General features: G+C 43.8%; 1 protein-coding gene across 1 annotated transcript; it reads left to right on the top strand.

Annotated features, from left to right (window-relative positions):
* The first annotated feature begins 17,324 nt into the window (after positions 1–17,324).
* On the top strand, positions 17,325–54,784 carry LOC133219125 (transportin-1-like). Its single transcript, XM_061366203.1, has 6 exons — positions 17,325–17,498; positions 35,785–35,891; positions 37,819–37,952; positions 40,003–40,084; positions 40,797–40,919; positions 54,204–54,784. The coding sequence occupies exons 3-6, from the start codon at positions 37,903–37,905 to the stop codon at positions 54,324–54,326; spliced, it is 378 nt and encodes a 125-aa protein (XP_061222187.1). The 5' UTR covers positions 17,325–17,498; positions 35,785–35,891; positions 37,819–37,902; the 3' UTR covers positions 54,327–54,784.
* Positions 54,785–59,535: the final 4,751 nt, after the last annotated feature.

Here is a 59,535-nt window from a genome sequence, read left to right as displayed (position 1 = left end):
CTAGTCACTATGGGGTGCTTTTGCCACTATTTTCTGGTTAGGCTGATTTCAGCTTCCAGTGCAGTCAGCTCTTGGGATTCTCCTGTCTCTCCAGAAATAGATATGGGTTGTACCTCTTGATAGCTTGATGGCCTCGGGTTGCACTCTGCAGTGCTATCTACTAGAATCTTTTAGTCCTGTGGGACTGATGTGCCAGGCCACCTGATCCACACAGTCCAGAAACCCAGTTGTCCCTCTCCTCCACCTGGCTGGCATAGGTATTCTTTATTGCAGTGCTGGGTGCAGGCATGAATAGCTTTTCCAAGTTGAATGCATCTGTTACTTGCCAGCAGTGGCTATATGTTTAGCATACTCATGCATATTCACAATTTTCCCAAGAAATTTCTTGGCATACTTTATTTAGTTTTAACTTGCGTGTCTGATTCATGTGTTTCACTTTCCCGCTATCCTCTGGTCTCTATAGTGTATGCAAATTCCACTTGATTCCCAAATGTTCTCCTACTTTCCTAACTACTTCTGCAACAGAGTGCCAACCTCTGCCTGAGGACAAGCTTGCTGGTACACCAAATTGGTGTATTATTTGATTTAATAAATATTCTGCTACTTCATGAGCCATATTGATGTGACAAGGGAAAGCCTCTGACTGGCCAGAACACATATCTATTAGTACCTAATATATATATAAGCCTGTTAAGCTGTTCTGTAAAGTCCAGTTGCCAGTAGTCATCTGGACGGTTGTCTTTGTTGTTCCAGGTGGGGGTCTCTTAGCATGGTAAGAATTATTTCGTAAACAAGGTTTACATTTCTTTATAACACTTTTATAATTCCAGCCCTTTGCGTACTCAGAACTTGGAGATTTAAAGCCTCAGTCATTGATTCTGTTCCTCCATCAGTTGCCTGGTGTTGTTCCTCTCATAAGAGGCTGGGCAATTATTACTTGCGTGTTAGGTGTAACCCACTGTCCTTCATCATTGTCCTTGGCTCCCCATAGGCTAGGTAATTTCTCATCCTGTGTTTGATAACTTGGAAATTCATTATCCAAGTACTGATAGCTATGAGGCAATATTAAAAAAGGGTTTCTGCCTGCAGCTTCTTTGGCTGCTTTGTGAACATAGCAATTACCAGCATTCATTGGAGTATTGTCAAATTGGTATGCCTTAAATCAAATTTTGACTTGCTGGCAATTCCAGAACTTGGTAGCTTGATCAGATCAGCTTTCTCTGCTGATGTGTTGGGGGGTGGCAGGGCTTTAGCCTCTCTTTTCTCATGTTTGGCTATGTTGTGGTTTAAGCCCAGCTGGTAACTCAGAACCACACAGCTGGTCGATAATTCCCCCCATTCTTCCTCCCTTGCTCCCAGAGGGATGGAGACGACAATCAAAAGACTGTAAATCCCACAGGTTGAGATAAGAAGATAAGAACAGTCCAGTAACGAAGGTATAACACAAAACTACTACTGCTACCACCAATAATAATAATGATAAAGGAAATAACAAGGTGACAGGATATAAAATTCAAAGGGGAAAAGGAAAATAAAACAATAAACACAAGTGATACACAATACAATTGCTCACCACCTGCCACCCAATATCCAGCCTGACTCAAGCAGCAATCTGGTCCTTCTGGGTAACTCCCTCCAGTTTATATATTGGGCATGATGTGCTGCGGTATGGAATACTCTTTTGGCTAGTTTGGGTCAGGTGTCCTGTCTCTTCTCCCCCCTGGCTTCTCGAGCTACAGCCAACAATTATTTTATTTTTTTTAATTTAATTTTTTCCCTTAAACGTTCCAGTTTTACTCTGGAGCTTATCTTATGCCCCCATATATGCAATAACATATTCCTAGTTGAAACATGCAGACCCTATAACCAACAATGCACAATATTGTATTATATCAACCAACAGTATTAATAATCAGGGACTTGAACTCCTTCCTACCATTTGAACTGTTTTGGGGAACTTGCACCAGAACAATGGTGGTCAGCTTGCAATAGGTCTCTTGGGTCACATTCATTATTTTTCTGAAACCATGTTGGTCCTCCCCCTTAAGTTTTTGTGCCTTTTTCCTTGTATATTCTGTGGATTAACCTTTTATTAAATGGCCTAATTCCCTCCCTCAATAGTAGTTTATTTATGCATTGTCTCTTTAAATCTTTCCATTAATCCGCAGAGTGTTTAATTTATGTTTTGCCTTATTTCATATAGCTTAGACCAGTTCACTGCCTTGGGACTGCATTCCTAATACCGGACAAAATCCACTTCAAAGCCTGCCTATTCTAGTCCCAGAACTTCCTTCTTTCCCCCCCCTTTCCCCCCCCTTTCCCCCCCCGGGCAGGGGACACCTCACACTAAACCATATAACCCAAGGCTTCGTCCAACCTGGTCTTGAACGCTGCCAGGGATGGAAGCATTCACAATCTCCCTGGGCAACCTATTCCAGTGCCTCACCACCCTAACAGGAAAGAATTTCCTCCTTATATCAAATCTAAACTTCCCCTGTTTAAGTTTGAACCTGTTACCCCTTGTCCTATCACTACAGTCCCTCATGAAGGGTTCCTCCCCAGCATCCCTATATGCCCCCTTCAGATACTGGAAGGCTGCTATGAGGTCCCCACGCATCCTTCTCTTCTCCAGTCTGAGCAGCCCCAACTTTCTCAGCCTGTCTTCATATGGGAGGTGCTCCAGTCCCCTGATCATCCTCGTGGCCCTCCTCTGCACTTGTTCCAACAGATCCATGTCCTTTTTATGTTGAGGACACCAGAACTGTACACAATACTCCAAGTGAGGTCTCACGAGAGCAGAATAAAGGGGCAGGATCACGTCCTTCGACCTGCTGGTCACGCTCCTTTTGATGCAGCCCAGGATACGGTTGGCTTTCTGGGCTGCAAGCGTACACTGCTGTCTCATATTGATTTTTCTCATTGGCCAGCACCCCCAAGTCCTTCTCTGCAGGGCTGCTCTGAAGCTCTTCTTTGCCTGACCTATAGCTGTGCCTGGGATTGCTCTGACCCAGGTGTAGCACCTTGCAGTTGGCATGGTTAAACTTCATGAGGTTGGCATCAGCCCACCCCTCAAGCGTGTCAAGGTCCCTCTGGATGGCATTCCTTCCCTCCAGCATATCAACCGAACCACACAGCTTGGTGTCATCGGCAATTTTGCTGAGGGCGCACTCAATCCCTCCGTACATGTAATGGAAGAAGATGTTGAACAAGACCGGTCCCAACACTGATCCCTGAGGCACACCACTCGTTACTGGTCTCCAGCTGGACATGGAGCCATTGACCACAACTCCTTGTGTGCAGCCATCCAACCAGTTCTTTATCCTTCGAGTGGTCCCTCCATCAAACCCTAACCCAAATCCAGAACACTAAATTCTTATCATAAATACATTTTGGCACGCTCTGGTCAGATCTGTCATTATCACAAGCTTTCGGGCCCCATGTTTGGCAGCACACAAGACTGTCATGGTTTAAGCCCAGACTGTTGCAGAGAACCGCACAGCTGCTTGCTTGCTCCCCCACTTCTTTCTCCCCCCAGCTTCCAGCTGGATGGGGAGGAGTCTCGAAAGAATGTAAACCCTACAGGTTGAGATAAGAACAGTCTAGTAACTAAGGTATAATTCAAAACTACTACTACTACTACCACCAATAATAATAATGATACGGGAAATAACAAGGGGAAAGAATAGAAGATTAAAAATGGAAAAGGAAAAGAGAACAACAAACACAATTATGTACAATACAATTGCTCATCACCCACCCACTGATATCCAGCCTGACCTGAGCAGCAATCTGGGCCTTGCAGGTAACTCCCCCTGGTTTATACACTGGGTGTGACATTCTGTGGTATGGAATACCCCTTTGGCTAGTTTGGATCAGTTGTCCTGTCTTTGCTTCCTCCTGGCTTCCCATGCCCCTCCTCACTGGCAGAACCTGAGATTGAGTAGTTCTTGATCGGGGTAAGCATTACAGAGCAACAGCTAAAAACATTGGTGTATTATCAGCATTGTTCTCAGACTAAAGTCAAAAGCACAGCACTGCACCACCTGCTTAGAAGGAGAATAATGCCTGCTACAGCTGAACCCAGGACAAGCCACACACACTATTGTTAGTTTTAATGTGTGATTTAAACCTACAGGTTAATGGTTTGACTCAATGATCTTAAAGGTCTTTTCCAGCCTAAATGATTCTGTGATTCTGGGTTTAACTTTGGTTGCTAAAGATAATGCACTCATTGTGGATTGCAAGGGCCATATAATGTGGAAATAATGTGGAAACTAAAGGAAAACTTCTTTGGCTTCTTTCCTGTCCAGACACATTAAATCTTAGTAATTGCTTATGAAGGAGGTGTGTTTTGTTTTTTTTCTCTAAGATGTGTATACATATTAATTGATTATAGTTATGTAAAGAAATGATAATTCCTCATTTTAAATTTGTGGAAATTGATGCAGAGTAGTTCAGGCAAACTTAATTGAGAATTTCGTTGTCATTTTCCACCTGGCATCTTCAAAATGTTAAACAAAATGACATAATTATTTGGTTTGACTTGCCAAGTAATAATAATAGAGAAGTTTGTCCACTCATCTAGTCCTTAATAATTTTATTTAAAATAATATAGAATATAATCATAGAATATAATTCCACCCAGCTTGAAAGGGACCTCAAGGACCGTCTGGTCCAACCTCTCCAGACAAAGTGTGACGTAGAATAGATATTACCAGCAGCCTGTCCAGCTGAATCTTAAAAGTGTCCAACAGTGGGGAATCCAGCACTTCTCTGGGGAGATTATTCCAGTGGGTGATTGTGATTTCCTCTTGTTACAGTCAGAGTCTCCCCAGGTGTGACATGTGTCCGTCACCCCTTTTCCATTTGATTCTTTGTAAAAAGGGAGTCTCTATCTTCTTTGTAACCACCCTTTAAATCCTGGAACATAGAATCATGGAATAGTTAGGGTTGGAAAGGACCTTAAGATGGTCTATTTTCACCCCCCCTTCCATGGGCAGGGACGCCTCACACTAGACTGTCGCCCAACCAGGCCTTGATGCCTGCTACAACATCTCCCCTGAGCCTTCTTTTCTCTAGGCTGAACAAGCCCAGCTCTCTCGGCCTTTCCTCACAGTTTTCCAGCCCTTGGATCATTTTTGTGGCCCTTCTCTGGACCCTCTACAGCCTGTCTGCATCTTTTTCTTTTGTAGAGCAGGGACCAAAGCTAAACACTGTATGACAGGTGTGGTCTGACAAGCACTGAGTACAGTGGGATAATGATTTTATTTCTGCTGGTGATGCCCCTATTGATGGAACCCAGCATCCTGTTGGCTTTTTTTGCCACAGCAACACATTCTTCACTCACTGAGCTTGCTGTGCATCAGAACCCCAGGTCCGTTTCCACAGTGCTGCTCCCCAGCTGGGCAAATAAATCCGTTCTCCTAGAAGCGTTGTTGGCCCTTGAAATGCAGTGTTGCACAAGTGGACAAACTTTTATTTTTAAAATAAAATACTTTATATTTGAAAAATCATTTAGACACACTTGACATCCACAAGTCCATGGGCTCTGATGGGATGCACCCATGAGTGCTGAAGGAGCTGGTGGACATCACTGTTGGACCACTCTCAATCATCTTTGAAAGGTCATGGCAATCAGGAGAGGTGCCTGAGGACTGGAAGAAAGCAAATGTTGCCCCAGTCTTCAAAAAAGGGCAAGAAAGAGGACCCTAGAAATATAAGACAGTCAGCCTCACCTCAGTCCCTGGAAGGTGATGGAACAGTTCATCCTGGAGGCCTTCTCCAAGCAAATGGAAGACAAGAAGGTGATCTGGAATAGTCAGCATGGATTCATCAAAGGAAAAATCGTGCTTAACCAACCTAATTGTCTTCTCTGATGGGACAACTGGCGAGGTAGATGAGGGGAGCGCAGTGAATGTTGTTTACTTGGACTTAAGCAAGGCTTTTGACACTTTCTCCTGTGTCATCCTCATAGACAAGCTCAGGAATTGCGACCTAGGTGAGTGGTCAGACAGGTGTATTGAGAATTGGTTTTAGTGGCTGAGCTCAGCGGGCTGTGGTCAGTGGCGCAGAGTCTAGTTGGAGACCTGTAGCTAGCGGTGTCCCCCAAGGGCAATACCGGGTCCAGTATTGTTTAACTTATTCATCACTGACTTGGATAAAGGGATAGAATCAACTGGGTTGGAAAAGACCTTTAAGATCACCAACCCAGTGAAGAATACACTTATCCAGGCATTGAGCAGCCGATTTCTCCAGGAGAATGCTGTGTGAGACGGTGTCAAATGCTTTACTGAAGTTCAAATAGACAATGTCCACAGCCTTTCCCTCATCAACCACGCAGGACCTGCCCTTCAAGAACCTGTGCTGTCTGGGCCTGATCCCCCTGTTTTTCCCACATATGCTTTTTGATGTCACTTAAGATGATTTGCTCCATGACTTTCCTGGGCCCTGAGGTCAGGTGGACAGGCTTGTAGTTTCCCAAGTCCTCTTTCCTGCCCTTTTTGTAGAGAGGTATCATGTTGGCCAATCTCCAATCCTCGGGGACCTTCCCACTAGACCAGGACTTTGATAAATTATGGAGAGTGGCTTGGCACTCACACAGTGAGTTACACACAATGACTCATTTGCCAAGCTCCTACAGCACTCTTAGGTGGAACCCATCTGGCTCCTTAGTCATGTGTACATCTAAGTGAAGCAGGAGGTCACTAACCATTTGTTCCTGGATAATGGGGACTTCAGTCAGCTCCTCATCTCTGCCATCCAGCTCAGGGGACTGAGTGCCCTGAGGATGGCTGGTCTGACTATTAAAGACTGAGGCCAAGGCAGCATTAAGTACCTCAGTCTTTTCCTCATCCCTAGTCACTAGGATTCCCCCAATACCCAGTAAAGGATGGAAGTTCTTCTTGGCCCTCCTTTTGTTGCTAATATGTTTGTGAAAGTATTTTTTATTATTTTTTTTTATGGCAGTGGCCAGATTAAGTTCCATCTGTGCCTTCGTCTTTCTTTTCTCTCTCTATGACCTAGCAATGTCCTTGTACTCCTCATGGGGCAACAGTCCCTTCTGCCACAGGTGATATAATCTTTTTTTTTTTTCTTTTCCTGAGTTCCAGCAATATCTCCCTGTTTGGCACATGAGGACCGCCTGCTCCTGTGCCTTGAGGATTTCATTCTTGAAGAGTGTCCAGCCTTCCTGGACCTCTTTGTTTTTCAGTAATGTTTTCCAAGGAGTTCTGCCAACCATTATCCTAAACAGGCCAAAGTCAGCTCTCTGGAAGTTTAAGGTGGTGGTTTTGCTGACATTCTTCAAGGACTGAAAATTCTCTCATTTCATGATTGCTTTGCCCAAGACTGCCTCCAACCATCACATCGCATGTCAGTCCTACTCTGTGAACAGCAAATCTATCCAGGCATCTCCCCTAGTTGGCTCACTTACCAGCTGGGTCAGGAAATTATCTTCCACACTGTCTATGAACCTCCTGGACTGTTTCTTCTCTGCTGTACTGTGCTTCCAGCAGACATATGCTAGGTTGAAGTCTCCCACAAGAACAAGGGCTAGCAATCGTAAAACTCCTCCATGTTGTTTGAGGAATAGTTCATCCATAGCTTCATCCTGGTTGGGTGGTCTATAACAGACTCCTACCAGGGTATCTGCTTGGTTGTCCTTTCTCCTGATCTTTACCCTCAAACGTTCAGCCTTCTCACTGCCAACATTGAGTTCAAGGAAGTCAGTGCACTCCCTGACATACATTTTCTAGCAACCCTGATTTTGTCCTCTTTTCCCTTTGCGTCTAATTTAAAGCCCTCTCTATGAGCTCTGCTAGCTCCTGGGCTAGGATCCATTTCCCCCTTTGGGATAGGCATACCCTGTCTGCTGCCAGCAAGCCTAGTGCTATGTAAACCAACCTGTGGTCAAAACCCACAGAATTCTGAGACTGACACCAGCCCCAGAGCAAGGAATTGATTTGTGAGATTTTCATGATGCTTCCATTGTCATTGCTTGTGACTGGCAGGAGGAAGGAGAAAAATACTTGGGCTCCCAAATCCTGAACCCGTCACCCCAAGGCCCTGAAGTCATTCTTGAGTCCTCTCAGGCTTCTTATTGATGAAACTTTCTCATTGTCCACCTGAAAGACTAGTAAAGGACAGGAAGCATTAAGGTGTACCAGAGAGTTTTCTGGTGATGTCCCTTACCCTGGCCCCAGGGAGGTAGCAGACTTCCCTGTGAGGGAACACTGTTCCTGTAAGGGTGGAGTCACCAATCACAATCTTTTCTTAGTAGAGTTGGTCATGATACGAGGCATGCGGGAGTCACGGACAACGCAGGAACAATCAATGTGATCAGTGAATGGCAATTTATTACAAAGCTTTAACTCTTTATATACCGTTTCTTACAGGCACTTATAGTGATTTGGCATATTATGATTGGATACATGTCTTGAAGACCCTTAGAGACTAACACATAATTGGTTAAGCACAGGTGTGAGAACTTGACCTCGAAAGCTTGCCAACAGTCCACAGTTCTCATTAACTCAGTGAATTACAGCTTCTTCTTCTCTTGCTTGCTTAAGCTTCCTCAGGCCTCTCACGGCCTTGCTGTATCTTTCAGGATTATTCAGTTTATGTACCAATTATCCATTCTCCCATGAAAACACTGTCTCCCCATCTCCCCCTTTTTGTTTTATGTATCTTTTGGATGACCCTACTTGAGCAGGGGATTTCGGCTAGATCATATTTTCAACATATGCCAACTACAGGTTGCTGGGCCTGTCCCCTTTTTCTCCTGCATGGCTCTCTGATAACAGGGGAGGCCATCCTTCACATCAAGGTCTGGCATGGCATGTGTCCCCACTGCTCTACGCCTGCTGGGTTGCAGCCAGCAGTGGAGCTAAAGGTTCTTGGTGGCAAACACAGAGGCCAACCCAGTCTTGCCCTTGATTGTGGTAGCAGGCATTTGGTCAGCCTCAGTCCTTGCACCTTGTTGTCAATGCAGAGTTTCACCTGCTATATCCAATAACAAGTCATTATTGTGGCAAGGCATACACAGATTTATATTAGCAGAGTAACTAGCCAAAGAAATTTCCTACCAGTGGTGCTCACTCACCCTTTTAGTTTGTTCCCTTACCTACTTTATAACACTATCATTGTATTAGAATCTTTCTAGCTTTTGCCTTAGCGTTTTCTATCAGCTACTGCAAATTTCTAATATCTCTTTTACAAGTGACAAATCTATACAATACAAGGTGTAGTTTCTTATTAGCAACTGGCCAGTAAATACAGGTGGTTTCATGCACAAAATCAAAGCCTCTAACAATAGCTACTTTACAAGCACACATATTCAAGCTGTTACTTTTCAGTTGCCCCCAAGTGCTGTTTTACAATCATTTGTTTTTCTCTTCCTCTGTCTCCTTCTGCTTGGGGTCAGCTGACTGAAGCATCTCCACTTCCTCCATTTTTCTGTCCAGCTCATGGCAAGGCTTGACAAACTTTGGAGGCAGTCGCCATGGACCTGTAGGCAGGAGGGCAGAGGGCACAACCCCCTCCTCCAGGTTATCAGTTCTTGAGAAGTAGACAGGTTAAACTGCACACTGTTACATTGTAAAAAATTGTGGAACTGCATCATTTCCCCTTCCCCCCCCCCTTTTTTTTTTGACCACTCCCCCTGCTTTGCATGGCTACAAATGCTGGGTGGCAGCTATAAACACCTGCCTGCTGAGCAGCAGCTAGGACTGTTTGCCTGCTTCAGCAGCGACCATAAATGGCTGCTGGCAACCGCGCTTTACATTAACCCTTTCTTGCCTGAAATGTTAAATTGCTACCCGTTAAAACTGTTACGTGAACCCGACAAAAAGGCACACATGACACCGTCTGCCCTAATCACACACACAGAGACATGTATGGGATCCCACAAGCACGCTCCACACAACTGCAATATTTGAAGCACAAAAATCCAGACAACCATTATTCCCACGTACAGAACGTGGCAAAAGGACTCTCTGGACACTAACAAGAAACCAGGTCCAAGAAGCATCCCCGCAGAGGTTCTGCCTCCCTCACATTGCATGAGGCTTGGGCTTTCATACTGACCAAAATGCACACTCATTCTGACACAGGTGGCCAGCCTATGTTGGAAGAAGTGGCCAGCAGTATTTATAAAGGTCTCTGAAGATCGATAGAAACTTGGACATACTTATATTTACCAACTTCTAGTAGTTGAATATTACAGAGAGACTGTATTAAATAAGTTGTATATGGGGTCATAAGTCCACAGTCCACCCACCACCGGAAAGGCACACAATACGTTTGCATCCCGTGGTGGTCTCATTTCCCTGGAGGTTCGGGGGGGGGGGGGGGTTTGTTTTTTGTTTTTTTATATGCAGATAAACTTTAATTCTTCATAAACAGATACACTCATCGTTATCATCAGGATGCAGAACCCTGAAGATATGGTCTCACAAATCGACTTGGCACCCATCGTGGTCCAGATTCTGTGGAAACACAAACATATCCTCTTCCAGTCATTATAACTTCTACAGGACCTTTCCATTCCCCCGAGTGTAAATCTCGGTAAACTACCTTAGCACCATTTACCTTTATACATCCTGAGGCAAGAACATTATTATGCACTGTAATAGGTGGTTCTGTTTTATTTCTGTTAAGCGTAGAAAATGGAAAACATAAATAGCTCTTGCAACTCGTTCTGCTGGCTGGAGTATAATATAATAGTAACATCAGCTTCCGTATCTAAAATTGCTGTTAGCCTTATTGACTGGCCATTATGGTGGCTCAAACATATGGTTTCTGTCGGCTTCCCTTTTGAAATTTCTCTAGCCAAAAGAACTTCTGGCTGTCCAGTTGAACCAAAACCTCCTAATCCCCGCTCCCATTGACCTCGTCGTGGTATTTTTGCTTCAAACGGTACTAACTGTGCAATTTTTTCCCTCTCTGGAATAGAAACTGGGGGTTGCAATGTATAAACCATGATTTTGATATTACCTTGAAAATCCGCATCAATTAGCCCTGGTACAACAAAAATCCCATGACGTGATACAGAGGAATGACCGATTAGTAATGCACTCAAGCCGTAGCCTAAAGGACCCCAAAGCACCGAATCGACTAGGTGCACTTGGGTGTCAAGTAGGGTAATTCCTATTGCTGTCGCCACATCCACTCCGGCACTGCTGGTTGTGGCTGAGGCAAGGCTGCCCAGGCACACTGCATTTTTGTCGGAGCACGAGGGTAAGCGGTCCTCTTCCCATTTCCCTGAGTTTTGCATTCTGTGATATCATGTGTAGGTTTCTCACACCGTTCACACCATTTTTGTCTCATAAAGTCAGTTCCATAGTTATTCCCTTTTCCTCGATAACTTCTCCATGTAGGAGCTCGACATTGCGCCTGCAAGTAACCTGGTTTCCCACAATTATGGCTTGTTTTATCCATTCTTAAATTCCCTGCACCTTTAACAAAGGGGCGAACAGCAGCTCCCACAGTCTCCACCACAAATGCCGCCGCTTGCTTGTGTCCTATCCATTCCACAGTCTCTAACAGCTGTGCCACAGCAGTGCCGCGAGGTAATGTACTTAAAATTCTCCTTGTCTGGTTATTCGCTCCATCAAAGGCCACAATATCTAATAATTTACCTTTCAAATTGCTGTCCAGATCAGGATTTTTAGACAATGAATCATGTAACGTCCAGATCAGTATTTTTAGACAATGATTCATGTAACCTGTCAATAAATTGTGAATACGATTCCGTTGGTCATAGAATCATAGAATAGTTAGGGTTGGAAAGGACCTTAAGATCATCAAGTTCCAACCTCCCTGCCATGGGCAGGGACACCTCGCTCTAAGCCATATTACCCAAGGCCTCATCCAACCTGGCCTTGAACACTGCCACGGATGAAGCATTCACAACCTCCCTGGACAACCTATTCCAGTGCCTCACCACCCTAACAGGAAAGAATTTCCTCCTTATATCCAATCTAAACTTCCCCTGTTTAAGTTTTAACCCATTACCCCTTGTCCTATCACTACAGTCCCTAATGAAGAGTCCCTCCCCAGTATCCCTATAGGCCCCCTTCAGATAATGGAAGGCTGCTATGAGGTCTCCACACAGCCTTCTCTTCTCCAGGCTGAACAGCCCCAACTTTCTCAGCCAATCTTCATATGGGAGGTGTTCCAGTCCCCTGATCATTCTCGTGGCCCTCCTCTGGACTTGTTCCAACAGATCCATGTCCTTTTTATGTTGAGGACACCAGAACTGTACACAATACTCCAAGTGAGGTCTCATGAGAGCAGAATAAAGGAACAGGATCACCTCCTTCGACCTGCTGGTCACGCTCCTTTTGATGCAGCCCAGGATATGGTTGGTTTTCTGGGCTGCAAGCGCACACTGCTGGCTCATGTTCATTTTCTCATCGACCAGCACCCCCAAGTCCTACTCTGCAGGGCTGCTCTGAATCTCTTCTTTGCCCAGCCTGTAGCTGTGCCTGGGATTGCTCCGACCCAGGTGTAGGACCTTGCACTTGGCATGGTTAAACTTCATGAGGTTGGCATCAGCCCACCTCACAAGTGTGTCAGGGTCCCTCTGGATGGCATTCCTTCCCTCCAGCATATCAACCGAACCACACAGCTTGTTGTCATCAGCAAACTTGCTGAGGGCGCACTCAATCCCACTGTCCATATCAGCTACGACAGTTAACAGTTAAAACAGTTAACTGTTAAAAATCCAGGTGTCGTTTTTTCATCTGGCAAGGCATACCATGCCTTTAACGCAAGCTCCTGAGATAGGGCAAGCACTGTGGCTGGAAAATTCACCTGCGCTCGCAGATCATCATATAGACCCACCCCCATTAATACATTGGCAGTGATGCCGAATAAGGGATCCCACTGTTGCCCCGGTTGTTCCGCTGCTTGGTGACAAGCTAAATCCCTCTTATTAAAAAAACATATCTGAAGGTGGGGAGTAAGCAACGATTGAGCTATCGTACGAGTATCATATGGTGCTAATATATATGCAGAAAAAATATGTGCGATAATTGCCTGAGCATACGATGATTTTAACCCGTAGGATGTTATCGCTTGATGCTCCTCCTTTACTACCTTTAAATCCAGTGCCTCCCACTCCTTTCCCCCCTGTAGAGTGTTAAACACCGGGAATGCCGAGGGACCCATAGATGAAAGTTCCCCCATAACAATTGCATGTTTGATCATCCCACGCCAACGTTTAGCAGGGTTATTACCATAATCCCCTACCCCGTGCCAAACACCCGCCTCCCACTCCCTTTGCTTTACTACTGGATTGTAGGGGGGTGGGGCAGAGGGTTCGGAGGTTTCTTTCATCTCCAGTGCTTCTAATTTCTTCAGCAGCTGTCGCAGTTGACCATCACTGAGGCTGGTTCACTTCTGCCAATGAGCCAAACCCTCTGAACTGTCTGAGTCTGAGTCGGGATCAGGAAGGGGGAGGCACAAGTCCAGTTCTGCCCGAGACTCTGGATCTGGTTCCAATTCCGATTTGGGGTCTCCTTCCTCTGGGTCAGAGGTGACCGCGTTTGCACTCTCTGCCTGTACTTTCGGGTGAAAGCACCATTTCACTTTTATCTTCCCCCTTATGCCAAGGAGGCTTCTGCGATGCCGTGCCAGGCACAACAGGGGGGGGCAAATACCATAGACGTAGCACTCTTCTCTACCTCTGACTGACTTTGCGAAGGAGCAGTGGCCAGGAGAAGAGATGCCACTGCTGCCCATTCCGATTTTAATTCCCTTAAAGTCTCAATTATCTATCTCCAAAACGTAGAATACTTCAGGGCTTCCTTTGTCCCTTTACTAATCTCATCCCACAACGCCTGGCCTATATGTTCCCATTCAGAAACTTCAAAGGTAGCTTGCGTTGTGGGGATAAAGCCACTATCAGGGGCCCACTTTAACAGCGTCTCTAACGCGGCACTATCATGTTGCAGTCCTCTCTGAGAATATGTTGGAGGAGCTCCATCACTGCCTGTTCCTCTTTGGATAGCGAGTGCTCCATCTCCTCCCCGGTCGCTCACCTGATCGGGGGAGATCCCACAGTTTGCAGAGGTCTGACTTCAGAGAACCGGGGCAGTGCAGAATTTCAGCTGGCTCTCCGCCCCCTCTTCTTTGATTGGACCTTCAAACTTGCACGCCGTGAGTTACCGATCTGAGGGTCCCTGTTCGGGCGCCATTTGTCGATGCGGGAGTCACGGACAATGCAGGAACAATCAATGTGATCAGCAAATGCCAATTTATTACAAAGCTTTAACTCTTTATATACTGTTTCTTACAGGCACTTACAGTGATTTGGCATATTATGATTGGATACATGTCTTGAAGACCCTTAGTGTCTAACACATAATTGGTCCCTGGCAGTGTTCAAGGCCAGGTTGGACGAAGCCTTGGGTGGCATGATTTAGTGTGAGGTGTCCCTGCCCATGGCAGGGGGGTTGGAACTTGATGATCTTAAGGTCCTTTCCAACCCTAACTATTGTATGATTCTATTATCACTGGCAGGCTCTGGCACTCACTACAGCTAGATGCCTGGATGGGTATCTGTTTTTGAGGGACATTTTTGTCTGGGTCTCTTTGTCCTTCCTGTCCAGCAGAGGGGCTTTGTTGTTTTTTTTCCTGTTGAGAGGATGACGTCCTTGAGCACCTTCTGGATGGCCACTGGCAGAGCTTATGTCTTAAGCTTGCCAGGCTTCAGCACTTTTCCTGCTTCCACTGCCTGCGCAAACTGCCTTGCCTTGCTCCTGCTCCCAGGGAGAGTGTTGTATTTATTTAGGGGTGCTCCTGTCTCTCCTGGTGCCCACCCCCTGTGAGTCAGCTGCTGTATCAACAGAGCTGCTGGCTCCTGGGCAAGTCCTGGCAAGGACTTGAGGCTCCCTTCGTGGCTGAAGCCGTCCTTTCTGGAGCTGCTCATCTCAGCAAAAGGAGTAGAGTGCCTCCTCAGCAGTTTTACTGATGATTCAAAACTGGAAGGAGTGGCTTATGCCCAAGTGTGCTTCAGAAGGATCTAGACAGTCTGGAGAGATGGTCATAGAAGAATCTTTTGAAAATCAGTAAAGTCAAGTGCAGGGTCCTGCACCTGGGAAGGAATCCCATGCACCAGTACAGGTTGGGGCCTAAGTAGCTCTGCAGAGAGGGACTTTGATGTCCTTGTGGAAAATGCGAGAGAAATGGAGCTCTTGGATCAAGTCCAGCAGAGAGGTAAAAGAGTGATTAAGGGTCTGGAGCATTTCTCCTATGAGGAAAGGTTGAGGTAACTGGGCCTGTTCAGCCTAGGGAAGAGAAGGCTCAGGGGGGATCTGATCAGTGACTATAAGTATCTGAAGGGAGGGTGTCAGGAGGATGGAGCCAGACTCTTCTTGGTGGTGTCAGGCAACAGGACAAGAGGCAACGGGCATAAACTACAATACAGGAAATTCCAACTGGATATGAAGAGCTTCCTTACTGTGATGGTGACTGAACACTGGAATAGGTTGCCCAGAGAGGTTGTGGAGTCTCCTTCCCTGGAGATACTCAAGAGCCATCTGGACAAAATCCTGGTCAATGTGCTATTGGTGGCCCTGCTTGAGCAGGGAGGTTGGACTAGATAACCCCTGGTGGTTTCTTCCAACTTCAACCATTGTGCTATTCTGTGAAGATATATTTCTTTAATTTGTTTATATTTCTGTTGGGATATGATTAGTTTTGAAGGCCTAGAATAGATATGTTTGTTAACTGTAATTCTTGGTGCAAAGGAACTTCGTACATCCTTACTTCTTGCCGAAATCAGGGCTTCTGTTCAGGTTTGGGCTGGGATAGAGTTAATTTTCTTCACAGTAGCTGGTATGGGGCTGTGTTTTGGATTTGTGCTTGAAACAGTGTTGATAACACCAGGGATGTTTTATCTGTCGCTGAACAGTGCTTACACAGAGTCAAGGCCTTTTCTGTTCCTCACAAACACACCTACCAACTTGTAGGCTGGGGGTGCGCAAGGAGTTGGGAGGGGACACAGCTGGGACAGCTGACCTCAGCTGACCAAAGGGATATTCCAGACCACATGGTGTCATGTTTAGCATATAGAACTAGGGGAAGAAAAAAGAATAGGGGACGTTTGGAGTGACAGAATTTGTCTTCCCAAGTAACCATTGTGTGTGATGGAGCCCTCTTGTCCTGAACACCTGCCTGTGATGGGAAGTGGTGTATTAATTCCTTGTTTTGCTTTTCTTCCATGTGTGGCTTTTGCTTTCCCTATGATACTGTCTTTATATTAATCCACAAGTTTTCTCACTTTTACCCTTCCGATTCTCCCTGCCATCCTGCCACAGGGGGAGTGAGGTAAACGGCTGCGTGGGGCTCAGCTGCCTATGGAGGTTAAAGCACATCAGCTTCATACAAGAAAAAAAATCCAAGAAGTAGCTAAAATAATTAAATATAATTTAATTAATTAAATGTAATTAAAAATAGCTTCATGTACTGACTCAGATTGCTGTAAACTAATTTTTTTCTTATACTATAAACTATTCCTTTCTATGTAGAGCATCCATATCTCACTTTCAGCAGTTTTCTGAAGTAATAACAAGTTATTCATGCCCTTGGTTAAAGTAAACATGGCTCTGCTCCAGTATAATTGAAATATCTAGGCTGTTCTTTTTCCTCTCCTCCTCTTGTCCCAATAATGTAGAGAAATTTGCAGGCAAAAAGAGCTCAGTGAAGAGAACTGAAGCTTTTGACTAAAATTATTAGTCTGTTTAGGTCAATTCTGGTGGCTTTTTTCTTATGGTTCATACTATATAACACATGTTAACATCGTAAGCCTTTTTTCTTTCTCTAATTATTAATTTAATAGATTATTAGAACAGATGGTATCTGAAGGAAGTATAGTATTTTGTAGAAAAATTAAACACTATTTTTCTGTGAGTAGGGGGTGGCAGACTTACTGAATACTCTCTACCTCTACTGTGGTGAAAACTGTGTTATCATCTATTTCATACATTCATAGTGCTACAGTAAGCCTGTCAGTATAATTAGAATGTCTGAATGTCTTTGGTTCACTAATCTCTTTCATGAGTCTCCTATATCCCATGAGTTCAGATCTATTCCTTGCTTATATCTATATGAAACTTTCTTAAAATGTAGAATTTGAAGTACTGATACTCTAATTTTGAATGAATAGAAATCGTTAACTCTGAAACTAAAAAACTTTGCTATATGAATTGGTGGATGTATTTGGATGGAGAGATAAGGTTATAAAGACTAATATTTATCACTATAAGCTTTGATCTTGTATTGTTCTGGGAAGCTGCTTTATCCTATGAGCTGATCGAAGTTTCAATGTAATTATTTTGTTGCAGATGAACCGACGCGTTCCTTGAGTGGTCTCATCTTGAAGAATAATGTAAAAGCACATTTTCACAACTTTCCAAATGGGGTAACTGACTTCATTAAAAGTGAATGTCTGAACAACATTGGTGATTCCTCCCCCTTAATTAGAGCTACTGTAGGTAAGTTTACTCTTATTACTGTTTTCTGCATGCTAAAGATGTTACAGATATGTGAGCTGCACTAGTGAGAATTATTAAACTTCTAAAACTTTGCTTCTGATAAATGTTACAAATGCACCATGTTTTGATACTGATATCGCTCTTCAGTGTGCATATATGAGATTCAGCTTGCTGCCAATTTTTATACCTAAAAACATGAACAGGGTAAAGGCCTGACTTCAGAACTGTTTCAGCACTGCACTTGCATCATTAATTGCTGCACTTCTGTTAGCTGATTTCCTCCCTGCCTTCCCATATTCATACCCCTTCAGGGAATCATTATACCATGTGTGACGCACATAATTAGTTCCTGTTTTTTAAATACCTTCTCTCAGAAAACAGTAGATAAAGTGTGGTAATCAGAACATCATGCCATCAACACATAGAGTTGATTTTTATTTAGCATGTGTTTTGCACCCTTCTGTGTGAAGTAATTAAGTTTTGTATCCTTATAGGCTTCTGTCTTAATAATGAGGTTGGTCCAGTACTCACTGGTCTCTTGATACTAGCTAGGTGTAAATATATTGCTACTTGCCTAGGCTACCTTGTTAGCATTATGAGTTGGCATGCGCTAGTCATAGCTGCTCTTTGGCATACATAAATGTTTTTGCTGTTCAAGCACTATCAATTTAATGAGCCAACCACAAATAAGATCTCTGGAATTCTGAGAGAAAGATGAGCAAGTACATCAAAACAGCATTAGGGAAAAAGTAATGCAGCCTTTGTAGTCTGTGCCGTCTGGTGCTAACCAAACACTGATACCTTTTGACCAAGATGGAAGCAAGATGATTAATCCCATTCTCAGAAGTCACTTCATTGAGGACAATGAAGATGGTAATACAGTCTATTTTAGAACTGTGGGTCAAGACTGAATGGTAACTACACGTTGTTGTATCATTGCTAAGCTTTTCCCTGTTTTAACCCCCAAATGAGTAACAGCGTGAAACTTTTCTGTGCTGTGTAGTACAGATATTAAAACCCCTTGTGCCAACACTGAAATATGGATTCAAGTTCAAAAAAGATGGCTGCATGTGTTGACCCGCAAACTTACCAGGAAATAAATGTGTCTATTTAGGAGCTGTCTGTGACTGATCTTAAAACTTTATTGGGGTTCTAGTGTAGGCGGGACCTTAGTATAGCTCTCTGCTTAAAAGCAAGCAGGGGAAACAGTTTGAGGGTTTGGAGTAGTGGCAGGACTAGAGAACTTCATTGCAGAAGGAAAGTGAAAGTTAATGATTGCCCTATGAGGGGAGAATTTTGTCATGAAGTTCAACTGTTTAGAATTGAATTCAGAAATGAACTTCAGGAGCTAAGCAGGCAAACCACCACCCGAAAACCCCCAACCTTTCCCCTGTCCCATTATTGGCATGAAAGTACTGAAGCATAGTTGCTTTTTCCTTACATTCATTTTTTTTTATTGTAGAATTGATGCTATAAACTGGAGTTGCATGTAATTAAAATAGTGACATAAAAGATGCTGTCATGCCAATTACAGTTCTGTTTTTAACAATTTCTGACATTCCTCTGGAGTCTGTTCTCTTATGTGTTTACAGGTCAATGAGCTCAGTTGCTGTACTTGTTAGATTTCCTATTTCTTAAGTGAAATATCAACAGGTTCTGTAATATGGATTTGCAGTTAAGTTCATTACAAATCAAAGCCTACCTTTATAAAGATTTGCAGTTTCCAGTTTCTAACCTTGTAGCTTAGTATGTTGGTTGGAAGGAAAGGCCTTGTTTAACTGTCAACTCTAGCCCAAACCTGTCAAAAAGCTGCAAGCTACTAAATTGATTATTTCTTTGATTATTCTTCTGATGTCCTTGTTTCTGTGTCTGTGTTGCAGAGAAAGCCACAAAGGCAAATCTGTGTCTGGAGTCTTCTGTTCCCTCCTGGCCAACTAAAGCAGCAGGCGGGTGGGAAATATTTCACATTTGAAAGGAAATGAAACTCATTAGAAGCCCATGTAGATTTCTTTTAACATGAGCATAAATGCCTAAACTTTTATATGTCTGTTTCCTCATTTTTTTTAAAATCTGTTGCAGAGCTTCAAATGCCATACCTATTGCATCTTTAAGTTCTTCATAGCCTGATATTTATTTATTTATTTACTTACTTACTGTTTCCCCCACCTGTAGTGGTGTAGTGGTTTAAGCCAAGCCAGTAACTCAGAACTTCACAGCCACTTGCTCACTCCCCCCCATTCTTCCCCCCACCTCACTCCTGGAGGGATGGGGAGGAGAATCAAAAGAATGTAAATCCCATGGGTAGAGATAAGAACAGTCCAGTAACTAAGGTGTAATAAAAATCTACTACTGCTACCACCAATAATAATAATGACAAAGGAAATAACAAGGGGAGAGAATATAAAACTGAAAGGAGAAAAGGAAAAGAAAACAGTGAACATAAGTAGTGCACAATACAATTGCTCACCACCAGCCAACTGATACCCAGCCTGACCTGAGCAGCAATCTGGGCCTTCCAGGTAACTCCCCCAGTGTTGACACGGGAGTAACGGACAACACAGGAATGATCAATGTGATCAGTGAATGCCAATTTATTACAAAGCTTTAACTCCTTATATACCGTTTCTTACAGGCACTTACAGTGATTTGGCATATTATGATTGGATACATGTCTTGAAGACCCTTAGCGACTAACACACAATTGGTTAAGCACAGGTGTGAGAACTTGACCTCGAAAGCTTGCCAACAGTCCACAGTTCTCATTAACTCAGTGAATTACAGCTTCTTCTTATCTTGATTGCTTAAGCTTCCTCAGGCCTCTCACGGCCTTGCTGTATCTTTCAGGATTATTCAGTTTATGTACCAATTATGTGTTCTCCCGTGAGAACACTGTCTCCACATCTCCCCCTTTTTGTTTTATGTATCTTTTGGATGACACTACTTGAGCAGGGGATTTGGGCTAGATCATATTTTCAACATATGCCAACTACAGGCTGCTGGGCCTGTCCCCTTTTTCTCCTGCATGGCTCTCTGATAACAGGGGAGGCCATCCTTCACATCAAGGTCTGGCATGGCATGTGTCCCCACCGCTCCAAGCCTGCTGGGTTGCAGCCAGCAGCAGAGCTAAAGGTGGTTCTTGGTGGCAAACACAGAGGCCAACCCAGTCTTGCCCTTGATTGTGGTAGCAGGCATTTGGTCTGCCTCAGTCCTTGCACCTTGTTGTCAATGCAGAGTTTCACCTGCTTCATCCAATAGCAAGTCGTTATCATGGCAAGGCACACACACAGATTTACATTAGCAGAGTAACTATTACAGGGTGCAGCAGCATGTTGAAGATGCTGATGCCAGCAAGGGACTAGCCAAAGAAATTTCTTACCAGTGGAATTCTCTCACCCTCTTAATTTGTTCCATTACCTGCTTTATAACACTACCATTGTATTAGAATATTTCTATCTTTTGCTTTAGCATTTTCTAGCAGCTACTACAAATTTGCATACTCTGACATCTCTTTTACAAGTGACAAATCCATATAATACAAGGTGTAGTTTCTTATCAGCAACTGGCTAGTAAATACAGGTGGTTTCATACACAAAATCAAAGCCTCTAACAATAGCTACTTTACAAACACACATATTCAAGCTGTTACTTTTCAGTTGCCCTCAAATGATGTTTAGCAATCATTGTTTTTTTCTCTTCCTCTATCTCATTCTGCTTGGGGTATTCACATTCAGCTCCTGCAGCTGAGGCATCAGGTTCCTCCATTTGTCTGTCCAGCTCATGGCAAGGCTTGACAAACTTTGCAGGCAGTCACCATGGACCTGTAGGCAGGAGGACACAAATACACCCCCTCCTCCAGGTTATCAGTTCTTGAGAAGTAGATAGGTTCTGTATCTGCCACCCTGATGCTGCTTAGGTGACGGCTCGTAAGGCTTGTGGTTGCACTACCCCTCTCGCCTTTTCAGTTAGCAGTTCTTGTTTCAACCGATCTATCTGTTCCTCCAAGTCCTGGATTCATCCCCAGGTTACTTTAAACATATTAAGCTTGGTTTTGTTTTATTTTGTTTTGTTTTGTTTTTTCTCTCCTCGGCTCTGGTGTCCATCCTGGTCCTTCCACCGGTGGAGCACTGGGAGCCGAATCGGAGGGCAGCTGTTTTTGAGCATGGGGACTGAACTCTTATCAAATCACCTTTTTTTCTTTTTTTTTTTTTTCTGAAGTTGCTCACCCTGCTTTGCACGGCTACAAACACCGGCCTGCTCAGCAGCAGCTACAGCTGCCTGCCTGCTTCAGCAGCAACAGTAAATACCTGCCGGCAACGGCACTTTTGCATTAACCCTTTCTTGCCCGAAATGTTAAACTGCTACCCGTTAAAAACCTTTACATGAACCCAACAACAAAAAATGCACAGAACACCGTCTGCCCTCAACACACACCCACACACAAACGTATGGGATCCCACAAGCACAGTCCACACAACTACAATATTTGAAGCACAAAATCCCGACAATCATTACTTTCACTGCACAATCCCATGAACAGAACATGGCACAAGGACCCTGTGGAGACTAACAGGAAACCAGCTCCGAGAAGCATCATTGCAGTGCGGGGTGGCAGGCTCAACCTTAGCAGGTGTCCCCGCAGAGGCTCTGCCTCCCCCACATCGCATGAGGCTTGGGCTTTTATACTGACCAAAATGCACACTCATTCCGACACAGGTGGCCAGCCTATGTTGGAAGAAGTAGCCAGCAGTATTTATAAAGGTCTCCAAAGGTCGATAGAAACCTGGACATACTTATTTTTACCAGCTTCTAGTACATGAGTATCACAGAGAGAATGTATTAAATGAGTTGTATATGGGGTCATAAGTCCTCAGTCCATCACAGTCTGCCCGATACTCCTGATAAGAGCATACGAGAGACCTTCCCACTGCGGGTCTTGATGCAGAACATACACCACCAGGAAAGCACACAATACATCTGCATCCCCCACTGGTCTCACTTCTCCCTTTACAGCTGTGCATTTAACATGAGGATCTGGGGGATATAAATCAGGCTCTTTTCCATATGAATAGGCTCCAGGTCAAAAGGACCATCCAGGTCAGCATCAGAATTATCAGGCATCAGAACCTCAGGAGCAGCAACAGCAGTCTGATGGAGGTGCACAGGCTCCTTCTTGGGGTCAATAGGGCCTGACTCAAAAGGATCATCTTCATCTCTGTCCTCAGTCTTCGCAGCTGTGGCGGCGAAGGTTGAGGGGGGTGGGGGGGTGGGGGGGTGGTGGTGGTGTTATTGGTGGTGGTTTTTTGGTTTGTTTTTTTTTTTACTTTAACATAAAAAAGACTGCTCCTTTCACTTTAAGAAGGACTGAAAACATCCATAAAACAGATGTCCTAAGCTCAAATTTCAACTCATTCAATCACTGACGAGGGGGGCGTCCTGGGGCAGTGCTGACTCTTTCCAGTGTTTCACCCATCGAGCTGGCACCCACCACAGACCAGAATCTGTAATTACACACATATTACCTTGACCAATTAGTTTTACTTCCTCAGGACCTTTCCAAATGCCACTTTCCAAATCTTTGTACTGGACCAGAATACCCAGAGATTTAGACATATAACCTGCACCTAATGCCTAACCATGTATTATAGCAGGGGGGGTCATTAAAATCTCCCGTCAATAGCAAAAAATTCATAACATATACAGCTTTCTGTATCCCTGCTATTGGTGTAAGTCCTTCTTCCCCCGTTTTTTGTTTTTCCAGCAACCGTTTCAAAGTTTGTTGTGTTCGTTCAATAATAGCTTGTCCTGTAGGAGAATGAGGAATACCAGTGATATGAGAAATACCCCAAGTATTCAAAAATCTAGAAAGTGTAGCTAGATGCATTGTCTGATTTTAGCTGTAAAGGTACTGCCATAGCTGCAAAGCAACCACCTATATGTATGATTACATGGCGCGCAGTCTCACCAGCCTGGGGAGTGGCCCAGACAAAGTGAGAAAAAGTGTCAATAGTAACATGGACATATTTCAGTTTCCTGAAAGAGGGTACATGAATCACATCCATTTGCTAAAGCTGAAGAGGCTGGAGGCCTCGAGGGTTGACTCCAAGGCCTATACCTACTGCTTGGCCTTGACAATTGGGACAAGATTGCACAATGCCTTGGGCATCTGTTAGGGACAGTCCAAACTGTCGAACTAACATCTTTGCTGACTGATGGAAGAAGGCATGGGATGCTCGAGCTTGTTGAAAGATATTTACAGAGGGCCCTGCCCATGCTGGGGCAACTAATTTATCCACTTTGTTATTGCCTTCACTAAGGCTTCCTGGAAGGCCTGAATGACTATGAACATGCATAATAAAATATGTACATTTACAAGTATTCACAAGATGTAATAAGGTTTTTAACAAGATCCACAACCTGTGATTACTGACTTCTTGTAAAATTGCCCTTTCTATACATTGAACAATGCTTACAACATATAAAGAATTGCAGACAATATTAAGAGGGGCGTCAGGCCATTGTTGAAATACTGCAATAACAGCACTTAGCTCTAGCGTTTGTAGCAAATTGGAAAAATGACCAAATATCTTCTGCTCTTTCCAACCATCGTCTGTTTGGCAAACATATCCGGCTGTGTGATTGATTTTGCTTGCATCTGTAAAGACAGTTAATCCTACAACAGGTTTACTAGGATAAAAGGTAACATCTTCAAACTGATTATTCTTTAGCATTGTAAACATATTATGAGGTGGAAAATGTATATTAAGAGGACCAACAAAACCTATCAGAGCAAACTGAATAGCAGAGCTAGATTGTTGTGCCCAGTCTAACCATACCCTAGTAAGTGGCAAACAAATTTGTGATGGATCACAGCCCATAATTTCCTGACAACGTGAACAACTTCGTATAACCAAAAGAGCAAATACTTCTAACCGAGTAGTTACAGTTTTACGTAGGAAAATCCATTCTAAAATGCATAAAGAACCAGTCTTTTTAAGATCCCACTGTGCTAGTAGACTAAATGGATAATACTCACTGTTGACAATAAACGGAATAAACTGTAAATCTGGATTCCATTGAGCAACATAAGAGGTAGGGATTTTTGTCATGATGTGATTTAAGGCCTCATTCTGAGCTTTTAATAGAACTTTTTTTTTTTTTCTTTGCCTTTGAATCACCCTTTAAAAGGGGCATGAGATCAGGTAGAACATCATTTGTGATTCCACACAAAGGGCAGATCTACTGAATATCACCCATCAATTTCTGCACGTCAGACAAGGTTTTTATCTGTGTGGTAATTTTAACTTTTTGAGGCCTAATTTCAGTTCTGGAAACGATCCACCCAAGATATTTCCAAGGGCTTCACGCTGCACCCTGTCCGGTGCAATTACCAGTCCTGCTTTCGCTAATTCTGATTGCAGCAGGTAGAGCAGATGGTCCTTGTTTACATCTTTGCCTGCAATTAGGATATCATCCATATAGTGATAGATAACACAATTTTGCAGTTTTTGTCAGATCGGTTGCAATGCCCAGGCAACATACAGTTGACAAAGAACAGGAGAATTTTCCATACCTTGAAGTAAAACAACCCATTCATATCTCTTAGGAGGCTCTCCTTTGTTAATTGCTGGGACAGAGAAAGCAAATTTTTCACAATCGCTTGGGTGTAGAGGAATTGTGAAAAAACAGTCTTTTAAATCAATTGCTATTAAATCCCAACCCTGAGGTATCATTGAAGGGCTAGGCAAGCCAGGTTGCAAAGCAATGACATTCAATTGTCTTGTGTCCAAATTTGTCATATCTAATACATTTATCTGCAAAACAGTAACACTGGGGGGGGGGGGGGGGGGGGGCGGGGCTGAACTAATTTGCTCTTTTTTCTTTCTTAAAAATGTCCCGTCCGTCCACAATTATAACATCTCATACCTTTAGCACCCCCACGATCACCCTAACCATATTGTAAAAGGGGTTTAACAGCAGCGGCAAAGGCAGTAGCCATGTATCCAGCCTTTTCCTCTGCTGTGCCCCCTTTAAACCATATCTGAAGGTGGGGAGTAAGCAACATACTGAGCTATCATACGGATATCATATGGTGCTAAGATATATGCAGAAAAATATGTGCAGTAATTGCCTGAGTATATGATGATTTTAACCCATAGGATGTTACCAGTTGACGCGCCTCCTTTACTGCCTCTAAATCCAATGCCTCCCACTCCTTTCTCCCCATGTGGAGTGCTGAACACCCGGAATGCTGAGGGACCCATAGCCGAAAATTCCCCCATAACAATTGCATCTTTGATCATCCCACGCCAATGTTTAGCAGGGTTATTACCGTAATCCCCTACCCCGTTGTCGAGGTTTAACCCCAGCCAGACAGCTTGTTCACCCACTCTCTCCCCTTCTTGCCCTCCCCCTACTCCTGGAGGGACGGAGGGGAGAATCAGAAAGAATGCAACTCCCACGGGTTGAGATAAGAACAGTTTAGTAACTAAGGTATAACACAAATCACTACTGCTACCACCAATAATAATAATGATAAAGGAAATAACAAGGGAAGAGAATACAACACCCCATTACCAGGCGACCGATAACTTGTCCCCCCAGCCCGATCAAGCACCGACCGATACCTCCTCCAACCCTGCAGTCCCACTGCAATTCTGGGTAACTCCCAGTTACATCCTGGGCATGACGTGCTCTGGTATGGAATACTTCTTTGGTCAGTTTGGGTCAGGTGTCCTGTCTCTGCTTCCTCCTGGCTTCCCTCCTCCCTGGCAGAGCATGAGGCTCACAAAGTCCTTGGCCAAACCAAAACATCATTTTTATCAGCTCTGTTCCCAGCCCGAAAGTCAAAACACAGCACTGCACCAGCTACCAAGAAAGAGAAAAAATTACTGCTACTGCTGAACCCAGGACGTTATCCACCCCTTATTCCATACCATTCACGTCATGCTCATTTTCCATATACATTTTCAATATACCATCACTCTTATCTCAGTGCACTTCTATCTTAGTGCATGGACTAATCCCTATAAAGAGGTGAGTCCATCTGGTCCATGATGCCAGGCTCCATCTCTTGTAACAGTCTTTCAGAGCAGAAGAGACTGTGTGCAGTGTTCACACTTGTGAATAACCTGGGCAATAGTGTCCATTGCTAAGTCCACCCCTCGATCATGAGTCCATCTCTATGTTGCATCTCTGCTCTGTTGGCCTTAAGGGTCATGGGCCCACCAGGCTCAAAATAATTCACTGTCCCCTTCAGCAGTTTCTGCAGCTTGTTGCTGGGGACTCCATAGAGGTGCCTTCCATCTCCAATGTTTCCAAAGCACTGGAGGGTCCCAGTGGACTAGATATTTGCCCATACTGTCCCACATGCCCTGCCACTCATGTCTGGCTTAGTGTTCGCCTCGGCTTTGGTCCTCCCATATTGTTGTCTAACCCCAGACAAGACCCAAACCTGACTCTGCTTCAGTTTTGAGATCAGACAAAATGGTGGTGGGTAAAACAGTCTGTGTGTGTGCCAACATGCTGATCCCCATCACAATCAGCAGGCAGGTCCCAAGGGTACCCAAAGGCCATTCAAAACCTTCAGAACTCTCAAACGATGCTGCTGTACTTGTCACTGGGGCTGGTGTAGCTGCTGTGCTTGCCGGCTCTCCCACCACCAGCTTCTTTTTTTCTGAGCCCAGCTCTTCCTCCTTTGCCTTGCTGGGAAATGCTGCGGGATCTCCTGCGTCCTCCTGGGACTCGGCGGGCCGCTTCCGGGGAATGCTCTTGGCCGTCGCGGGGCTGAGGTTGGCCACGGGGCTCGGCTCCTCTGCGGGGCTCGGCTCCTCCGCTGCCTTCTCCCACTGTTCGGCAGCCACCTCCTTCCGCTCCTCAACTGCCGTGACCTCCTCCACCGGCAGCCGTCCCCTTGCGGCCTCCGGTCCCGCTCCCGCTCGGTCTCCTGGGCCGCTTCAGCAGCCGCTGCCTCCCGGGACTGCTCCCCCTCAGCTCCCCATGGCCTCACAGAGACAGAAGCGAGGGCGAGGGCCAGGACGGTGAGGAGCAGCCGGACGGCCAGGTACCAGTCCACGGCCACGTCCGTACCGCCCTGCTGCTCGATCCCACCCGTATTACAAGTCATTGCCATGAAGTACAGTGAGACAGGAAGCTTAGCCCAAGCCCCATACTTTATAAACACCAACACAGCAAATACCGGCTCTAAGTAAGTTACAACATTCTGCAGCTGTAAGATCAAGAGGAACAACTCTGAGAGCCAATAAATCGGCATTGTGACGAGTGACTATCAATCTGGTCAGATCTGTCGTTATCTCAACCCCTCGTGCCCCAAGTTGGGTGCCTAAAGGAACTGTCGAGGTTTAACTCCAGCCAGACAGCTTGTTCACCCACTCCCCCCCCTTCTTGCCCTCCCTCTACTCCTGGAGGGACGGAGGGGAGAATCAGAAAGAATGCAACTCCCACAGGTTGAGATAAGAACAGTTTAGTAACTAAGGTATAACACAAATTACTACTGCTACCACCAATAATAGTAATGATAAAGGAAAAAACAAGGGAAGAGTATACAACACCTCATCACCAAGTGACCGATAACTCCCCCCCCCCCCCAGCCCGACCAAGCTCTGACCGATACCTCCTCCAACCCTGCAGTCCACCTAGCCCTTCCGGGTAACTCTCCGGTACCTCCTGGGCATGACGTGCTGTGGTATGGAATGCTTCTTTGGTCAGTTTGGGTCAGATGTCCTGTCTCTGCTTCCTCCCAAATTCCCTCCTCCCTGGCAGAGCATGAGGCTCACAAAGTCCTTGGCCAAACCAAAACATCATTTTTATCAGCTTTCTACCCAGCCCGAAAGTCAAAACACAGCATTGCACCAGCTACCAAGAAAGCGATAAATGACTGCTACTGCTGAACCCAGGACACCCGTGCCCAACACCCGCCTCCCACTCCCCTTTCTTTACTACTGGATTGTAGGAGGATGGGGCAGAGGTTTCGGAGGTTTCTTTTGTCTCCAATACTTTAATTTCTTCAGCAGCTGTCACAGTTGACCATCACTGAGGCTGGTTCACTTCTGCCAATGAGCCAAACTCTCTGAACCGTCTGAGTCGAGATCAGGAAGGGGAGGGTATAAGTTCAGTTCTGCCGGAGACTCTGGGTCTGGTTCCAATTCCAGTTCGGGGTCTTCTTCCTCTTGGTCGAAGGTGACCGCGTTTGCACTTTCTACTTGTACTTTCGGATGTGAGCGCCGTTTCACTTTATCTTCCCCCTTATGCCGAGGAGGTTTCTGTGATGCCGTGCCAGGCACAACGGTGGGGGGCAAATACCATAGAGGTAGCACTCTTCTCTACCTCTGACTGACTTTGTGAAGGAGCAGCGGCCAGGAAAACAGATGTCACTGCTGCCTGTTCTGATCTCATTTCCTTTAAAGTCTCAATTATCAATCTCCATAACGAATACTTCAGGGCTTCCTTTGTCCCTTTACTGATCTCATCCCACAACTCCTGACCTATATGTTCCCATTCAGAAACTTCAAAGGTGGCTTTCTCTGTGGGGATAAAGCCACAATCCCGGGCCCACTTTAACAGCCTCTGTGAAGTGGCACTATCATGTTGCAGTCCTCTCTTAGAGAGAATATGTTGGAGGAGCTCCATCACTGCCTGTTCCTATTTGGAAGGTGAGTGCCCCTTCTCCACCCCGGCTGCTCACCTGATCAGGGTGAGATCCAACTGTTATTCCACTGTTTGCAGACGTCTGACTTTCACAGCGCCGGGGCAGCACTTTCGGCCGGCTCTCCTCCCCGTCTTCTTTGATCGGACCTTCAAACTTGCACGCCGTGAGTTACCGATCTGAGGGTCCCTGTTCGGGCACAATTTGTCGACGCGGGAGTCACGGACAACGCAGGAACGATCAATGTGATCACCAAATGCCAATTTATTACAAAGCTTTAACTCCTTATATACCATTTCTTACAGGCACTTTGTCCTGGGTTCAGCAGTAGCAGGCATTTTTCTCTTTCTTGGTAGCTGGTGCAATGCTGTGTTTTGACTTTCAGCTGGGAACAGAGCTGATAAAAATAATGTTTTGGTTTGGCCAAGGACGTTGTGAGCCTCATGCTCTGCCAGGGAGGAGGGAAGCCAGGAGGAAGCAGAGACAGGACACCTGACCCAAACTGACCAAAGAAGTATTCCATACCACAGCACGTCATGCACAGGATGTAACCTGGAAGGGCTAGGTGGACTGCAGGGTTGGAGGAGGTATCGGTTGGTGCTTGGTCGGGCTGGGGGGGCAAGTTATCAGTCGCCTGGTAATGGGGTGTTGTATTATCTTCCCTTGTTATTTCCTTTATCATTATTATTGGTGGTAGCAGTAGTGATTTGTGTTATACCTTAGTTACTAAACTGCTGTTATCTCAACCCGTGGGAGTTGCATTCTTTCTGATTCACCTCTTTGTCCCTCCAGGAGTAGGGGGAGGGCAAGAGGGGGGTGGGGGTAGTGAATGAAAACTGTCTGGCTGAAGTTAAACCACGACAGTTCTTTTTGGCGCCCAACGTGGGGCTCAAAGGGGTTGAGATAACGCCAGATCTGGCCGGATTAATAGTCACAATGCTGATTTATTGGCTCTCAGAGTTGTTCCTTTTGATCTCACAGCTTCAGAATGTTGTAACTTACTTAGAGCCGGTATTTGCTGTGTTAGTGTTTATAAAGTGTGGGGCTTGGCCTAAGCTTCCTGTCTCACCGTACTTTATGGCAATGACTTGTAATACGGGTGGGATCCAAAAGCAGGGCGGTACGGACGTGGCCGTGGACTGGTACCTGGCCGTCCGGCTGCTCCTCACCTTCCTGGCCCTCGCCCTTGCCTCCGTTTGCGTGAGGCCGCAGGGAGGTGAGGGGGAGCGGTCCCGGGAGCCGGCGGCTGCTGAAGTGGCCCGGGAGATCGGCCCCGGGGACCAAGCGGGAGCGGGGCCAGAGGCCGGCAGGGAACGGCTGCCGGTGGAGGAGGTCGGGGCGGTCAAGGAACGGGAGGAGGCAGCTGCCGAGCAGCAGGAGAAGGTGGCGGAGGATCCCAGCCCCGCAGAGGAGCCGAGCCCCGCAGAGGAGCCGAGCCCGGCGGCCGAGCCCAGTCCCGCGGCCAAGCCCAGCCCCGCGACGGCCGAGAGCATTCCCCAGAAGCCGCCCGCCGAGTCCCAGGAGGACGCAGGAGACCCCGCAGCATTTCCCAGCAAGGCAGAGGAGGAAGAGTTGTGCTCAGAAAAAGAGAAGCTGGTGGTGGGAGAGCCGGCAAGCACAGCAGCTACACCAGCCCCAGTGACAAGTACAGCAGCATCGTTTGAGAGTTCTGAAGGTTTTGAATGGCCTTTGGGTACCCTTGGGACCTGCCTGCTGACTGTGATGGTGTTCACCATGTTGGCACACACACAGAGTGTGTTTTACCCACCACCATTTTGTCTGATCTCAAAAGTTAAGCAGAGTCAGGTCTGGGTCTTGTCTGGGGTTAGACGACGATATGGGAGGACCAAGAGGTTTCCCCCAAGGCTGGACAGCCATGAGTGGCAGGGCATGTGGGACAGTATGGGCAAGTATCTAGTCCACTGGGCCCCTCCAGTGCTTTGGAAGCATTGGAGATGGAAGGCAGCTGTATGGAGTCCCCAGCAACAAGCTGCAGAAACTGCTGAAGGGGACAGTGAATTATTTTGAGCCTGGTGGGCCCATGACCCTTAAGGCCATCAGAGCAGAGATGCAACATAGAGATGGACTCATGATCGAGGGGTGGACTTAGCAATGGACACTATTGCCCAGGTTATTCACAAGTGTGAACACTGCACACAGTCTCTTCTGCTCTGAAAGACTGTTACAAGAGATGGAGCCTGGCATCATGGACCAGATGGACTCAGCAGCTTTATAGGGACTAGTCCATGCACTAAGATAGAAGTGCACTGAGATAAGAGTGATGGTATATTGAAAATGTAGGATCTGAGCATGACGTGAATGGTATGGAATAAGGGGTGGATAATGTCCTGGGTTTAGCAGTAGCAGTCATTTTTCTCTTTCTTGGTAGCTGGTGCAGTGCTGTGTTTTGACTTTCGGGCTGGGAACAGAGCTGATAAAAATGATGTTTTGGTTTGGCCAAGGACTTTGTGAGCCTCATGCTCTGCCAGGGAGGAGGGAAGCCAGGAGGAAGCAGAGACAGGACACCTGACCCAAACTGACCAAAGAAGTATTCCATACCAGAGCACGTCATGCCCAGGATGTAACTGGGAGTTACCCGGAAGGGCTAGGTGGACTGCAGGGTTGGAGGAGGTATCGGTCGGTGCTTGGTCGGGCTGGGGGGACAAGTTATCGGTCGCCTGGTAATGGGGTGTTGTATTCTCTTCCCTTGTTATTTCCTTTATCATTACTATTATTGGTGGTAGCAGTAGTAATTTGTGTTATACCTTAGTTACTAAACTGTTCTTATCTCAACCCGTGGGAGTTGCATTCTTTCTGATTCACCTCTTTGTCCCTCCAGGAGTAGGGGGAGGGCAAGAAGGGGGGGGGGGGGGGGAGTGAGTGAAAGCTGTCTTCCTGGGTTTAAACCACGACACACAGTGATTTGGCATATGATGATTGGATACATGTCTTGAAGACCCTTAGTGACTAACACACATTTGGTTAAGCACAGGTGTGAGACCCTGACCTCGAAAGCTTGCCAACAGTCCACAGTTCTCATTAACTCAGTGAATTACAGCTTCTTCTTCTCTTGCTTGCTTAAGCTTCCTCAGGCCTCTCACGGCCTTGCTGTATCTTTCAGGATTGTTCAGACTTTATGTACCAATTATCCATTCTCCCGTGAGAACACTGTCTCCACACCCCAGTTTTATATAGTGGGCATGAATATATGGAATATATTGATGGTATGGAATATAGAATACCCCTTTGGCTAATTTGGGTTAGGTGTTCTGTCTCAGCTTCCTCCGAGCTTCCCATGCCCCTCCTCACTGGCAGAGAATGAGACTGAAAAGTCCTTTATTGGAGTAAGCATTACTTAGCAAGAATTAAAAATATTGGTGTGTTATCAGCATTGTTCTCAGACTGAAGTAAAAAACTCAGCACTGCACTATCTACTAAGGAGAAAAAAAGCTGTTGCAGCATAATCGAGGAGACCAGCCAAGTGTCTCTTTATCATTTACAAAATGTAGGCTTCTTGCCTACACATCTGGAAGTGAACCTTCCTAGGTTATTCTGTTGCTGTCTAGAATAAGCCTATTTGAAAAATGCTTATAGAATCATAGATTCTTAAGTTTTTTTCTCACCTTCTGTTAATTCTGCAAACCTATTACAGATCTAAGTCAGGAAGACAATTTTGCAATATTAGTACATTGTCTAGGAGGCAAGAACATTCATTTATTTTGTCCTTGTCCTGGGTTCAGCAGTAGTAGTCATTTTTCTCCTTCTTAGTAGCTGGTGCGATGCTCTGTTTTCGACTTTAGTCTGGGAACAGTGCTGATAAAACATTGTTGGTTTTAGTTCTTGCTAAGTGATGTTTACTCCGATCAAGGACTTTTTCAGTCTCATACTCTGCTAGTGAGGAGGGGCATGGGAAGCTGGGAGGAAGCAGAGACAGGACACCTGACCCAAACTAGCCAAAGCGGTATTCCATACCACAGCACATCATGCCCAGTATATGAACTGGGGGGAGTTATCCTGAAGGCCCGGATTGCTGCTTGGGTCAAGCTGGGTATCAGTCAGTGGGTTGTGAGTAATTGTATTCTTTCCCCTTGTTATTTTCCTTAATAGTAGCCATAGTAGTTTTGTATTATACCTTAGTTACAGGACTGTTTTTATCTCAAACTGTGGGATTTACATTTTTTCGATTCTCCTCCCTATCCCTCTGGGAGCAGGGGGAGGAAGAAGGGGGGAGTGAGTGATTGACTGTGTGGGTCTGAGTTACTGGCTGGGCTTAAACCATGACAGTTCTGTTTATGAAGTTCAGTTTTTTTGTTTGGTTGTTGTTTTTTTTTAAGTAGATCATTAAGATCCAGCAACAGTAAAATATGTATGTTCTGTTAATGACATGCGGATTGACTCCACAACTCATTAAAGTAGGTAAGCTTTATTCAGCTGAGGTGCATGGGGGATAGTTCCTCCAAAGGCATGTGCACCCCAGTGTCATTTTCCCTCTATATTTATTCTCTAAAGTGTTACATATGCAATAGGTTATACACACCTATACATATTCATATCATTTTTCAGCTTCATATTATAATGAGCTAAAGCTACCTTCACGTCTGCACAGTGCCTCCTGGTGGTCGTGGGCAGGGGTCTCGAGATGAAGTAAACGAGTCTTCCTCACTCTAACTTTTCAACTCTGTCTTGCACGCATGCTCACTAGTCCCCTGGCTTTGGCTCAAACCTCAGTTCCAGTCTCATCCGGGTCTTAACCAGGTGTATGGTGTTGCAAGTGCAAACTTTGACCACCAGTTCCCCTTATCTGATGTTCTTTCCTTTCTTACACAAGTTTACATTAAACACCAGTTGCACTTTTAGAGAAATACTTATTGTTAAATAAAGAGATTGAAGATAATCGTAAGAATAACATAGTTTTAACATTCGGTTATTAATTCAGGCCCCCTATCATTAATGTATCCGATATTCTTTGCAGGACCATAATATTCAGAAGATGTAGCCTTTAAGACTCCATATATCTCCATAGGCTTTTGGGAGTCTTTTATATTCAATTGCAATTATGAAGATAACTGGATACAAACTACTTCTGGAGATGTAAAATTGTGTTTTATCTCCATTTTCTTTTTTGCCCTTTGTCTTCTTGGTTTCTCTGCCTGTCCTGGGTTTAGCAGTAATTTTTTCTCCTTCTTGGTAGCTGGTGCAGTGCTGTGTTTTGACTTTCAGACTGGGAACAAAGCTGATAAAAATGATGTTTTGGTTTGGCCAAGGACTTTGTGAGCCTCATGCTCTGCCAGGGAGGAGGGGAAGCCGGGAGGAAGCAGACAGGACACCTGACCCAAACTGACCAAAGAGGTTATTCCGTACCACAGCACGTCATGCCCAGGATGTAACTGGGAGTTACCCGGAAGGTCTAGGAGACTGTGGGGTTGGACTAGGTATCGGTTGGTGCTTGGTCGGGCTGGGGGGGCGAGTTATCGGTCACCTGGTGATGAGGTGTTGTATTCTCTTCCCTTGTTATTTCCTTTATCATTACTATTACTGGTGGCAGCAGTAGTGATTTGTGTTATACCTTAGTTACTAAACTGTTCTTATCTCAACCCTTGGCAGTTGCATTCTTTCTGATTCTCCTCTCCGTCCCTCCAGGAGTAGGGGGAGGGCAGGAAGGAGGGGGAATGGGTGAACAAGCTGTCTGGGTGGGGTTAAACCACGACACTGCCTTATTGCATCAAAGTAAACATGATGCATAGTAACTTTATGTCTTGCCCAGAATGTCCTTTGCTCTGTAATGTTGACCTATATTTGTGTATATTTATTAAGAATTTTAATATTCTGTAGAAAAAGGATATATTGTAATTAGCTCAATGAAAAAATTAGGAAAGTTTTTTTTTTTTTTTTCACGTTGCTTGTCACTTGGGAGAGTACTAGTTCAGGCAAAATGGACTTGTAGTCAGTCCTGGTTTGTAAAGTGGCCTTCCCCATTTTTGTCACCTAATATTTTTTTTCCTGGGATTTTGTATGTGCTGGAAATTGAATTAGTAACTCTTTGGGCCATCCTATCTTTCTGCTGAGTCTGAATCAGCCAACCCTACAGCTGATCTCTGAATGACCTGCCATAATGTATAAGGTCTTAGTAGGTCTCTCCATCTTAGAATGTGTCCTTACTGTTTTTAGTAAGCATAGTAAAGTTGTGTGCACATAATTTACCATTGGGTTATAAGTTTATTGAATGACAGCTTCCAATGTTCATGCTTTTGTATTATAATAAAGAGGAGGTGACTTGAGGTGGATACTCTATGTATACTGGAGGTCAAGATTTGTACAGTTTTTAGTAAATTTAGAGCAGAACCTGCCCTGCAGTGATTATTTCCTTAAATGGAAATGTGCTTGACTACTCACATCTCAGCCTTTCATAGCAGCAGGAAGGAACAACTTCCCTTTGCGTTACAAAGCCCTTCAAATACCATTTGTAATGAAATGTACTTCTGCCTTTTATGATTGCCAGCTCTTAATAAAACATGAAACTCCTTAACACCTTAGATCTTTGAGAGGAATAAAATGAGAAAAATTGGTGTGAAACATGTGAAGATATATGAGATCTTGTTTCTTTTATTTCTCTGATTCACTTAGGCATTCTGATAACAACCATTACTTCAAAAGGGGAATTACAGAATTGGCCTGAACTCTTACCAAAGCTTTGCAGCCTGTTGGATTCTGAAGATTACAATACCTGTGAGGTAAGGAGGCTTATTTTGAAATAGATTATAATCTAAATTTGACTATTCTTTGTCTTTATATATGATAAATATATTTCTAGTATTTTTTTCTGTGTGTGTATGCACACATATATAATCTCTTCAGAGAACAGTGGGTCAAATTTGATACTTTTTATTCTGCCTGCATTTTGTGTTCTTAGTGTTCATTCAAATGAATGTTTTATTTGCATAAAACCAGAATAAGGCTGTAGATGGGCAGTCATAGAATCACAGAATAGTCATGGTTGGAAAGGACCTTAAGATCAACTAGTTCCAACCTCTCTGCCATGGGCAGGGACATCACACACTAAACTATGTCACCCAAGACTCTGTCCAATCTGGCCTTGAACACTGCCAGGGATGGAGCATTCACAACTTCCTTGGGCAGCCTGTTCCAGTGCCTCACCACCCTCACAGTGAAGAACTTCTTCCTTATATCTAATCTAAACTTCCCTTTGTCCTGCCCCTTGTCCTATTGCTGCAGTCCCTGATGAAGTGTTCCTCTCTGGCATTCTTGTAGTCACCCTTCAGATAGTGGAAGGCTGCTACGAGGTCTCCGGATAAAACCTGAAGTGTCCTAAAGTTACCATTTTGTGATGCCAAATCTTTTTGGCATCATCAGGCCGACCCTGAATTTTCTCTTACTTAAAAGTAGTGTTGTTCATTCCTCTTATAACTTAATCTGGAAACGTAATCTGTCACTGCTATTTCAGGCTAGTGTGAAATTAACTTTTTTTGCTCAATGTTTATGAAGGAAAATAAATAAATACCAGATTACCATGGTTTAAGTCCAGATGGGACCTCAGCACCGCACAGCCATTCGCTCACACCCCTTTTCCCCCGTCCCCCGGGCAGGATGGGGAAGAGAATCAAAAGAATTTAAAATCCACAGGTTTAATAAGTAAAGTACGATACTAATACTGAAAAGGGGAATAACAAGGAGATATAAAACTAAAGGGAAAAAAAAAACACAAAACAGTAAACAGCAGTGATGCACAATCCAATTGCTCACTACCCCCCAACCGATACCCAGCCTGACCTGAGCAGCGATTGATCCCTTCCAGGTAACTGCCCCGAACTTATATACTGGGCATGATATGCTGTGGTATGGAATACCCCTTTGGCTAGTTTGGGTCAGGTGTCCTGTCTCTGCTCCCCCCCAACTTCTTGTTCCCCTCCTCACTGGCAGAGCATGAAAGACTGAAAAGTCCTTGATTAGGGTAAGTGCTACTGAGCAACATCTAAAGCATTGGTGTGTTATCTGCATCATTCTCACGATGCCTGTGATCACACAATTTTAATTACTTGATGCTGTGAAGCATTTTGTATAAAATAATCCTCAGACATATGACAAGTGGTCCAAGATGTCATGCTGTTATATAGTGTTTTAGTGCCACTTTCTTAATAAAGAAGGAAAAAAACCCAACCAAAAAATAACCCACAAAATCCACCACCAACCCTTGGAAATGAAACTCAAATTGACCATCATGTCCAGAGTTCTGTTTTGCCCTATAACAAACCGTTAAAGGAAATAAAATTGTATATGTAATTAACTTGGATGAGCCTGCAATTTGTCATTTAGTTTTCAAATAAGATTTTGCTTTGAACTTTTTTAAAAAATATGATTGAATAAATGAACATAAATACTAAAATTAAAATTGTCACTTATAGATAGTTTGAGAGCTTATAGATGACAGTATAAAGTGCTTAAATAAAATGCTTTAACTATGTTTTAATTTAACTCCATGTTTCATTAGCTACATTTACTGCTGTGGTGTGCTAAAATTACCTGTTCTGTATAAACCTTAAAATGTTGCTTTCTTCAAAATGTAAATTAACAGGTTTTGAGGTTTGCAGGTTTTTGGGTGTTTTTTTTTTTGTTTGTTTTGTTGGGTTTTTTTTTAAACAGGGTGCATTTGGTGCTCTTCAGAAGATATGTGAAGATTCCGCTGAAATTTTAGATAGTGATGCATTGGACCGACCACTCAATATCATGATACCTAAATTCTTGCAGTTCTTCAAACACAGCAGTCCAAAAATAAGGTAGGTTTGGGTTTTGTACTAAAGTTACCTGTTAAAAATTTATTTGCGTGAGCAATGAGGTTGATATTTAAAGCATATTTAGTTTTTTTAATTGATCCTGCATGTGCAAGTTGAGAGAAGGCACAGAGATTTCATGCGTCATTAATTTCCACACTTATCTGCTTAGTTTATAGTTCAGCCTCACCTCTTTATACATCTTCCAAATCTCGAATTTGTTTGACTTTGAAAATCAAACTATTTCTTTTAGGATTTTGCATTTTATCATGGAAACTGCAGTGCTGTGGTTAAAATTTCATATTACGATTAGAAAGCATTTATTTTGTAATGACTACAGCAATAGGAGAGTACAAAATTTTTTATTATCAGTTTCTGAGTTCTTGAAGAAAATATTTTTCTGCTTTAACTGCACTTAGAAAGCTCTTTATCTTTCAGCTGAATCAAATTAAATGGGTTCAGCATCTTTTTACTTTAATACAGTATTAATCTCTCCAAAGTAATAGGAGTATAGAATAGAAGAAAAATTAACTCCTTATTGCTAATATTTGTCAACAATAACAGTAGCATTTACCCTGAAATAAGCCAGTGATGTGCCCTTGCCACAAAGAAAGTGAATGGTATCCTGGGCTGCAGTGTTGCCAGCATGGGAAGTGATCCTTCCCTTCACCATTCAGGTGAAGCCTCACCTGGAGCCCTATGTCCATTTCTGTGCTTATCAGTACAAGAGAGACATGGAGCTCCTGTGAAGTGCCACAAGGACGTTGAAGGGTCTGGAGCCTCTTTCCTATGAGGAAACGCTGAGGGAGCTGGGACTGTTCAGCCTGGAGAAGCCTCTGGGGAGACCTTGTCAATGCATGTAAAGGGAGGGTGTAAACAAGACTGAGCCAGGTTCTTTTTGGACAACCCAGTGACAGGACAAGAGGCAATGGACAAAAACTGAACCACATGCGGTTCTGCCTTAACATCAGGAAGTACTTTTTCTTACTTGTGAGGTTGATCAGGTGCTGGTTGCCTAGAGAAGGTGGTGGAGTCCCCATCCTTGGAGATATTCAAAAGCTGTTGGGATGTGGTCCCATGCAACCAGCTCTAGGTGTCCCTATTTGATCAGGGGTATTGGACAAGAATGTCCAACCTCAACCATTCAGTGTGATTCCGTGAAATAAGTTTTATAACTCCTGTTTGAAAATCATATTGAAAGATTCTTGGAGGCAGCAATTATTGCCAATGGTAGTAGATGGTGCACACTGAAAGGAAGAGTATAACTACGAATATAGCATGATAGGATTTAAATAAGATATAGAAACTCACCTAAAATGCATGTGCACTAAGAAAAATATATAACAAAGCATGAACTTGTACTTGTGGAAAAATAAGCTTAATACTTCATTGGAGCTGAGAAAGATGGAGAAAATACTCCTTTTTTTCCTTATCACATTAAAAACAGTCTTTTACTTTTTGTCTGCTGTGATGTTTGTGTCCTTGAGATAATAAAACCAATTTCAACTTTAAGTAGATTGCCTGCTGACCCATAGCCTGGTTTCAGTACATAGTGCTGAAGTATAAAGAATATTAGTAGTATCAGTAAAATATTTTATGTTAAAATCTATCAAGGGACAACTTTTGAACATTTACTTTTTCCAAGAAATGTCTGAACAGACTAGATGTTTGGAGTTACGTTAGTGGTAAAATTTCACCATGTTGACTTGCATAGAATTTTTAATATCAGAGAAGATCAATAATCGTAATATATAGAAACAGTACATTCCTACATACTGTTGGGAACAAATGTGCCAGATAGAGTCATTCTGCTCTGTTTTTTATGTACTGAATACTTTATTTAAAATAATTATTAGATATATTGGAGTATAAGGTGGTACTTAAAAATGTGGTTTAGTAATTTTTATGATAACAATATAGATGTGCAGATTTGTTCCCTCTTGCCTCTTGAAGATGCTTGGACAATGTGATTTGCTTCCTAATGTTTTTGATGCATATGTACAGTTTAGAAAATGTTTAAGTAAAAAAAAATAAATTTTAACTGTTCCATTTGTAGGTCTCATGCTGTTGCATGCGTCAATCAGTTTATCATCAGCAGAACTCAAGCGCTTATGTTGCACATAGATTCTTTTATTGAGGTGAGTGTGCATTCTTGGTTGGGGGGGATTAAGTTAAATTACATAACTGATTTATCAAGAGCTTTGAGTAATGTTTTGCAACCACCACTACACCCAAACTTAACATTGCTGTCTTCCCGTTCTTATCTTCAATCCCCATTGACCAAAGTTCATTTTGTATGCTTATGCTTAGATTAGATTACTCTCCCAACCCAAGAAATAGTATTTCAGAAAATGCTTCCTTTTCATAAATAGGAGAAACTCTTGTTGCATAAAGGTATTGGCAGCAGTCTGTCACTTACCTGTGATGGAGAGTTCAGGATGGGGATCATCATGTCACCAAGTCTGGATGACGGGTCTCTCGGAATACTACTACTGATTAAAAGGGTGTTATTTGGGTTATCTAGAGTACATTATTTACTGCTGTTATGTACTGAAGGAGTTTTCTAGCTTCAGAACTTCATTAAAGTTTAGGGTAAAAAAATAATTCAGGAAATAATGTTCTTCTGTCTAATGTACACATGACCAAAACACTGGTAGCAATGCACATTGAGAGTCTTGAAGAGTTCATTTGCTAAACCATAAATCTTTAAGAAATAATATGGTATTTTTAGGTGGGGGGGGGGGGGTACAGAAGGACATGTATGCATATTTAGTTTGCCAGTCATATCAACTTCAATACAAGTTGAACTAGATTAATTGAGGCTTTTCAATTGATATTGCTTTGTAACAGAATCTTTTTGCACTGTCTGGTGACGAGGATCCTGAAGTACGTAAAAATGTTTGCCGTGCTCTGGTAATGTTGCTGGAAGTTCGAATGGATCGCCTGCTTCCTCATATGATTAGTATAATTGATGTGAGTCTCAGATTGCTCAGATTTCTCAGATTGTGTGCTGTAACATGTTTGGAGTTGTAGAAATAATAACAAGCTAAAAGCATTCGTCAGAACAGGTATGTAACTCTTGCTCTTGCCTACTCTTCGTTTTCCCTCAAGACTGAGGTTGCGAAAGTTTCTTTTTATCTAATTACCAACTTGACATCGTGTTTGACATTGTATATTGCAGTTGTTCATACTTTATTAAGTTAATTGATCCTAAAATAGCCAGGATCAGCCATAGCATGGAGCAGCCAGGATCAGCCATACCATGGAGCAGCCAGGCATTGCCTGACCACAAGATCATGTGAAAAATCCTAGTTCTAGTGCCGATACATTGAAGCTCTCACCTTTTTTTTTGGATCTTTTGACAACAAGGATAAGGAATGTTATTTTACATAGCTGAGATGCTCTTTGAGCTGCTAATGAAACTGCCTGCTATTACATTCAGTTCTACAGGTTAGTGTCATTTGATAGTTTCTTTATCATTCTAGATTGGTGCAGACTTGCCTACCAGAGGGCCAATCATATGGTTTTTGTCTGCTCAACTGTCTGAGTTGTAATTTCCATATTTCTGGGAAATATTGGCAGTTCTAGTTGCCTTTACATAGACTACTTGCTAGACTGGAAATATAGCAAAGATCAGTATGTTTGTAATGTAGATTTCATGTGAACAAGTCGGTCATAACTCAGTGTCAAATTCCATAAGGGCTAGGTCTAGACTACATGAAGAAGGTGTTGCTTTTTGTTGTTGTTGTTTTTTGGGGGTTGGTTTTTTTTTTCTTTTTTTCTTCTGGACAAAGACATTAGAGGCATAAAATTGAGGTGTCCCATTGTGGCGTATTGTGACACGGACTCAGGTTGGTGAGAATACTGAGACAAAGCTTTATTACAATCAAGCCCTTTTATCCCCTTGTTCAGTGCTTTCCCAACATGCACGAGCATGACAAGTTCAATCTCATTGGATTCTGTGAAAATACCCTAGGTTAAACATGCACACAATAGTCCAATCACAATGCTGACTGCTTGCTGTTCACGCAATGACAGTTCCGCTTTCTTACTTTACATCTTGCCATGTCCTCTGACCTTCAACTGAAATTCTTTGTTACATCAACATCCTAACTTATCGCCCCAAGGCTTGTTTGGTATCAAGGCCTCAAAGCTTGTTTTCAGAGTGTTGCTTAAGCTCATCATGCAAATCCTATTGCCTTCACCTCCCACAGCCGATGACAGCCTTAGCCTGCTTTCTAGCCTTCCTATGTGTTGTCTGTAATTCCATGACACCACCCCTGGCAAACATCATAGAATGGTCCTATCCCTACGGGCCCTTGTAAAAAGTGCCTCTCCAGATTTCTTGTCAGCCCCTGTAGGCACTGGAAGTTGCTCTAAAGTCTCCTCAGAGCCTTCTTTTCTCCAGGCTGAATAAGCCCAGCTCTCTCAGCCTGTCTTCAGAGTAGAGGTGCTCCAGCCCTTGGAGCATCTTCATGGCCTCCTCTGGACTTGTCCTTCTTATGTTGGGAGCCCCAGAGCTGAACACAGTACTCCAGCTGGCAACTCACAAGAGCAGAGGGAGAAAATCCCCTCCCTCAACCTGCTGTTCATTCTTCTTTTGATGCAGCTCAGGCTGCAGTTGGCTTTCTGGACTGCAAGTGCACATTGGTGGGTCATGTTGGACTTTTTATCAACCAACACCCCCAGGTCCCTCTCAGGGCTGCTCTCAATTCATTCTTCACCCAGCCTGTAGTTGTGCTTGGGATTGTTCTGACCCAGGTGCAGGACCTTCCACTTGGCGTTGTTGAACTTTGGTTTGCATTGGCCCACCTCTCAAGTGTGTCAAGGTACTTCTGGATGGCATCCTTTCCCTCCAGTGTGTTGACTACACAACACAACTTGGTGGTGTTGTCAAACTTGCTGAGGGTGCACTCAATCCCACTGTCCATGTTGCTGACAAAGATGTCGAACACTACCAGTCCCAGTACTGACCCCTGAGGAACATCACTGATCTCCACTTGGACATGGAGCTGTTGACCACAATACTCTGCATGTGGCCATCCAGCCAATTCTTTATCCAGTGGGTGGTCCATTTGTCAAATCCATGTCTCTCCAGTTTAGAGACAAGCATGTCATAGAATCATAGAATAGTTAGGGTTGGAAAGGACCTTAAGATCATCAAGTTCCAACCCCTCTGCCATGGGCAGGGACACCTTGCCCTAAACCATATTACCCAAGGCCTCATCCAACCTAGCCTTGAACACTGCCAGGGATGAAGCATTCACAACCTCCCTGGGCAACCCATTCCAGTGCCTCACTACCCTAACAGGAAAGAATTTCCTCCTTATATCCAATCTAAACTTCCCCTGTTTAAGTTTTAACCCATTACCCCTTGTCCTATCACTACAGTCCCTAATGAAGAGTCCCTCCCCAGTATCCCTATAGGCCCCCTTCAGATAATGGAAGGCTGCTATGAGGTCTCCACACAGCCTTCTCTTCTCCAGGCTGAACAGCCCCAACTTTCTCAGCCAATCTTCATATGGGAGGTGTTCCAGTCCCCTGATCATTCTCGTGGCCCTCCTCTGGACTTGTTCCAACAGATCCATGTCCTTTTTATGTTGAGGACACCAGAACTGTACACAATACTCCAAGTGAGGTCTCATGAGAGCAGAATAAAGGAACAGGATCACCTCCTTCGACCTGCTGGTCACGCTCCTTTTGATGCAGCCCAGGATATGGTTGGTTTTCTGGGCTGCAAGCGCACACTGCTGGCTCATGTTCATTTTCTCATCGACCAGCACCCCCAAGTCCTTCTCTGCAGGGCTGCTCTGAATCCCTTCTCTGCCCAGCCTGTAGCTGTGTCTGGGATTGCTCCAACCCAGGTGTAGGACCTTGCGCTTGGCATGGTTAAACTTCATGAGGTTGGCATCAGCCCACCTCACAAGCGTGTCAAGGTCCCTCTGGATGGCATTCCTTCCCTCCAGCATATCAACCGAAGCACACAGCTTGGTGTCATCAGCAAACTTGCTGAGGGCGCACTCAATCCCACTGTCCATGTCAGCGACGAAGATGTTAAACAAGACCGGTCCCAACACTGACCCCTGAGGGACACCACTCGTAACTGGTCTCCAGCCGGCCATTGAGCCATTGACCACAAATCTTTGTGTGCGGCCATCCAGCCAGTTCTTTATCCACCGAGTGGTCCATTCATCAAATTGATGTCTCTCCAATTTAGAGACAAGAATGTTGTGTGGGACAGTGTCGAACGCTTTACACAAGTCCAGGTAGATGACATCAACTGCTTTACCACTGTCCATCAGTTCTGTAGCCCCATCATATAAGGCCACCAAATTGGTCAGGCAGGATTTCCCCTTGGTGAAGCCATGCTGGCTGTCACCAAGCACCTTGTTGTTTTTCATGTGCCTTAGCATGCCTTCCAGGAGACTCTGCTCTAAGATTTTGCCAGGCACAGAGGTGAGACTGACTGGTCTGTAATTGCCTGGGTCATCCATTTTCCCCTTCTTGAAAATGGGGGTTACATTTCCCTTTTTCCAGTCATCGGGAACTTCACCTGACTGCCATGATTTTTCAAATATGATGGCCAGCGGCTTAGCAACTTCATTCGCCAGCTCCTTCAGGACCCGTGGATGGATTTCATCAGGACCCATGGACTTGTGCACATTCAGATTTTTAAGATGGTCTCGAACGAATTCCTCTCCTTCAGTGGGCCCAAGGTCTCCATTCTCACAGTCCCTGTGTTAGCGTAGGAACTGACACATAACCACCGGAATGGTTATATGAGGTGCTTTATTGCAGCGCTGGGAAACCAGGGGCACGCGCCCAAATCTGGCTTCGGTCTCGTCACATCGCGTTCGCAATTTATACAGTATCCAACACGGATTACATCATCAATCACACGTATGCCCTACATCAGTCCATTGCGACATCAGCCTCTTCTGCGCTTGCGCAGCCCCCTCTGATGGTCGTCCTGAGAAATAAGGAGTCTTCCTCGGATGAAGTAGAAGCTTCCTCAGCTGACACTTTTCACTTTCTGTTCTTTGGACGTGTTCCCACCATTATGTGGAGGTCAGCTGCCCTCCTATTTCCCCTTGACTGCCTTTTGGTGTACCTAGGTTCTAGATATTCTTACAATATACTTTCCTAATTTATCACTTATACCCTTCACCATACACAGGTGTGTTACTTTCTGCTACCAAACTACCATTGTATCATTCGTTATAGAATAACCCTGGTATGAAACTAAAAGTTTCGACAGAACCATTCTCTGATTTATGGATTTCTCAAATAATCATTTCTACCAGTTATACATATATAACTACTCTATCTTTTCAAAATTTTTACTCTTTTCCAACATTTCCCCCCTTTGAAAATACTTCACTCAACTTAAGTCAAGTATTTTCATTTCCTTAGGTAGCTGTTTCCTGATATGTGGGAGGAGAGGGGGGCTTTGGATATTCTTTAATTACAGTTCCTATAATTCGATGAGTCCACGCAGTGTTCCGAGCCATTTCTCTTTGAATACAAAAATACATCAGATACAGCATTAAGAACACAATTATCATTACAATTACTGTTTGCAAAAGGGAACGTATCCATCCAGTGAAGTGAAGGCCCAAACTACCTAAGAGTGCTCCCATCCAATTTTGTTCAATGTAGTTTTTCTCTCTTTCTGCTTCTTGTTCTACTTTTGTTAATTGGGAAATGTCATACTCTATGTCTGTAGTTACATTAGGAATATGAACACAACAATGATCTATTCTGTCTTTTAGATATTCACAAACACCATGTTCCTTGAGCAACAACAGGTCTAATGCCATTCTGTTCTGCAGGGTCATCTTGGTTGTGGCTTGCAATTGCAGATTTAAATCCCTAAACCCCTTCTTCGTTACCCTGGCTAATCTTTTTGTTTGGCCAATTAGTCTGTTAATCATTTCTCTATTTCGATATGCTGCTACTTGTGCAATTAAAGATTCAAACACCCATCCTATCTTAACCCCTGCAGAGGGCTCCTGCCACGTATCATCGTCATTATTGTCATTATTATCATTGTCATTATCATCATTATCATCTGCTTTTCTTTCTGTTTGAAATTGTAAGGTCTCTAATTTGTTTTGAAATGGGGACTTTTTCCAGATTGGGCAAAGAGTTGGTAATCCCAGGGCTATTTCTTTAACTGGGCCTTCTATGGATAGGTGGGTAGTCCAGGTTCCATCACTTGCTGCCACGACAAAATGTCCTATACTCTGCACTGTGGAATATTTGCAATCCTCATTGCCAATTGGAACCTGTATTCCTTTTTCCCCAATTTTTAGTCCTCGACATGCACATCCTGCCATTAAGGCAATCTTAACTGGAGGTATAGTGATTTCTTTGGGGTCTGTGTCACAATCTAAAATTTTAGTACAATTCCACCAGGGGACATTTCTGATAACCCTTCGACTAACCCCGTTTACTAACAGCAAATTATCAGTGTCAATATTTTCTGCTACGTCTCTCTTTCCTGTCCATCTGAAGCACCAAGATGTATTTCCTATATATTGAAACTTCTGCAAAATGCTCATTGACCAAACTGTACCCCAGTTTTGTTTTAATCCATTTGTTTTTCCGCATTCCCATACCTTCTCTTGTTTGTTTACCTTCTTTTCTTTTCGATAGACACATTCTCCCCATTCACCTCTTATAGAGGTAAACTGGGCATTTTGGTATTTTTCACATGTTGATTTTAATACCAAAACTGCAGGGTCTCCAAAAACACCCTCCTTTTGATATTCTGTCACTGTTATGTTTTTTGTTACTTCTTCTTCCTGACAAATGATTGTTTTGTTAATTTCTGAAAGTGGCAACGTTATTATTCCCCATTCAATTGGTTCTCCTGCTGCCTTTGGTATTGGTAGGCATGCCGTTATCTTACTTGTATTTTTCATTTGTGCAAAATCTTTAATTAAACCTATCATTAAATTTTCCTCAGGGTCTTGTTGATATGATTGGATCATTTGTGTTGGGCTTACTGATCTTTTGATCTTTGGGTTTGCTGGTTTCTTCTTTCCCATAGTATTGACAATTAATGTTCTTTTACCATAGTCCATACTTTTGTTCGTTTTCACGATGCACTGGTATCTACCCTGATCTTTAAGGGTCAATTTAAACCATTTCAGTTTTGTTTCCCCTTCACTTGAATTTTGATCATGCAATTTGTTTTCGATTTCAACCTTTGATTCCCATTTATTCTGCAGTTGTCTTTTATCCTGACTGTCAAAAATCAGATCCGATTTTTGAGAGAATTTGTTTACCTTTTCCCAGATTATTCTCACTGATATTAACCCTATCGGAGTGGTGCTAGCGAACCTGCAGGTCAGAGTGGCATTTTGCCCAACAAACTGCGTCAAAACATCTTTCTTTCGAGTGATTTCCAAAAAGGAGACAACCATCATTGGTACTGATATCCAGACAATTATCACAGTTTTACAGAAAAATCTAAACATCCTGCTTACACTTCAGTTTAAGTCTTGTGGGACTTAATATTTGTGTTTCCCAGACCTTCGGGACCTTCTTCACTCGTGTGTAATGTATCCAAGAGTCTATCCCTTCTACCTTTACTGCAGTGAATGTTGTTAACAGCACCTGACGGGGTCCATCCCACCGTTCTTTTAACGGTTCTTCGTTCCAGTTTCGGATATATACTTGATCTCCTGGTTGAATATCATGCACTGGATTCTCCAAGGACAATGGCCTGTTCCACACCAGGGTGCTTCTCAATCTGGGTAGGGTTTTACTTAGAGATAGTACATAATTGTAAACATCCTGATTTCCTTTAATGTGGGTATTGGGATTAGGTTCTGGCGCCTCGTATGGTTTTCCATAGAGGATCTCATAAGGGCTCACTGACATCCCACTTCTAGGTTTTATCCTTATTCGCAGTAAGGCTATAGGTAGAGCCTGTGGCCATTGTATTTTGGCCTCTTGACATATCTTACTGATTTGTCTTTTTATTGTCTGATTCATCTTTTCCACCTGCCCACTGGATTGAGGTCTCCAGGGGGTATGCAAATTCCAGATTATTCCTAATAATTTACTTATTTCCTGCACTATTGTTGCAATAAAGTGTGGGCCTCTATCTGATGACATTCCCAGAGGAACACCAAACCTTGGAATGATTTCTTTGAGCAACCATTTCACTGTTTCTTTCGCCTGATTGGTGCGACAGGGAAGGGCTTCCGGCCATCCAGAAAAGGTGTCGACCCCTACTAATAGATATTTATATCCTTGGGCCTTTGGTAACTCTACAAAATTAACTTGCCAATAATCTCCTGGTTCTGTCCCTATTCTGATTCTTCCCATCTCAATTTGTCTCCTCACTACTGGGTTATTTTTCAAACAAGTCTCACATTTTGATCCCACTGATTTTGCCATAGTTAACATCTGTGTGGAAACTATTCCTCGCCTTAGATAAGTTACCAATGCTTCTGCACCCCAATGACACTTCTGATGCTCAGTCTGTATTGAGTTTGGTTGTGTACACAATTGCCAATTATTGTTCCTTTACATTCATACATGGTGTGATAAACTAATATTTGAGAGGTTACTCCCCTTCGCCTAGTTGTGGTAATGCATTCATTACAGTCGTCGCTTTTATCAGCCGCGACATTTGCCTATATGGGCCCAAACAGAACCATCGCCAAAAGAGGTCCGGTCAGGATCATAGTGCTCAGCGGTCACAGCCCCAGGGGTTGCAGCCCTTGGCAGACCCTTCCAGCTGCAGCACTGATTCCCTCCGGTCTTGCCCTCTCTGGCAGGTCAGATGTATATTTCTCATCAGCTATTATGACAATAATATTTGATCCACAACAACTGTTCCAACGAGGTTATAGTTTCACACCGAATGCAAAAGAACTCTAATTGATTTCTCATTTATTACCCTCAGATCCCATACTAATCTATATTCACCATTTTCAAAAATAATCACTGCATCCAATTTGGCCAATAAGTCCCATCCTAAAAGGGAATGGGGCATTCAGGTACATATAGAAATTTGTGTGTTAATTCCTTTCCTCTAAGTCGCAGATCCAGGGGCTGCAATAATGGTCATATTTCCTCCTTCCCTGTGGCTCCCACAATTGTTGTAGTTCTTTCCCCTAATCTTCCATGTAAATCATTTAAAACTGAATAGGTAGCCCCTGTGTCCACTAAAAATTTTACTTCTTCCTCTCCTAATTGGATTTTCACGAGGGGCTCTTCACTTCTCACCCTGTCTAGTCAGCTTTGGTTATCAAACTCTCCTAACACCATCGCCTTAGCTGCATCAGATCCCATAAAAGAATTCCCTGGAGACATAAATTGTCCTCCCCTAAATGGACATTCATTTTTCCAGTGTCCTTCCTGTTTGCAGTATGCACGTTGATTATATCCTAACCTTTCTACATTCATTCTTGCTTTTGGATTACAAAATCCTCTTCCTCTAGGGTTAGAGAGACGCTGTTCTCTCCCCTGGGTTGCTGCCAACAAATTCTGCTGCTGATCGTTTTCAGGTAAATAAATCTCCAGGTGAGAAGAGTACTTTAATGCACACCAGTCCTTCTGTCTTAAAGGCGCAAGCACTCCTCTGGACGTCTGAGCCTGCACTTTTCTTTTTATTTTCCCTCTGTCGAGTTCTATGCGAGACTGGGGTAATAGGGAGGCTTGCTTTCTGATCTCTTTTACACTCGCAACTATCCAGACTCTCGAGATCACTATCACTCATCTTCTCCCCCCCTTTCTTCATTTAATGCTGGCGGGGCTGACGGAGCGGCTGCCAAATCCAAACTTTCAATATCGCTCCGGTGTTGTAAGCTATTGTCTAAAACAAGGCACTTCATACATTTTCTCAGTAACACATTCCTTACACTGTTCATTAACATTTACCTTTGCACCCATTATTTCACAAGATTTTTGCCACTCACCATTATTTCTTAAAGAAAAGAATTATATATAACACCTTGTCCCATTTTCTTTCCTGTTATAACATCAACTGCAGTATAGTATTATACTGTAAAGTCCCATTTTTCAGGTCATTTCTCCTGATCCCCCAGTTCATACTGTGTTCACCATACATTACAATAATTAATTAATTTGCTTTTCAGCATACTCTGCCCAAATCCACCCTCCTTCCAATGGCTTAAAATACAGCCTAATGGAGAGGACTTGGGAACCGACAGCATTTTTTTTTTTTCTCTTTTTCTCTTTTTCCTTTTTTCTTTCCTCTTTTTCTTTTTTTTCTTTTTCTTTTTCCTTTTGTTTTTCCTTTTTTTCCCCTCTTTTTTTTTTCTCTACTCCACACACACCACACACTCGCCACTAAGTTACAACATTTAGACAGACAGATGCTGATCCCGCAGTACAAATACCAATACCGATACCAATACCACTTCTGCCGAACCTGCAGAGCTTTCGCTACTGTCTAACGGACGGCGCCTAGGCTTTTACCCCGGGAGCTCCCTAGCCCCAACCAAGCGCAGCTTTCGCCGCGTCTAACAGGCAGGCTTTACCAAATCAGACTTCGCAAGGCCAGATGCAGCTTTCACCGCATCTCTCTGGTAGACCTTTTGAAGCCAGAGTTTCACCAAACCAAGCAGGCTTCGCCTACAGCCAAGCTTATCAGAAGTCTGTACCCTTACACTTTACCAAAATTCGGTACCATAATTACCAAACCATACGAAAATTCGGTACCTTAATTACCATACCATACGAAAATTTAATACCGTAATTACCAAACCATACTTTACAAAATCGGCACTGTGACCGAATCAGAAAAAAAAGAAAAAGCACCTTTCCTTACCATATCAGAGGTCCGTCGTGAGCAGCGGAGGTCGGTCGCGGTCGATGGCTCCCCGAGAATCTCTCGGTGCCGGCTGGAGCAGGACCGAAACGCGATCCGCCTCAGCAGTGCCCGCGAGGTCCCACCTGGGTCGCCAAAATGTTAGCGTAGGAACTGACACATAACCACCGGAATGGTTATATGAGGTGCTTTATTGCAGCGCTGGGAAACCAGGGGCACGCGCCCAAATCTGGCTTCGGTCTCGTCACATCGCGTTCGCAATTTATACAGTATCCGACACAGATTACATCATTAATCACGCGTATGCCCTACATCAGTCCATTGCGACATCAGCCTCTTCTGCGCTTGCGCAGCCCCCCTCTGGTGGTCGTCCTGATGAAGTAAGGAGTCTTCCTCGGATGAAGTAAGAAGTCTTCCTCAGCTTGTCCTTTTCACTTTCTGTTCTTTGGACGTGTTCCCACCATTATGTGGAGGTCAGCTGCCCTCCTATTTCCCCTTGACTGCCTTTTGGTGTACCTAGGTTCTACTTGGATAGATTCTTACAATATACTTTCCTAATTTATCACTTATACCCTTCACCATACACAGGTGTGTTACTTTCTGCTACCAAACTACCATTGTATCATTCGTTATAGAATAACCCTGGTATGAAACTAAAAGTTTCGACAGAACCATTCTCTGATTTATGGATTTCTCAAATAATCATTTCTACCAGTTATACATATATAACTACTCTATCTTTTCAAAATTTTTACTCTTTTCCAACACCTGTGTCTGCCTTCCAAGACATGGGTGGTGCGGTCAGAGCCTTTGCTAGTGAAGACCGAGTCAAAGAAGTAATTCAGAACCTCAGCCTTCTCCAAATCCTGTGTAGCTAGTTCACCCGAGAGTGTCATGAGGGGCCTACGTTCTCCCTAATCTGTTTTTTATTTGCTATGTACCTCTAGAATCCCTTCCTGTTATCCTTAATATCCCTAGCCACGTTTAATTCTAACTGGGCCTTAGCTTTCCTAACCTGGTCCCTAGCTTCCCGGACAATAACCCAGGCTGCCTGTCCTTGCTTCCACTTTCTATAAAGCTCTTTTTTCTTTTGAATTTTCCTCAGGAGCTCCTTATCCATCCAAGGAGGTCTCCTGGCCCTCCTGCTGCACTTTCTTCTAGTTGGGATGCAACACTCCTGAGCTTGTAGCAGGTGATCCTTGAAGGCCAACCAAGAGTCTTGAGCCCCCCTGCCCTCTATGGCTATAGCCCATGGAACCTTACTAAGCAGGTTCCTGAAGAGGCTGAAGTCTGCTTTTTTGAAGTCTAGGGCAGTGAGCTTGCTGCACGCTCTTCTCACTGTCCTAAGGATCTCAAATTCAATCATCTCGTGGTTGCTGCATCCAAGGCTGCCCTTGTTGTGCAGGACAGTGTCAAATGCCTTGCACAAGTCCAGGTAGATGATGTCAGCTGCTCTTCCTTTATCCATCAATGCTGTCACCCCATCATAGAAGGCCACCGAAATTCGTCAGGCATGATTTGCCCTTAGTGAAGCCATTTTTGTTATCACCAACCACCTCCCTATTTTCCATGTGCCTCAGCATAGTTTCCAGGAGGAAACTCCATGATCTTGTTGGGCACTGAGGTGAAACTGACTAGTCTCTAGTTCCCCAGGTCTTCCTTGTTTTCTTTTTTAAAAATGGGATTTATTTTTTCCCTTTTTCCAGTCAGCAGGGACTACACCGGATTGCCATGACTTCTCAAATACGATGGATAATGGCTTGGCAACTCCATTATCCAGTTCCCTCAGGACCCACAGATACATCTTGTCAGGTCCCATGGACTTGTGCACCTTCAAGTTCCTTTGATGATTTTGAACCTGATCTTCTCCTACAGCAGGTGGTTCTTCATTCCCCCACTCCCTGATGTTGCCTTCTGGAACTTGAGCAGTGTGGCTGGAGCTGTTGCCAGTGAAGGCCGAGGCAAAAAAGTCATTGAGTGCCTTGGACTTATCCATGTCCTGGGTAACCAGTTCTCCCATTTCCTTCTGGAGAGGGCCTACATTTTCCCTTGTCTTCTTTTAATTCCCTGTGTACCTTTAGAAGTTTTTCTTGTTGCCCTTCAGGTCCCTGGCCAGATTTAATTCTGTCAGGGCTTTATCTTTCCTAACCTGATCTCTGGCTGCTCAGAGAATTACTCTGTATTCCTCCCAGGCTACCTGTCCTTGCTTCCACCCTCTGTAGGCTTCCTTTTTGTGTTGGATTTCTTTCATGTTCTCATGTAACATGTTACAAGTAGGTATAGTTGGTTCTCAGGTGTTGCTTTTTTTTCTTTTGGTTGGTTGGGTTTGGTTGTTGTCTTTTTTTGAGAGAGAGAATAAAGCTTTGGAGATTTTATTGTCAACAAGCGATAACTTCTCTGACTCTTCACCCTCCTAAGATCAGTAAGGGCTTTGCAGGTATAAATGATGCCACCAAACAGAAGAAAACCCAAGATTGTGTTCTCACTATATCTGGTATTTTGTTGGGAAAACTATTGCCAGGCTGCTTCTCAACAAAAGACAGCAGTAGTGGATTTTTGTTCTGTAACAAAGTTTAGACCTCTCCCCCGTTTCAGGGCTACTGTGTACTGTTATTTTTTCTCCAGTTCTGCATACACATTGGTATGTGCAAATGTAATATCCCAGAACTGACTATTGTTCAACATTCAAATGAGTCTGGTTTTGCCCCTTTGAAGCTTGAATACCTCCAAGCTGAATGCTGCTGATGGTGGCTACTGTAACTGAAGGAAGTCTTAAAAAGAAACTTGTATCCATAAGCCTAAAGAAAAGGCTTATGGAGAATCACTTAAAGTAGTTAAGAATATTAATGATGCAGTAGTGATTTAAAGACAGAAGGTCTTGGCCAGCATCATGCTTTTGAAGCAGGCAATTTTAGTATTAGCTTTCTTGCCAAGTTCCTGGAGCATATAGGAATGGTTGAATTTTGATTTCAGTGGGGTTTTGAGCATGTACTTCTACGTGAGCAGATGTGTATTTTTTGTGGGGTTTTTTGGTTGTTTTTTTTTTTCTCCTTCCTTTGAGAACATGACAACGGGATATGTCAGGAGTAGACTGACCTAACAAATTTCAGTTATTAGATTTCACTTGCGTGTTCACATTCCTGTTCTCAGGAAACTGCTGTTTATTATCTTGGGTCTCTGTCTGTAGTTTCTTCATAGTAGTGTTCTCACAAAAGCAGTTAAGAAACTTAGAATATGAGTCACCTGGCATTAAGAAATAAGTCTCTTGGCTTATTCTCACCATAGCTTTAAATAGTCTTATATATATTTCTTCCTCTTGCCCCAAAGAAACAAAATTACTGTGGTAGTGTAGTCTGTTTTTGCAAACACATTTTCCAATACTGATAGTGTCTTCTGGGCCCTTAAAACTTACAGAAGATTTTTTTTTTTTATATATTATGTAGTATATGCTTCAAAGGACCCAGGACCAAGATGAAAATGTGGCTTTGGAGGCTTGTGAATTTTGGCTGACTTTGGCTGACCAGCCAATTTGTAAAGATGTATTATGTCGGCATCTTACTAAGTAAGTATTAGGAATTAAAACTCCTAGTTAATTTGAAATAGTCATCTTTAAACTTCAGTTGACTTGTTCCTGGTTACTCTTATGGAGACTGTATCTAACTTCTTGTATGCTTAGAAGGAGTTTTCTGTAGCTAGTTCTTGTACACAAAGGTCACTGAGAAGACTTTGAAGGATTTCAGAGTTGGCTCCAGAAGCAACCTGTGTCCTTTGCCTCATCAAGTATATCCAGGTCCCTGAGCGAAAGCAATGCCACAAGTGGTTTTGTCTTTATCTGAAGCAGGAATAACCCAGACTATCTTCCCTAGCAGATTCTTTACGCGCACCACAGGAACTTTATGCCCCTCTGCATTACGTAAAAATTCTGCTTGGGCTGTGCCAGCCCTGTTGGCAGATTCCCTATTGTTTACCAACCAGGTGGCCTTTGTTAAATGTGTATCCCAGTGTTTGAAAGTCCCACCATCCACTGCTCAGTATAGTTTTTAACGTCCCATTGTACCGTTCAGTTTTCCCAGAGGCTGGTGCATGATGGGGGATGTATTTGAGGTTTAAACATCTGTATGCCTGCAACAGTGCTCATAACTTTTCCAGATTAATGTGAGTACTTCTGCAATAGGAAATGAATTCTTCAATGTTCCCAGTAAATGGGGACTGGTTTTGACATATGCATGGAAGGGTTTTGAAAATACTAGAGCATTTTTGTCTGTGATTCTGTTCTTCCAGTCAAGATATTGAGAGAAGAGATGCATTCATTTTCCACCTGTTGGGTATTCTGGTGTTCCCCAATGGCCCGACTCAGGAGGTGCATGAGTATCTACATGGCATACCTTCACCACCAGGTTCTGCACCCAGGCTTGCCACAGTGCAGCAGCCCAGATGTGTTTACCTCTGCATTGCCAGTTGCTCTGCTTCCATTGCTGCACCCACCCCCACAGGGCATTTGCCACCATCCATGAGTCAGTGTAGAGATAAAGTATTGGCCATTTCTTTCATTCAGCAATGTCCAAGGCCAGATGGATGGCTTTCACCTCTGCAAACTGACTCGATTCACCCTCTCCTTCAGCAGTTTCTGCAACTTGTTGTCGGGGACTCCATACAGCTGCCTTCCATCTCTGATGCTTCCAAAGCACTGGAGGGGCCCAGTGGACTAGATATTTGCCCATACTGTCCCACACTACTTGCCACTCATGACTGTCCATCCTCGGGGAAAATCTCTTGGTGGTCCTCCTATATCGTTGTCTAATCCTAGATAACACTTGAGCCAGACCCTGCTTAGCTTCCAAGATCAGACAAGATCAGGCACTCTTCAGGGTGGTCACGCTGTAGGCAAAACATAGAGAGCATATACTGCAACAAGCTGTTTCCCAGTAAGAGTAGCAGGGTGCTTTCAAGGGCATTGAAAGGATATTCAGGATCTTTAAATCTTCCAGAATCTACTCCCACTGTAAATAGTCTGGTGGGGGAGCAGAGGGTGTGAGGGAATATCTCCTTCATAGGCTGACCTTCTGAGGAGGGAAAAAAAATATGTGTAATTGCTAAACACTTCTGTTATACCCCTCCCAAAGTATAGAGGTGATGACCACACTGGGAATGCAAGCCAGATCAGTTTCATGATCAATGAGTCTATTGTATTATAAGTCATTGCCATGAAGTACAGTGAAACAGGAACTTGAGTCCTGGCCCCCCAGCCGATAAACACTAAAACAGCAAATACAGGCTGTAAGTAAGGTATGACATGCTGAAACTCTGATATCAAGAGCAACAACTTTGAGAGCCAATAAATCAGCATTATGACGAGCGACTACTAATCCGAAATAATGAATACTTATCACAAATACGATTAGACACACTCCAGTCAGATCTGTCATTATCTCAACCCTTCATGCCCCACGTTGGGCACCAAAAAGAACTGTTGTTGTTTAAACCCAGCCGGCAACCCAGAACCACGCAGCCGCTCGCTCACTCCACCCACTTCCTCCCCCTGCTCCCAGAGGGACGGGGAGGGGAATCAAAAGAATGTAACTCCCACGGGTTGAGATAAGAACAGTCCAGTAACTAAGGAATAGCACAAAACCACTACTGATACCACTAATAATAATAATGATAAGGGAAATAAGGCAAGAGAATACAACCACTCACCACCCGTCGACTGATACCCAGCCCAACCCGAGCAGGATCTACTCCTTCCAGGTAACAGCCCCCAGTTTATATAGTGGGCATGACGTGCCGTGGTATGGAATACCTCTTTGGCTAATTTGGGTGAGGTGTCTTGTCTCTGCTTCCTCTTTTTTCCCTTCTTCCCTGGCAGAGCAGGAGAGTCAGAAAGTCCCTGGTCAGAGTAAACATTACTTAGCAACAACTAAAAACATCGGTGTTATCAGTGCTGTTCCCAGGCTGAAAGTCAAAACCACAGCACTGCACCAGGTGCTAAGAACTAGAAAAATGACTGCTACTGCTGAACCCAGGACAATCACGAACTAGAAGATAGAGAAGCCAAGCATCTAGGGTCACTTGCTAGGGAAGGAGGAACTGACAAAGCGATTGCAAAGGAGAAATGAACCCTCAGCCTTTGGAGTCAGCTCTTGGCAGCTTTGAAGGAAAGGTTTCCCTATAAGGATGATGTTATGAGTCACTCAGGCAAGTGGACCACAACAGAGAGGCATCCAGTACCTGAAGGAATCAGCCATTCTAGAGATGATAAGCTGGATGATGGGAATGCACCCATAGATCAAGATGAAGCTGAATGTACATGACCCATGTGGCGGAAACTTATACGGCGTGCACCGCCATCATATACCCACTCATTGGCATCAATGACCAGGAGAGAGGTAGCTCCACCAACTGTGGATGAGTTGAGTCATCAACTCCAAATGTTTGAAGACGATCTCACCCCTTCCATCATTTCAGCTGTGGAAAACTCCTGACCCAGGAGTTCAAACAACTTAGAGAATTTATCCAATCTATCCAGCTCCCCAGGTATACCAACCCCCATCTCAGTTATTAACAGAAGGTGACCTATAGCCCAAGAGAGAAGATATAGCAGGTACATGCCACGGGTCACCCTATGGTTTTACCTGTGATATGGAGAAGACACGAGAAAGTGAGATAGAAAACCTGCCTCAGCTCTGGAGGAACGGGTGAGTGAACTGAAGAGGAAAACAGTGGTCAAGGATGATCCTTCAAGAAATTTGGTGCTATAGTCTCTGATGAGCAGTTTCCCAGATGGAGTGGAAGAGCTGATTTTATTTCAACTCCTGTGACAAGGAGTTGCGATCCTTTCTACAAGATGTAATTAGAGAATCTTATGATCACTATTAGAGAGAGACCTAGCCTCCAGCCAGGTGGAGGAGGGAAAATGGGGTTTAGTGGACTATGTGGATCAGATGGCCCGGCACATCAGTCCCACAGGGGTATAAGGTTCTAGTAGATACTGGCGCCCAGTTTACCCTGACACCATCAAGTTATCAAGGGGTGAAACCCATCTGTATTTCTGGAGTGACAGAAGGGTCCCAAGAGTTGACTGTACTGGAGGCTGAAATCATCCTAATTGGGAAGGAATAGCAAAAGCACAGTATCATGAAAGGTCCAGACACTCCATGCAGCCTTGGCATAGACTATCTCAGGAGAGGGTACTTCAAAGACCCAAAAGGGTACCAATGGGCTTTTGATATAGCTGCCTTGGACAGGGATGAACTTAAGCAGTTGTCCACCTTGCCTAGTCTCTCAGAGCATCCTTCTGTTGTGGGGTGGCTGAAGGTTGAAGAACAAGTGCCAGTTGAGACCACAGTAGTGCACCAGTGGCAAATTTGCACCAACCAAGACTTGGCAGCAGAGTGCAGGCCATAGTTCACTTTTACTTGGAGGGGCGTCTAGTACACTTGAAACCACCTGCCCAAGAGGTGGAAACACAGCCCTACCATTTGCCATAGATTGATCCAGACTGCACTGGAACAGAGGAAAGCTCCAGAACACCTGCAATACATTGATGACATTATCGTGTGGGGTGATACAACAGAAGTTTTTGAGAAAGGGAAGAAAATAATCCAAATCCTTCTGAAAGCCATTTTTGTCATAAAAGAGAGGAGATTCAATTTTTGGGAATAAAATGGCAAGATGGATGTCACCAGATCCCCACAGATGTGATCAACAAGATAACAGCAATGTCTCCACCAACTGATAAGAAAGAAACACAAGCTTTCTTAGGTGTTGTGGGGCTCTGGAGAATGCACATCCCAAATTACAGTCTGATTGTAAGCACACGACAAGCTCGAATAGGAAAGCCCAGACTTCCAGGAATTCTAGAAGTCATCATGGACCAGCCAGAGGGCAAAGATTTTGGAATGTCACCAGAGGAAGAGGTAATGCATCCTGAAGAGGCCCCACCATTTAATCAACTGTCAGCAAGTGAGAAGCAATATGCCTTGTTTACTGGTGGGTCCTGCCATACTGTGGGAAGAGATGCATTCTTTTCAGCAAAAATGACCATTTTATATGTTAAAGCTTTTTTCTTTTTTTTTTTTTTTTTTAAAGGAGGTGTTTGTCAAAATTTCAGTTTTTATTAGCAGTTAGCAGAGAACTGAGATCAAAACACCTACTGTAGCCATACAGGAATAGGAGTTGAAAACAGGAGAGCCAATGTTATGAGAAATTATTTTTAAGTTTTAAAATGTTTTTTCTTAACTCCTACTTTTAATATTAAATATCCACATATTAATACTTGTCAATTTCTCAGTATAAAACTTAAACATCTTATGGGCTACATGAATATTGACATTACAACAGCTTCATCCTTGGTTGTGGTGGGTTTTTTAAGGAGCTTTTAAATTTTTAGAAAAACGGGTAAGAGTAACATTACATATCTTTCAGCATCATGTTTGTTGGAGAGTCCTTTTTGACTAGGAAGCTTTGTAAATTTGCCAGTACCTGATGATAACCTTAAATTATTTTTATATTAAGTGGGACAAGATCCTATCCAGCCTGATTGTTTAATATCTTGTTCTATATTGTTCCTATAGGCTTTCTTAAAAAATATATAGCTCCTGAATACTTCATGAAGTATGCTGCAGAAAATGTCAATGAATGTGTGTTAATCATAATAGTTACTATCCTTTCAATAAAAGTTCAGGCAGTAATGCACCTTTGAGATGTGTGAATGTTGTTGCTGGCCTGAGTACCTTCAGAAACAATACTCCTCAGCTGCAGAATTGCAGAATTGCA

Source organism: Neopsephotus bourkii, unplaced genomic scaffold (genome assembly GCF_033783945.1).
Source record: "Neopsephotus bourkii isolate Nb327-2 ecotype Australia unplaced genomic scaffold, CSIRO-AGI_Nbou_v1 NB_1326, whole genome shotgun sequence".
Lineage (NCBI taxonomy): Eukaryota > Metazoa > Chordata > Aves > Psittaciformes > Psittacidae > Neopsephotus > Neopsephotus bourkii.
The sequence above is the reverse complement of the archived record's forward strand: the minus strand, read 5'-3'. Positions and strand labels throughout refer to the sequence as shown.

Coding starts and splice junctions, on each gene's coding strand:
- LOC133219125 (XM_061366203.1), top strand. CDS start 37,903: ATGATACCTAAATTCTTGCAGTTCTTCAAACACAGCAGTCCAAAAATA. Junction 40,085..40,796: donor ACATAGATTCTTTTATTGAG/GTGAGTGTGCAT, acceptor GCTTTGTAACAG/AATCTTTTTGCACTGTCTGG. Junction 40,920..54,203: donor ATATGATTAGTATAATTGAT/GTGAGTCTCAGA, acceptor TATATTATGTAG/TATATGCTTCAAAGGACCCA.